Below are 60,948 nucleotides of genomic sequence, written 5' to 3'. Positions count from 1 at the left end.
TTAATTATTTACCTTTATGAGCATAAAATAGGATCCCCTAGATGTCATGCTACACGGTGTTACGCATGCTTGATGGCACAGGTGGGCCAAAGGGAATCCAGCTGTCCAACGAGGCCCACATCACTTACTTTAATGTGAGCTTATGAAATTTCCGACCCCTCAAACAAAAAAAGAAGAAGCTTATATGAAGTCTCCGAGAAGATAAATAAATACATAGGCGGCCCAACTTTTCAGAGTGCTAGACGGCGGCAGTATGAAGGGATGAACATGGTCAGTACCTTGGGTTCTCAACAATTGTTCTACCCGGTGTTATTAATCCGACAGTTTTAGAGACCATTGCTTGTCGCGAGGCTTTAACACTCGCGGCTGATCTTTGGATCACTTGGTAATTGCTAGTGACTGCAAACCGATTATGGATGACATCGTGAAAGTGGTAGGAGGCCCTCATATCACAGTCGTCAAAGAGATCAATAATAGAGAAGCACATTTTGCTAGTTGTGATTTTATGTTCGAAGGTCATGCTTCGAATCAGGAGGCTCACAATCTTGTAAAATTTTCTGCCTCGCTTCCGCAGGGTCGCCACTTTTGGCTTATCTCCCCTCATGATCCACTTTGTATCCCTTTGATTATAGTTCCCAATTAATAAACTGTGGGATCCCTAAAAAGAAGAAGAAAAAAGAAAGAAAAGTTGCATAAGCAATACTAGTGGGATTCCTTGTTGTCCAGAAGTTACTTAGTTTCCGAAACTTCTTATTACAAGCTTAACCAATACATCAAACATCACACACAATCACACATCATATTAAACATCACACGACCAAGCACATGCGCACACACGTATAGCTACCAGCTAGGCTGTGTAGCTTGCACGTTGACCGACGGGGTCACCGTGTTATTGAACAACAACAAACATGTACACACACATATAGAGTAACCAGCTAGGCTGGGTATATAAACATACGAGGGATCAGTTCTTGAGATAGGCACCAATGGCGCTGAGGTAGTCATCGGCTTGGGCGCAGAAGGCCACGATAGAGCCATGCATGAGAGGGACGCGGAAATAAGTGTCGGACCCAGTTGCTGGCCTCACTTTTCCGAATGGTCCATGATGCCTGGGGGCGTCGGTGGTGCGGAAGGAGAGCGAGGTGATGTATTGGCCATTGGTGTAGCCGGAGAGCTCGATGACACGCACATTTGTCAAGTGAATGGTCTGCACGCATGATCACAAGGCATAATTCAGGCATGAATGGAGATATTAATCCGGGATGTACATTCATGAAGTATTTTGACATGGATGGAGTACCTGGCTTTTCTGACCACGGAGCGGGGTGCCCCATGGACCAGCCGGGATCGCATTGTTTTTGCTGTCGACGAAGGTGAAGCGTATGGCGTTGATGACCCCTTCGTGACCCGGTGTGCTCCAAATCTCCATGCTCCTCAGGCTTGACGGCGGGAAACTTGACAATCCGGTGATGTCGCAGACATCACCTTTTGACCCGCCAAACATGCCAACCTTCACCGTCGACATCTTGTTTTGAGAGGGATGGGTACGTAGCTAGTTGGGAGTATGCTTGTGTAGTGGATCTTTGCAGGGAAGGCTATGGCTGTTTGTCTGTTTTCTGCTCCATGAACAAACATGGCGGACGATATTTATAGACACAGTCCACAAGGCTGTGGTAATCAAGTCAATGGCTTATCACACTCCGCAAAAAGAAAAACAATATGTCAATGCCTTATCATGGCGTGCGTAAGTTACGTACCCATGCATGCAACTGCTAGCTGCATATTTTTTTTCTTTTTTTTTCAAAAAAGGGATTCCCCGGCCTCTGCATCAGAACGATGCATACGGCCATCTTATTAACCAAAAAAAGAAGTACGTACATGGTCTCAAAAGTCTTCAAAAATAATAAAAAGCACATAAAGCTCACACAGAGCCAAATAAAGGCTAGAAACACCCACTAGCCAAAACAAGATGCCACAACCGGCCGGCTCAAACTAGATAGGGAAACTAAATATCTATCCTATTACATGACCGCCATCCAAACCGGTTGAAGATATCCCGAGTTACCATCTCCCAGCGGAAAGACCCAGTAACCAAATGCTTCCTGGCCTCCGTCTGGGTGAGTAGCGACCATGAACGGATCAGTGCCGTAGATCGGAATATGACCTGCAAAAAATGTATACATGATATTCTGTTAAAGACCAAATCATTTCTGCAAGTCCAGATAGTCCACAGCAAAGCACAAACTCCAACCCGAATATGTTTCGCTAAGCCAGGCTCAAACCCATTAAGCCAAGTCGCAAATAACGCATTAACAGAATTCGGTGGATTGATATTAAAAGCAATGTGGACTGTCTGCCAAAGTACCTTGGCCAACGGGCAATCAAAAAAGAGGTGTTTGATAGTCTCATCCTGATCACAGAAACTACACCTAGTAGGTCCTGTCCAATTATGCTTTATCAAGTTGTCCTTAGTTAAAATAACTTGTTTATGGACAAACCACATAAACACTTTTATTTTCAAAGGAACTTTGACATCCCAAACATGTTTAGACGTAGGAATGGAGTTCGAATTAATAACATCAATATACATTGATTTAACGGTGAATACTCCAGACTTAGTCAATTTCCAGCGTAATTCATCGGGTTGTTGTGAAAGCTGGACGTCCATCAGTCTCCTAACTAGACGGAGCCATTCTTCCCAACGATTGCCCGCTAGCGTTCGTCGAAACTGGATATTAAGGGGGATAGAATGAAAAACCGACGTGACGAATACCTCACGTCTTTGAACAATGCGATACAAAGACGAATATTGGATGGCCAAGGGTGTGTCGCCGAGCCAAGTATCCTCCCAGAAACGTGTACTCAAGCCATTCCCAATAACAAACTTCGTCCTATTAAATAAGGCATGTTTGACTTTCATCAGGCCTTTCCAGAAAGGCGAATCGGTCGGCCTGACTGTAACCTGGGACAGAGTTTTTGTCTGGAGGTACTTGCTGCGAAGGATTTGAGCCCACATAGCATCAGTCTCCGATGAGAGCTTCCACAGCCACTTGCTAAGAAGGCATATATTCTTAATTTCTAGATTCTCAATACCTAGACCCCCTTGGTCTTTCGGTCTACAGATGATATCCCATTTAGCAAGCCGATATTTTCTTTTAAGCTCATCACCCTGCCAAAAGAAACGCGATCGATAGAAGTCCAGTCTCTTCCTAACACCAACTGGGACCTCAAAGAACGATAGGAGAAACATTGGCATACTCGTAAGCACCGAATTAATCAAGATTAATCTGCCTCCGTATGACATAAGCTTACCCTTCCAGCAGCTTAGTTTCTTCTCAAATCGGTCCTCGATGCACTTCCATTCTCTGTTTGTCAGCCTACGATGGTGGATAGGAATCCCCAGGTAGGATAAGGGTAACTCTCCCAACTCGCACCCAAACAATTGCCTATAAGCATCCTGTTCATCTTTGGCCCTACCAAAACAGAACAGCTCGCTCTTATGAAAGTTAATCTTTAACCCGGTCAATTGTTCGAAAAGGCATAACACAAGCTTCATATTTCTAGCCTTGGCCAAGTCATGCTCCATGAAGATGATTGTATCATCAGCGTACTGAAGGATGGATACACCTCCATCAATAAGATGAGGTACCAATCCACCTACTTGACCATTTTCCTTAGCCCTTCCTATCAAGATTGCTAACATATCCACCACAATGTTAAACAAGATAGGGGACATCGGATCTCCTTGTCTGAGGCCTTTATGTGTCTGGAAGTAATGACCTATGTCATCATTAACTTTAATTCCCACACTACCTTTTTGCGTAAATGATTCAACCTGTCGGCGCCAGGCTGCATCAAAACCTTTCATACGCAATGACTGTTGGAGGAATGGCCATTTGACCTTATCGTACGCTTTCTCGAAATCCACCTTAAAAATTACTCCATCTAATTTTTTGGAGTGGATTTCATGGAGTGTTTCATGCAGGACGACCACCCCTTCAAGGATATTTCTGTCCGGCATGAAAGCAGTTTGGGACTGTTGCACCACAGAATGCGCAATCTGTGTGAGTCTGTTAGTCCCGACCTTGGTGAAAATTTTGAAACTAACATTGAGGAGACAGATCGGCCTGAATTGCTCAATTCTCACAGCATCCGTCTTCTTAGGAAGCAGTGTGATAGTCCCAAAATTCAAGTGAAATAATTGAAGCTGTCCAGAGAACAGATCATGGAACATAGGTAGTAAATCCCCCTTAATAATGTGCCAGCACTTTTTATAAAACTCTACCAGGAATCCATCCGGTCCGGGAGCCTTATTGTTTTTCATCTGTGCAATAGCATCAAAAACCTCCTTCTCCGAAAACGGGGCAACCAAAATATCATTATCAGCATCTGATAGCTGAGGCACGTCCTCAGTCCTGGACTCATCGAGGGACACACAATTATCCTCCGGAGGTCCAGATAATTGTTTATAATAGTCGGTAATGTATGTTTTTAGGTTATCCTGACCTAAAATAGTGCCCTCGTCTTGCTCAAGCTGAAAGATACGCTTCCTTCTGTGCTTGCCGTTAGCTATAAAATGGAAGAACTGAGTGTTCGCATCCCCTTGGACCACTTTGCGGACTTTAGCACGCAAAGCCCACTTCAATTCTTCTTCGCGAAGCAGTTCTTTCAGCCTCTTCTCCGCCTCATTTTTAACGTGAAGCTGAGCTGGCGACAAGATAGTGACCTCGGCCTGTATGTCCAGGGCCTGTATAAGAGTAAGGAGTCTATCCTTTTCAATCTTATACACACCATTGAGGTGCTTAACCCAACCCCGTAGGAAACTTCTTAAATGCCTAATCTTATTCTGCCAACGTTCTATCGCATTCTTGCCTCCTACACCTCTATCCCATTCCCTGGCGATCAAGTCCACGAACCCCTCACGTTCAAACCAAGACATCTCGAAGGAGAAGGTATTCTTGTTACCCACATGATTCGGCTCTCCTGAGTCCACGAACAATGGGGTGTGATCAGATATTCCCCTCGAAAGAGCTTGCACCGTAACCAGAGGGAACTTTTGTTCCCACTCCACGCTCGCAAGTACTCGATCCAGTTTTTCATAGGTTGGGTTTGGTAAAGCATTAGCCCAGGTGAACTTTCTGCCAGAAAGCTCTATCTCTCTCAGATCCAAGCTTTCAATAATGATATTGAACATAAACGACCATCTGCCGTCAAAGTTATCATTGTTCTTCTCCTCTCTCCTCCTGATGATATTGAAATCACCTCCAACTAAAATTGGAAGCTGTTCTGACCCACAGATTCGAACAAGGTCTGCCAGGAACTCCGCTTTAAGCTCAGGCTGTGCGGCACCATACACCGCCACCAAAGCCCAGTTAAAACCATCCACCCTAGACCTGACTCGAAACTTCATCGCGAAGTCTCCCATCACGACACTTCGGACTTCAAGCGAATCGCATCTCACACCTAGTAAGATACCACCCGATCTTCCTCGCGGAGGGAGGCAATGCCAATCGAAATCCATACCACCCACAAGAGAAGAGAGAAACTGGGGCGCAAAGTTATCTCTACCCGTCTCCGATAGAGCAACAAAATCTAACCTCTGCTCTAGAGCTGCCTCAGCTAGGAATCTTCTTTTAGCCAAGTCCTTCAGACCTCTGCTACTCCAAAAAATTCCTCTCATAATTCATCATGGATTTTTTTTGTAACTCGAATCCTAGCACTCCTACGAACTGCGGAATCGGGATAAATTTTCCGTTTCCACTTATGCTTAGGTTTAGTAGGCTCAGTCTCCCGGTCCCCATAACTGGGTTCACAAATATTACGAGCATCATTCTGTAGGGGTACATCATCTTCCTCAGAGTCATGAGTGGGGGGTGCTAGATCCGTACACAGATTATCGAGCACTCTAACCCCTAACGCTTCAATCTCATCATCATTCATTGGTCTAACCGCTGCAAGATTACGAATAGTTTCTAAGACACGTTCCGCCTCCAAATCTAACAGATCATTGACCGAATTAGTGATCTCACTATCCGTTGCACCTAGTGAGACTCCTAACTGGTTTGCATTATTTATAATCTCCTCATTAGAAAAATGCAATAAAGAGTTAGATATGTTGACGGACATACCAGAAGAAGATGCAGCCTCGTGAAGCTTGGCCGCCCTCATAGCGCACAGCTGCTGCAGATCATCCACCTCCGGGAGCTCGTGGATGCGAGCACTCATCCGTCTCCCTGTCGAGACGGGGTCCGGGATCCCGCCAAAAGCAACAACCTCCTCTCTAGTAAAACCTGGCGCTGTGTCCCTTAAAGGGTCAGCCGAGGTTACCAAAGGAGGCGGCCGCGGGCTCCCAAGCCCCACCGACAGGTGCCCCACGCCGGGGTTCACCGCCACCGGTGCGGACAGAGAGGGGATGACGGAGGCCGCCTGCCCGCGCCCTCCTCCCGCCCCCTCCGCTTGTGCAGACGGAAGGGCTGTCGGCGAAGAAGAGGTGGTCCTCCAGACCACTGGGGAGGAAGGAGGAGCAAGGGCCGCCTGCCCCAGCCCCTCCTCCAACGTAGAAGATGGCGCAGGCGTCGCCGCCTCCACCGGAGTAGCAGGAGCCGAGGCCACCTGCCTCGGGCTCCCTCCCTCGACGTTGGCCGACCCCACCGAGACCGACGTCACCGGCGTCGGGATATGGAGGGGAGACGTCAAGGCCTCTTGCCTTGACCCCCCCGCCCCCCACTACCATCTCACAAGTAGCAATCCGCACCGGCGCCTCGGCCACCAGAGGAAGAAGGGAAGGAAGAGCGACCTCCGGCTCCCCCACCCCGACTCCATCCAGAGCCGCCGATGAGTCACTCACCAAGCATCCAGAACCGCGAGCCCCCTCAAACTCCAACAAAGGAAGCAAGCACTCGAACAAATCCTCAGAATCCACCCGGTCACTCCAAAGTCTAGGTGGCGCTGATGCTGGCTCAAAGGACCCGAACCGCAACGAGGTCATAGGCACCGATGGCGATGCTGCCGATGCACCCCTGGTCCCCTCCCCGGGCAACTGAGCATCCGGGTGGGAACCGTTAGACCACTCTCGTGTGGGCTCATCAGGCTGTGGCCCATTGGCGCCCGCATCGCCATTACCCTCATGCATATCAACATCATTCCCATTAACCGCATGCGCAAACAGATCTGTGTCCTCAAACTCAATATCGAGCGGGAACACCTCGCCTCTATAAGTCCAGTTGACCATATCAGGCACGAACTCAATATCAAGCACACTGACTAAAATCCGGGCCACCCCATGAGCCCGAGTGAAAGCCATATCAACTCTCTCCGTTTTCCCAACCAGCATACCCAGACTGGCCACAACATGAACATCCTGCAATGGCTTAGACGGGGCCCCGACAAATCGCAACCAGACCTGCGTAAGCGGCTTTCCCTTAGGCTCCTCCTTCTTCCACTCGTGGAACTCCAGAATGCATGAAGTGCCAGGAACCCTACACAAACAAAACTCAACAACCTCTGCAAGTCATCGTTTGTGGGAAAATCGACCTTATAGACCTTATCCTCGAGAACCACCAGCTCCCAGCGAAAATCCCCCGGAGCCAGCTCCTGAAGCCTCTGCACGATCTGAGCCTCAGTCACCTCTCCCTGGGTCGCTTTCACAACCCCGGTGGTCAAACTCGGGGTTTCATCCGGAATCTCTCGCGCAGCCGGTGATTCAAAGAACATAAGCTCTGCACAGCATAATCCATACATAGTCAGTGAGGGGGTCTGATCACGCAAGAACGGGCACTCACTGGAGGAATGAGCCGGCTTGCCGCATGTCTCACACAGTTCGGCCATGCACTCAGCAATAAAATGGCCCTTCTCCCCACATCGGTAGCACAGCATCTTTTCTTTTTTGCGCGCATATTTGGACAGCCTGTCAGCATCAGACCTGCCTGGATCCTCGGCCATAGTCCCATTCTCAGGAACCTCCACACTAGCCAAAGTAGTCACCACCTCCATCGCCTAGGGAGGGAGTTCAATGGGCTCTGGTACTGACGCCTCGTGCTCGACAACTGGCTTAGGCGGTGGCGGTCGACGAAACCTCCCACGGCCTCCTCCCCGACCTCCACGATGGCCCCGAAAGCCACCTCTCTGACGGTGGTCCGGGCCTGAGGCTCCCTCAACAAAACCGCCTGTAGGGCCGAGGAACGGTCTCTCCGCCGACCCATCGCTCTGCCAGGCATAGCCACGACCTCCTCCCGTGGATGAGGAGCCACGGTGCCGTCCCTCACCATACGCATCGAATCCATCATCCCCCACTGACCTTGGGGCGGATCATTGGGCTCTCTGTTGTTAGAGTGCTGATTAGTCTTCATCGTACCGGACCTGTATAGCGTCGGCCTAGCAACATAATGGGGCGGAGGTGCAGCCCGAGGTTGATTACCCCCATTAGGCCGAGGTCCTCCCCCACGTCCAGCCGTATTCACCGCAGGAGCGCCCGGCACTGGAGGTCTAGTTCCTCCACGACCCGCAGCCGGCGGAGCACCGGGCGCCGCGCCTGGCGCCGGTGGTCTCAAACCACCCCGTCCAGCAACCGGGATAACCGGCACCGTGTCTGGCGCCGGCGGCCTCGGGCTACCCCTCCCAGAGGCCGGCAGCAGGTGATCCTGCCCCGGAGGCCGCGCACCCACGGGGCCAGCGCCTCCGCCTGGGTTGGTTTGCACGACGGCCCCGCCCGCCGGCGGCCTTTGGCCAGGCTGCGCCAGGACGCCACGTTCGGCGGCCGCCGGCGGCGGCGGAACTGCCCCACTCCGTCCCGCAGGACCGGAGGAGGGCTTCTTGGCTGGTGGCGGTGCATCCCCACGGCCGGCCATGGCTGGCAACGGCCGGACTCTCCGAGCCCGACGAACCCCACAGGGAGGGAAGCCCCTCGTCCCAGTCTTGCGAACCCTAGGACACGGCGGCGCACGAGCGAAGAGACGAACGTCCCCGTGCATGCATGGGAACGCACTACAAATAGCGCTGCCCGGTCCAGTAAGGGCCTCGACCCGCGCGACAGGCTGAGAAGGCTCGTCCAGGCTCTCCTGGGCCACATACCCAGGCGCAGCCAGTCCACGAAACCCCTCGACCACACCCCCATGCTGGGCCTCATACCCATGCACGGGCTCACAGCCGGCCCTCTCCTCAACGACCCCTTCGTGGCCCAAGAGGAGATTCAAACGAGCAGCCCTCGCCGCCCGGATCCCAGCCACTGCTCGGATCTCCGGCGCCGGCGGCGCTGGCTCCGGCCTCCCTCTCCTCTTCTTTTTCTTACTGACAACCCTAGTCCAAGCATCTAGCGGGAAAAAATCTGACAAAGTTATGGGTTGGATGCATACCTTAGGTAAAGGCCCTTTCCAAGGCCGGATCGCCGTCGCCGCCGTTCTCCGGCTCTTAGAAGGGTCAGAAGGCACCGGCGGCCGGCTCGCGGCGTTCGTCGCGGGCACCTCCCGAGTTGCCTCAGTCCCCATTATCCGAGGCGCGATGACATGCGAAGGTAATGCCGGCTTCGCCGGGCATTCCTCCTTCACTTCGGGCTCGTCCACGAGCGTCACCTCATCATCCTCATCAGCCAATACCCAAAAGCGCCCCCCGAACCGCGGCTTCGAGGGCTTTGGATCCTCCGTGAGATCGATCAAGTCAATGTGATCAAGAGTCTCCGGTTCCTCCTGCACACGCGAATGAACGGTAACATCGAAGATATCAATGAGCAACCGCGTACCTTCATTAATCTTCTCATCAGCTTTGAGATACTCCCCTCCGAGAATGTCACCAGCTAGATCGCGCACCACCGTCCACCTCGAAGGGTAGTACGAGTAGAGAACTCCCTCCGATCTACGGCCGGCATCCCGGACATCTTGGAAGAAAATTTTCCATTTGGCCGGATGGAGAAATCCCCCGATCTCCGCCGCAGCCTGCGGATCCGGCGATCCGCCGGTCTCAGGTGACCGCCCCGACAGCGGCGACTCCTCCTGAGCAGGCCGCGGCGGCGCCGTTCGCCCCACCGGCGGCGGATCGGGAGGGGGCGGTAGGAGCGGAAGGAACGCAGCCCCGTCGCCCATCCCGCTGATGTTTCTCAAAGTGGATCTTTGTGCTGAGCACATCCAGGAATCTGTATGTTGGGCATGGGAGTCTTGTTGCGTCTTAGAAAATCATGTTCATTAGGAGGAACTGCTAGCTGCATATGAATTTCCTGTAGTTTGTTCTAGATGGAGATCCATGCATCAAGTGGCGTGCACTGCTTTGGATGCACGAGATCGCGATGCCAGCGCTTAACGTAGGATTATGAATTTGTAATCCTGGCCGGCCGCCGCCGGCGGCTGGCATATACAGGTCGCCGCTCTGTCGATCGGAGTCAACTGGCCGCCCCCGTGCTTCATTTGGACGCGAAGTGATATCTACAGCTCTACACATCATCATGCTGGTTCGGTCATTCGACGTCACGGCAGCATCCTCCAATGGCATCTCTCTTTTTTTTTTGCGGAAGATCCTCCAATGGCATCTACGCGCTCGTTAAGACGCGCTGTGCCTACGATTACGAGATGCGTTCGGGAATTTCAAATATTGCTTCAAATTTTAAAAAAATGTTCTTATCTTTAAAAAAATGGAATTTCAGAAAATGTTCTCGTGTTCTATTTTTTCCACAAATTCAAAAATTGTTCTTGTTTTGTAAAATGTTCCTATTTTGAAATTTTGTTCACAAGTTCAGAAAATATTCATGATTTTTGTTAAAAACAATTGTGTTTTTAAAAAAGATTCTAAATGAAAAACTGTTCACATTTTCAAATTTTGTTCAAAAATTCAAAAAATATATTTGAATTGTTGGAAAATCCAAAAATTGTTTGCACAACTGAAAAATTGTTCAAAAAAACGATTCACTATAGTGTCTGGTTCATTACAATGAACGGGGCCACTACAGTAGGTAGACCGCGGCAGTACCCGGGTTGCTACAGTGACCGGACAACTAAAACAGATCGGGTCGCTACTGTGGCAGACAGCTATAGTCATGCATGGTCGTGCGAAAGGGAGCAAACTGACATAGGGAGCGTCATATAGGAGCACTCACACATCTTGACTAAATAAAAAAATGTCATGTGCCTCCTCAAGGTCGAGTGGGTAACGGCCAGATAAAGGAAGATTTAAACTATTTGTCAGCTTGAAAATATGGGGCCGAGATGGTGAAGCCCAACGAACCAATGTGCCTCTCTCATGACCCTTTCTATACATATTTTTGGAGTACAAGTTCAACATATTTGGAGCTCAATGTGCCTCTCTCGTTTCAAATACAAGTTCAACACTTTTGGATTACACGGTCAACACTCTTTATATACATATTTTTAATATTTTTCAAGTGCACGATTAAGATTTTTCAAATACAAGATTTTTTTAATACATGGTCAACATTTTTTCTATACACATTTTAACATTTTTTCAAATGCTTTATTAACATTTTCCAAATACAAGATTAACACTTTTTTAATACATGGTTAACATTTTTATACTCATTTAATATCGCAAATGTTTGTTACGATTTTGCAACTACAAGATTAATTTTTAATATATTATGAACATTTTTTATATACATATTTAACAGTTTTCAAATGCTTGATTAAAAAATTTCAAATGCTTGTTTAACATTTTTTTCCTATTTCTTGATTAACATTTTTAAATACATGAGCAATTTTTTTCACGCACATCGCATGTTATTTCATGTACATGAGAAACATTTTCTTTTTACACCTTTAACTTTTGGAAAATGCTTGGTTAGCATTTTTTTAAATGTTTTAGTGAATTATTTTATGTAATATATTTTATTTATAATATTTGGATGTACAAATAAGTGTAAGAAAAAGCAAAAGAAAAAAGAAAAAAATACAAGGTTGTGGCCCCCAGCGTATCTGGGGTGGCACATCTCGCGCTGCTCTTGACGCAAGGGTTCCCTAGGTTTCGCTAGAAGCGATACATAGGGGCACCCCGCTATCACAAGTGAAAGATAGAGCGCGAGCGGTCCTCCCTCTATCCTCGATGATTCCCTCCTAACCGGGCCAGATTTTAGGTTATTGGGATGTCTGACCATGGAAACCGAGCAGGAGCTGGAGGAAGGCACTGAACACTTTTAGTGATTCTCGTTTTCTTCCGTGAAGTGGGACTTGGGAATTGAAAGTGGGAGTCAAGGATTTAGCGGCCCTAGGCGATTACCGAACACACCCAAAGAGTTGCTGCCCAATCAGGCTCCAAAATTGTGTTTTGTGTCTCTGTTCTTTTGATATACAGTAAAGCTTGGCACAGTAAATATGGACAGGTGGATCACCCCAGCGTAAGCCCTTGCGTGCGGCCTTATTGTGTTTGATAAGAGAGTGAGAAAGGAGAGAAGGATGAATGGTTAAATGCACACATGATTCTCTCTCTCCAACCAAAGACTTACATTTACTTTCCTTGTGACATTTTGAATGTATTGCAACTTTTGAACCAATTTTCTTTTTTGATTTTTTTTACATATTTGAATTTTAGGTGATATGATCTTTAAAATAAGACAAGGCTTGGATACATTTTGACTAGTTTAAATTTATTGTTTCAACCAATTTCAGTTTAAGTTATTTTACAATAAATCTAGTTATTCACAAATCAAGATTTGACATTTGTGAACTTGCTTATTTCAGTTTCACACATGGAAATAATTTTGCTTGGTAAAAAAAGTAATTTCACTCAATTCAAAACATCGTTTTCATTCATTTCAAAAATTGGTTTCATTCTTTTCAACAAAAAGGTTTCACACATTTCGAAAAGCTTATTTTACTCATTCTAACAATAAATTTCATTGAACTAAAAAAATAGATTTCACTCATTTCAAAAAACACATTTCACTCGTTTCAGAAAACTGATTTCACTCCTTTTTTATCCGGTCTCTATAGATCCGATGCATCCGGCGGAGCTCGATGCGACATCATGATCTGCACCGATCTTTGCATATTTTATTTTAGGGCATTGATAAGTGTCACAAGTGTGGCACAAACACATGACAACTTTGAACTTTTTTATGGGAAGTTTAATGATGCAAGGATGGCAACTTTAGTTGTCAAGCATGGCAACTTTCTCTTCAGATCACAAGTTTCAATGTTTTTTATTTGTTTTTTTTTCGTATGACAACTTTAGTTGTAAAAACGTTAGAACGGGATTGCTTCGGGCCACACGTGTGTAATTTATCATTTGCGTTATTTTATCATAGGACAGAGGCTTCGTAAGATTAATTGGTAGCTAAAGGTAAAAAATGACCCAATAGAATTTCAAAAATTGAAAAAGATATCTAAGCTAACCTATGGAACCGATCTAATTGTTGATTGATGGGATGCCACACATCTGGTAGAGGTGATTAATCTCCTCGCACACAGCAAGATGCGGGAGTGGTGAAAAAAAATACTATGGACTAACCGTTTTATTACTATATCTCTACTCCTAATGGAGCAGTTGGTGAATAGTCTGCACGGTTTATTTTCGCTGGTTTTTTTTCGTCCGGTTTTTTTTCGTCTCACCTTTCACTGCCACCCTTTCACATTGGTTTTTTCATCGTCTAATAAAAACTTTCCTAACTAGCAACTTTTTAAATGGGTAGGAACCGATAGCACTTACCAAACAATGAAATCCAGTTTCATGACAATCAATGCTAAAATCTTAACTTTCCTAATGCATCGATCCTTACCTTTCCTAACAACCAAATCTTCTATTATTAAAAGGAAATTGGTGAATGATGATTCATCATTCAACTCCTCCATAATGGTACGTTGTGGCCTTCCCACACTTACCAAAGCAATCAATCGCACTTACCAAATCTACTCCTCAACCCACCGCCACTCGCCTTATCCCCTACCACGGTAGCATCAATATCCTCGCCCCTCGCTTCATCCTATCTTCTCTCAAGGCATCCGCCATGGCGCGCTCCATGTCGCCGATCTTCGGGCTTCAGTGAGGCAGCGATTTGAAGCCTTGGGGCTGCAGATCAAGGCCTTATGGCGGCAAATTACATGCTGCCTGTCGGCTCCGGCGGCGGCAGGTCAAACCTTCCTCAGCCTTTCTCTCCCGCACGTTCCATCTCCATCGTTCTTTTTGGTTGTCCAGTTTTTTTGGTCCAACGCCTAGAATATGCGCGCACACACCTTCAACCTCCTCGCTCGCTCACGTCTCCCTCCTCTCCTCTCTCTTGCGACGTTGTTGCCACCACAACGCCAGCTGGACTCCTCCCAGTACCAACATCCACCGCTGCCTCGCTATTCTACCCCGCCCGCCGCGACGAAACCCTACCTAACTCTTTCTCCACGTCATTGATGCCGCCATCGTGATCAGCTTCCTTCCATGCCTCCCGCGCCCTTTTGTCACACATCCAGAGATATATGGACTAGATGATTGGAACTAAGGAGGAGCATCTCGTCGCATCTGTCACACACCGAGTTCCAATCATCGAGGTTTATGTGGTCTTGTGTGGTGAGCAGAGCGGTTGGATTGATTTCCTTGCCGTTGTTCTACGCCCTCCACTGCATGGGTGAGCAACAGTGGCAATGTGTATGTAGGGAAAGGAAATGGATGCATCATGCATGTGTGTATGCATATTCACTTGCTTGCTCTTTCCTTGCTGTCATAGAATAGAGCAGCGGGAGAGGCTTTTTTACTGTCAATTCTTTCAAAACTTGCATATTTTGGCCACTTAAATATGGTTGCCTATTTATTTGATGTGATCTATCTTTTGTTTTTTCTCCTAAAGATATATATGTTTTGTTTGACTGACCAAAGCGAGTGTGCTTTTTGAAAAGGAGGGAACAAACAGAAGCACATCAATCGGATCTGAGCCACCTACTATATATATTGCCACTAATGGAGGAAGAGAAGAAGAATTGTTGCCTCTAATGGCACGACGCACACGAACAGGTGCCCACCTCTTCCTTTTTTGAATATTTCTTCTTTTTTGGGAGTGTCAAAGTGACATAAGGTATGTGATAATGCATGAAAAAATCATATAGAGGCATGTATGAACCAACTACACAAGCAGGTCAGAGCTCATGCGGCGTGGAATTTAGGATCAATCATGCATTTTCATAGTTGATGGTTGATGCACACACAACTTTGGTGACATAGTTGGTAGTTGATGGTTGACTATCATATGGGTGAACCTAACCCATTCGTAATTCCTTCTGTAAAGAAATATAAGAGAGTTTAGATCATAGTGGTCTAAACGCTCTTATATTTCTTTACAGAGGGAGTACATATTAATTTTTGATAATAGATCAATGTTTGTGCTCGTGCTTCATTTTCATTAAATCAATCTTTGTCCATGGTATTATTCATATTCCTCTGATTATTGGAGTTGGGAATTAGATTAGGGACAGTGGAAGAACTGCGGGCGGGATCATGTGCAGATGGCTTGGGGATATATGTTTGCCTTATATTTTTAGATTACTCTTATTTGCTTATGCATGTCCTTCTACGGATCAGTTTTGGATGTTTGACTTCTGGAAGTTCCCGGTTGCACATCCCAACCTCAACTGAAGTCTCACCATCGAGGATGTTTAGGTGCTTGTTGTTCTTCAGTTACTGTTGCTCTTTACATTCATGTCTTAGATATTCTTAGGACAGAAATCTTATGGAGTTTAATGATCATTCATTTCAACAAATATATGTGATATTTCCGTGTAAAAGGCTGCCTTCCAAAATTATGGTGATTTGATGTTTCTTTCAACATTATTTTGTTTATAATCTGAATCTGAAGCTAACTATACGTCCTTAAAATGTTGCCAGTTAAGAAGTAGAAATTTAGTTAGTCCCCGTTGGAACCCTAGCCTTGCCCTAGCTCACCTCTCTCTCTCTCTCTCTCTCTCTCTCTCTGTGCACCTCACTCTCCTGCTCTGGCAATAACCTAGAAGAAGGAGGAGGAAGAAGAAGAACACGATGGACACGACGATAGTTTCTGGCGCATGAACGCCACCGCACCAATGGTATTTTTCCCAAGCAACAAACTCGCCCACACATGTTACAATGATCACCGTGGCGATCTTATACCCGGGCCAACGCTGGGCCACGACCCGCACGTCTACCCACTACTCCGCCTGGTCCGGCCTGCTCCGCGTGCCCACGACGCGCTCCCGCTCGCGCTCGCCACACTGAGCCCGCAATAGCATGGCCTACGCACACACACGGCACCCCCGTGCACCACACGCACGCGCACAAACACAAACACCTACGTCGCAGACCCGACGCGCCCAACACGCACCCACACACGCGCCCGACGCGTCTAACCCGTGGCCGCGGCTTATTTGGCTAACACTCACCCCCTGATCCGCCCTAATTGTACGGGCAAATAATATGTATGCATGGTCTATAATGAAATTTACAACAGAGATTCACTCGCTCATGATTCTACCTAACACGGTCTACTATGCGGGGAGGCGTTTTGGCTCAAAAAACAGTAGAATTTTAAAACAAATCTGAAATTTTTCATAGATGTTTGTGTTAGTGTCGCAAGCATGCTTGATTATTTTCATGCAAAACGGAGCAGCAGCGTTTCATATGTGAAAAGAACAAATTTGGGTGTGGCATTGTGGGGTAACAATTGATGATTTTGGATGATGTATTATGATGCTGACAACGAGGTTACTGGAGCTCATTAAAATAGCAGTATGAAATAAGCCTGCATATATTTGTTGGTTTTCAATTTAAGCCTTTCAACTCAACTGAAATTATTAGTTGTACATTATTTACTGACATTTACCCCCTGTTTTCGCAGGCTATATAGAATGATTGCATGTTTTAATCAAGAAGTCCTCAATAGGTGGACTGACTCAAAATGGAGAAGCATACTGGTAGCTTTTCTGTTGATTGTATTAAGCATTTAAGTTCGTAGCACTTCATAACGTCAATATCTTTGGGATGCTTTGTAATATTTTATAAAACTGTGTTTTTGGCCTGATGTGGCGTGCTGTCCATAGACGTCCTTACCCATTTCCTTCTCACATATGGTATGGTTTTTCGGATAGCCTAAACATATGGAGACAATTTGGGGGTGTTGATTCTCTCTCTCTCTCTCTCTCTAATAGAATAATGAACAACCGATAAGACTAATATTATAGACCTTCTCCTCAGTCCTACCGTGCATTATTTGACTTTTGTGCTAATACAAGGAAAAATATGTTGTGAACTTGTGAGTTGTGACCTACTCCATCCGTTCCTAAATATAAGTCTTTTTGGAGATTCCAATGTGGACTACATACGAAGCAAAATGAGTGAATCTATATTCTTAAATATGTATATATATACATTCATATGTAGTTCGTATTGAAATCTCTAAAAATACTTAAATTTAGGAATGCTGAGTGTATTTTCTGGGCAAGTTTTAGCCTTTTTATTTGCAATTGATGCTGCATGTCATTCACCCTTTCACCCTTATATTTGATGTTAATGTCTGAGTGTATGTCTAATTAGGGTTTCACTTCAGTTGATTGGTGTTTGAATATGAGTTGCTCGCTTCCCTTTTAGGCATATCTCCTATTACAACACACCCATTTCCTTTTGAGTTTTATGTGAAAATCCTTTTGAGCCGATACACCAAATATGAAGTTACATAACTCAAATAAAATTCATTTTTTTTCAAAAATACAAATAAATGCCAACGAATTTTTAAACAATAAATGTTATCAAAGATTGATATGTCTATCTGTCACAAGAGAGGTAAGAGTAGCATGTTCTAGAAGATGTGTTTTTCTGTAGTACTTTCTAAATGGTAAATTGTATGGTTTCAAGCGCCCAAATCCATATTATGTAATAGTTTGCCAGCCAATTGCATATTGCAATGAAGTTTCTGGTTGGAACATCTTGAAACATTTGTTTGAAGGAAAAAATCCTTCATGTGTTGATTTTAATTAATGGATAATAACAATGCACATGCTTTCATGATGCAATCGATTTTAAGAACTAAAAAAAGGCATTCAAGTGTTATTATCATTTGTAATGCATTGCAGAATAAAGAGTTTAATGTTTGTGTACCACCTTCTTTATTTTGTGCATCAGGTGTATAGGGTCGAATTACAAGTTTTTTTTATCAAAGTACATTGCAAGCGAATTAGATTCCAATTACTTTTTTTATTTGTTATTGCCTATCTTTCTATGTATGTAAAATTTTACATGCAACCAATAGAAATTTTCAAATACCCGTGGCAACGCACGGGCAGTCTACTAGTATATTGAATTGTTGGCATTATCAGGACTCTCCAAGCAACACCGAGATCTGTGTGTGGTCAAAGACCGTGACAGATGGAAAGCAAGATTTATCCGACATATAGCTAACTGATACACCGCTAATAAGAATCAGCTTGATCGGTCACGCTCTGGCCGCGCTTACCGTGCTCATGAACTCCTCGTCGGCGACGAGCCTCGCGAGCACTTCCGGCGGGAGCCACACCCCGAGAGCCATGCTCCCCCCGCCGCCTCTGCCCTCGAACACCGTCGCCGTGCCGTCCATCTTGTTGGCTCGGCCGCTCCGCACGCCCACCGGCCGGCCCCACCCGAAGTCGTTCCCGTACACGTCGAACCGCGGCGAGCCCCCGGTCACCATCTTCGCCGTGGCCGTTGGGCGCGCACGCAAGAAGTAATGTTCTTGCGGCCAAGATGCATGTCTGTCCCTCTGAGTTGCCACGTCGAAGGACCCCACCGCTCTGTTCAGCAGCGACGCGGCAAACCCCAGCCCCCTTTCCAGGATCTCGCCGGCGGCCGACACCGCCTCGGCGCGTGCAACGGCGTTGCCTGCGTATGCTGCTGGCAGGCCATCCACGCGATCCCGGCATCCGACGAGGATGACGTACGTTGTGCTGTGGTCCGGTGCCAGCCTCCTGGCTCGGGTCACCGAGATCCATAGGTGCGCGAGCACGGCCTGCAACGAGGAGATGGTGGTGGTGCCATTGCTGGTGCCGGTGATCTCGGCGTTGGCTCTCGCTTTGAGCTGCTTTACCATCTCGGCCGAGAAATTGAGGAAGCATTCCTCATTCACGGATGATGGATGATCATCTGCGGTACGCCGGCTGACGGGGATGTCCTCCAGCTTGCCGAAGGGCAGAGGAACCGGGACGGGGCAGCCGTCGAGGAACCACCTCCGGTGCACCGGCAAAGGCGACGAGATGTCGGCGCCGTCACTCTGACGGCTCATCTCGGACCATGTGTTGACGAGGTGCCACAAGGCCGAACCGTCGGCGACAGTGTGGTTGAGCGACATGCCGACGAAGACACCGTCGGCCAGCTCGGTGACCTGCACGGCTAGGAGCGGGTGCGAGCCCGCGGCAGCGTCCACGCCATGCAGCCCATCCAGCGGGAAGAAGAACAGGACCAGCGTTGGGGTAAACAGCGGCGTGACGACGTCGGCCACGGTGACGCCGGGCGCCACGGCATGGACGAACTCGGCGCCCTCCATGCTGCAACGAAGCGAAGTGATGACGCTCTCGCCCTGCTCGCCGTCAGCACTGCTCCCCGGCGTGACGGCGAGGCGGCCGGCGTAGGGCTAGAAACGGGCCAGGGCGCGCGCGAAGGACGAGGCCATGCGTTCGACGACGGTGTGGTGTCCCCGTCCTTCTCCTTCTTCTGTGGCGGGAGGGTTGGGCAGGAGGATGCCCTTCTGGTTGTACTCCAAGGCGATCATCGAGAGGTCCCACGGCGTGAGGTCGATGGTCGTCTCCGGCTCCGGCGGTAGGGAAGTCGGCTCCGGCAGGCCCATGCGCCGCGACATGATCCGTACATGGTTCATCTTGGTTCTGTTCTTTCGGCTGCGGGGAGTCGTAGCTAAGAAGATGGTTTAATTTGCTGTGATTGGCCTCTGGACTCCTCTATTTATATGATGATATGATTATATCAGCATCAAATTGTATGTCAACTTGATGTCGGATCAGATCAGATATGTTAAAAAAATAATATTCTGATCGACATATTACAGAATCTAACAAGTATACAATGATATCATGTACAGTGATATTCCCCCTCAATCACAACCGGGGGCATCTTAAATCTGGCCCGGTTAACATGTGAAGGTGTTAAAGTATTCCTTTTGTTCATATCACATGTAATAGGAAACTTACACAAAATCCCACCGAATATTTGTTGTATGATTCGGTCTGGATTTCTTCTGATTTTCGTTGATTACCAAGGCATGTAACCCCTTTATATGTGAATACAAGGACGCCCATCAAGGTGCGTGAGTTACACAGCATAGTCGTTTTCTTGGTATCAGACTTGCTCGATCCTCAACCCTCCTCCAAGCTGCCCGCCTCCCCTCCCAGGTCCAGCCGCCATGTCCACCTCCCCAAGCACCAGCTCCTCCCTCACCTCCCCATCCCTCCCCGCCACCACCACCTCCACCACCGGCGCCCTCACCACCATTGCCATGCCCGCTACCGCATCTCCCGCCGTCAACGTCGCAAGTGTCCGCACACATGTTCCTGTTACCTTGGACCTTCAGGCTTCCAATTTCACCAAGTGGAGGATGCTCATTAGGGTTCTCCTCGGCAAGTACGACCTTCTCTCCCACATCAACACCGCCACCGCCGAGGAGGACCGCACCACTGACTGGATGCGCGAGGATTACGTTGTGCGTTCTTGGCTGTACGGGTCCATCTCTGATGAGATTCTGGACATTATCATGGCGGAGGATCAAACGGCGCAGGAGGCCTGGATGCTCATCACTAATCTCTTTCTGGATAATCAGATGACTCGAGCTGTCTATCTCGAGGCGGAGTTCCGCAGCCTCGTCCAAGGTGATCTCTCCATCACCGCCTACTGTCATCGCCTGAAGGCCCTCTCTGACGCTCTCAGCGACGTCGGCACCCCCGTCTCTGACCAGACCCTTGTCCTCAATTGCCTTCGTGGGCTCAACGCGCGCTTCTCCGACATCACGACGATCGTGACTATGCAGAGTCCTCTTCCCTCGTTCAGCCAGACGAGGTCGCTGCTGACACTCCGCGAGACCCAGCTCGCGAACTCCATCGCGCTTGGCAACCAGACCGCCCTGTACGGCGGCTCCTCCTCCCATGGCGCCGGTGGCTCTACTCCTTCTGTTCACCACCGTGGTAATGACCGCGGTGACGGCTCTCGCCATGGCAACACCACGGGTGGTGGCTCTTCTGGTGGGAATCGCAACAACAACAACTGGAGGAAGAAGAAGGCTGCTGGAGGCGGCAACAACGGCAGCGGGCGCTCCAACTTCAGCGACGGCCAACACCAGCGCGGGGCGCCCTCCTCCGTCGGCCCTTGGATCTGCTTTAACCCGTACACCGGGCACGCCCAGCAGGTTCACGCGCCGCCCGCGATGCGACCCAACGCCGGGGCTGGTCTGCTTGGCCCGCGGCCTCCAGCGCTGCCACCGGCCCAGGCCTTCACCTCCCTCGCCCCGCTCCATGGCCAGGCGTTCGGCACCAATCCTCCACCAACACCTGCTTATGGCGGCACGCCGGCGTGGGACTGCTCCGCCCTCCTTACTGCCCTGAACAACGCCGCCACCCCTTCGACCGTTGGTGAGTGGGTCATGGATTCCGGCGCCACCGCACATATGGCGTCCGATCCCGGTATGCTTCACAACCTATCTCCCTCATCTTCCTCCTCCCTTGTCACTGTTGGCAATGGCTCAACCTTACCCATCACTCATACTGGCCACGCATATATTCCCGCTTCCGCCCGTTCTCTTGTTCTTCGACATGTCTTACTAGTACCTCATATTGTCAAGAACTTACTTTCTGTTCGTCATTTTACTATTGATAATCTCTGTTCCATCGAATTTGACCCGTTCGGCTTTTCTGTGAAGGACCTTCGCACCAAGGCCGTGATTCTTCGTTGCAATAGCCTCGGAGATCTCTACGTCTTCCCGTCCTCGATCATCAACCACCATGCTCATGGACTCCTCGCCACCACCTCGACCGAGCTTTGGCATCGTCGCTTAGGACATCCGGGACGTGACGCCATGTCCCATCTTCATAAGAAATCTTTTATTTCTTGTAATAAAGCAGCCTCGCATGTTTGTCATGCTTGCCAACTTGGCAAACACGTGCGCTTGCCATTCACTAGGTCCACTTCAACAAGCGTCGAACCCTTTCAGTTGATACATTGTGATCTTTGGACATCACCACTTTTGAGTAATTCTGGTTTCAAATACTATCTTATTATTGTTGATAATTTTTCTCATTTCATGTGGACTTTTCCCCTTCGCCAAAAATCCGAGACTGCTCAAACCATTATTAACTTCATCGCTTCCATCCGTACGCAATTTTCGCGCTCTCTCGTTGCCATGCAAGCCGACAACGGGACAGAATTTCTCAACTCCACGGTCACCACATATTTCTCCACCCATGGCATTCATCTCCGTCTCTCATGCCCCTATACGTCCGCTCAAAACGGCAAGGCCGAACGAGCAATCCGCACCATCAATGATGTCACTCGAACCCTTCTTTTCCAGTCATCCATGCCACCATCCTATTGGGATGAAGCTCTTGCCACGGCAACATACCTTGTCAACATACGCCCCTCCCAGTCTATTGGTTTTTCGGTACCATACATACGTCTATACGAGTGCACATCTCATTAAGATCAAAGCCACGATCTTCCACATAAGGCAACCAATGTACCTGCAAAACAAAGAGATACATTGTTAGATACAAGTTTTATTGTTGACTAAATTATGTCTCATCGAACTTCTCTATACCTGCTCACCAGTCAAGGAGTCCAGCTCGTTCATATAGCACTTGTATCGCACATGAGAGCTTCCTGTGTACACTGTCACTTGTTCCCAATAGTAAGCAAGCGTAGGGCCCCGATATGGATCATCATCATGCACCCCGTCATGATTACCCCGTGGGTTTGCCATGTTGGGGTTCTTGAAATCGGGCCGTCCAACCGGGATCCGCTCCCACATCCACACGGATAGGCTCCAAACAAACCCAGCCAATGAGGATGTATCTCCCTTCCTCAGACACGCCAAGTCAAGTTGCAATCAAACAAACATGTTAGATATGGAGGCACATGACAAATGCAAGATAAATGGTTGCAAATATCTCTTACCTGACGATACAAATATGCTAGTGCGGCCGAACCCCAGCTATACTGGGTATCCCAGTTATTGAGTAGCTCCAGGTACATCCAGAGGGCTGAGTTCCCGGTTGCATCTGAGAAGACTACCTTGGTTAGTACATACCAAAGATAGGCCCGCGCGTACTGCTGCACAACCACGTCATTGGCACCCTGAGGGCACGGATTGGTGTTTCCTCTGACCAGTTTTAGCCAAGAATGCCTCACTCTCGCGGTATCGGCCTTGCCTTCCTGAGGGTCGTCGGGCTGAACACCAATTAAATTGCCAGTCCGTTCTCGCCAATTACCGACGCTAACACGACCGGTAACAGCTTGTCCGTTAATAGGAAGGCTGCTTATCATAGCCATGTCCTGTAGGTGTTGGGTATCGTAGTAATTTCAAAAAATTTCCTACGCACACGCAAGATCATGGTGGTGCATAGCAACAAGAGGGGAGAGTGTTGTCTACATACCCTCGTAGACCGTTCGCGGAAGCGTTATATCAACGCGGTTGATGTAGTCGTACGTCTTCGCGTCCGACCGATCCAAGTACCAAAAGCACGACACCTCCGAGTTCTGCACACGTACGGCTCGGTGACGTCCTCACCTTCTCGATCCAGCAAGAGGGGCGAAGTAGTAGATGAGTTCCGGCAGCACGACGGCGTGGTGACGGTGTTGGTGAAGAACAATCTTCGCAGGGCTTCGCCTAAGCACTACGAAAACTATGACGGAGGATAAACTAGAGGAGACGGGGTTGCCGGCACACGGCTTGGTGTTTCTTAATCTCTCTTTGGTGCTAGCCCTGCCCCTCTATTTATATGTTGAGCCCTGGGGTCGAAACTTGGAGTAAAGGCCTCCACAAAGTCGGTTTCACCCGAAAGGCAAGAGTCCTTCTCGGACTCCAGGGCCAGACGCCAGGGTTCCCGGCGTCTGGACCCAGACGCCAGGGACCCTGGCGTCTGGCCCCTGGACTCTGCAAAACTTCCTTTTGCGCTTTCCAAAAACCTTGTGGGCTTTCCCCTTTGGCCCAAATAAAGTGTTCTCGTACCCAAACATTTCGGGAAACGTCCGGAACCCCTTCCGGTGATTTCCGGAACCCTTCCGGTGACCAAACACTATTATCACATATATCAAACTTTGTCTCCGGACAATTCCGGAGTTCCTCGTCATGTCCGTGATCTCATTCCGGACTCCGAACAACATTCGGTCACCAACATACATAACTCACATAGTACTATATCGTCAACGAACGTTAAGCGTGCGGACCCTACGGGTTTGAGAACTATGTAGACATGACCGAGACACCTCTCTGGTCAATAACCAATAGCGGGACCTGGATGCCCATATTGGCTCCTACATATTCTACGAAAATCTTTATCGGTCAGACCGCATAACAACATACGTTGTTCCCTTTGTCATCGGTATGTTACTTGCCCGAGATTCGATCGTCGGTATCCAATACCTAGTTCAATCTCATTACCGGCAAGTCTCTTTACTCGTTCCGTAATACATCATCTCACAACTAACATATTAGTTGCAATGCTTGCAAGGCTTATGTGATGTGCATTACCGAGAGGGCCCAGAGATACCTCTCCGACAATCGGAGTGACAAATCCTAATCTCGCAATACGCCAACCCAACATCTACCTTTGGAGACACCTGTAGAGCTCCTTTATAATCACCCATTTATGTTGTGACGTTTGGTAGCACACAAAGTGTTCCTCCGGCAAACGGGAGTTGCATAATCTCATAGTCATAGGAACATGTATAAGTCATGAAGAAAGCAATAGCAACATACTAAACGATCGGGTGCTAAGCTAATGGAATGGGTCATGTCAATCAGATCATTCTCCTAATGATGTGATCCCGTTAATCAAATAACAACTCTTTGTTCATGGTTAGGAAACATAACCATCTTTGATTAACGAGCTAGTCAAGTAGAGGCATACTAGTGACACTAAGTTTGTCTATGTATTCACACATGTATTATGTTTCCGGTTAATACAATTCTAGCATGAATAATAAACATTTATCATGATATAAGGAAATAAATAATAACTTTATTATTGCCTCTAGGGCATATTTCCTTCAGTCTCCCACTTGCACTAGAGTCAATAATCCAGATTACACAGTAATGATCCTAACACCCATGGAGCCTTGGTGCTGATCATGTCTTGCTCGTGGAAGAGGCTTAGTCAACGGGTCTGCAACATTCAGATCCGTATGTATCTTGCAAATCTCTATGTCTCCCACCTGGACTAGATCCCGGATGGAATTGAAGCGTCTCTTGATGTGCTTGGTTCTCTTGTGAAATCTAGATTCCTTTGCCAAGGCAATTGCACCAGTATTGTCACAAAAGATTTTCATTAGACCCGATGCACTAGGTATGACACCTAGATCGGATATGAACTCCTTCATCTAGACTCCTTCATTTGCTGCTTCCGAAGCAGCTATGTACTCCGCTTCACATGTAGATCCCGCTACGACGCTTTGTTTTGAACTGCACCAACTGACAGCTCCACCGTTTAATATAAATACGTATCCGGTTTGCGATTTAGAATCATCCGGATCAGTGTCAAAGCTCGCATCAACGTAACCGTTTACAATGAGCTCTTTGTCACCTCCATATACGAGAAACATATCCTTAGTCCTTTTCAGGTATTTCAGGATGTTCTTGACCGCTGTCCAGTGATCCACTCCTGGATTACTTTGGTACCTCCCTGCTAAACTTATAGCAAGGCACACATCAGGTCTGGTACATAGCATTGCATACATGATAGAGCCTATGGCTGAAGCATAGGGAACATCTTTCATTTTCTCTCTATCTTCTGCAGTGGTCGGGCATTGAGTCTGACTCAACTTCACACCTTGTAACACAGGCAAGAACCCTTTCTTTGCTTGATCCATTTTGAACTTCTTCAAAATCTTGTCAAGGTATGTGCTTTGTGAAAGTCCAATTAAGCGTCTTGATCTATCTCTATAGATCTTTATGCCTAATATGTAAGCAGCTTCACCGAGGTCTTTCATTGAAAAACTCTTATTCAAGTATCCCTTTATGCTATCCAGAAATTCTATATCATTTCCAATCAGCAATATGTCATCCACATATAATATCAGAAATGCTACAGAGCTCCCACTCACTTTCTTGTAAATACAGGCTTCTCCAAAAGTCTGTATAAAACCAAATGCTTTGATCACACTATCAAAGCGTTTATTCCAACTCCAAGAGGCTTGCACCAGTCCATAAATGGATCGCTTGAGCTTGCACACTTTGTTAGCTCCCTTTGGATCGACAAAACCTTCTGGTTGCATCATATACAACTCTTCTTCCAGAAATCCATTCAGGAATGCAGTTTTAACATCCATCTGCCAAATTTCATAATCATAAAATGCGGCAATTGCTAACATGATTCGGACAGACTTAAGCATCGCTACGGGTGAGAAGGTCTCATCGTCGTCAACCCCTTGAACTTGTCGAAAACCTTTCGCGACAAGTCGAGCTTTGTAGACAGTAACATTACCGTCAGCGTCTGTCTTCTTCTTGAAGATCCATTTATTCTCAATTGCTTGCCGATCAATGGGCAAGTCAACCAAAGTCCATACTTTGTTCTCATACATGGATCCCATCTCAGATTTCATGGCTTCTAGCCATTTTGCGGAATCTGGGCTCACCATCGCTTCTTCATAGTTCGTAGGTTCATCATGATCTAGTAGCATGACTTCCAGAACAGGATTACCGTACCACTCTGGTGCGGATCTCACTCTGGTTGATCTACGAGGTTCAGTAGTATCTTGATCTGAAGTTTCATGATCATCATCATTAGCTTCCTCACTAACTGGTGTAGGTGTCACTGAAACAGTTTTCTGTGATGCACTACTTTCCAATAAGGGAGCAGGTACAGTTACCTCGTCAAGTTCTACTTTCCTCCCACTCACTTCTTTCGAGAGAAACTCCTTCTCTAGAAAGTTTCCGAATTTAGCAACAAAAGTCTTGCCTTCGGATCTGTGATAGAAGGTGTATCCAATAATTTCCTTTGGATATCCTATGAAGACACATTTCTCCGATTTGGTTTCGAGCTTATCAGGTTGAAGCTTTTTCACATAAGCATCGCAGCCCCAAACTTTAAGAAACGACAACTTTGGTTTCTTGCCAAACCATAGTTCATAAGGCGTCGTCTCAACGGATTTTGATGGTGCCCTATTTAACGTGAATGCGGCCGTCTCTAAAGCATAACCCCAAAACGATAGCGGTAAATCAGTAAGAGACATCATAGATCGCACCATATCTAGTAAAGTACGATTATGACGTTCGGACACACCATTACGCTGTGGTGTTCCGGGTGGCGTGAGTTGCGAAACTATTCCGCATTGTTTCAAATGTACACCAAACTCGTAACTCAAATATTCTCCTCCACGATCAGATCGTAGAAACTTTATTTTCTTGTTACGATGATTTTCAACTTCACTCTGAAATTCTTTGAACTTTTCAAATGTTTCAGACTTGTGTTTCATTAAGTAGATATACCCATATCTGCTTAAGTCATCTGTGAAGGTGAGAAAATAACGATATCCGCCACGAGCCTCAACATTCATCGGACCACATACATCTGTATGTATGATTTCCAACAAATCTGTTGCTCTCTCCATAGTACCGGAGAACGGTGTTTTAGTCATCTTGCCTATGAGGCACGGTTCGCAAGTACCAAGTGATTCATAATCAAGTGGTTCCAAAAGTTCATCAGTATGGAGTTTCTTCATGCGCTTTACACCGATATGACCTAAACGGCAGTGCCACAAATAAGTTGCACTATCATTATCAACTCTGCATCTTTTGGCTTCAACATTATGAATATGTGTGTTACTACTATCGAGATTCATCAAAAATAGACCACTCTTCAAAGGTGCATGACCATAAAAGATATTACTCATATAAATAGAACAACCATTATTCTCTGATTTAAATGAATAACCGTCTCGCATTAAACAAGATCCAGATATAATGTTCATGCTCAACGCTGGCACCAAATAACAATTATTTAGGTCTAATACTAATCCCGAAGGTAGATGTAGAGGTAGCGTGCCGACCGTGATCACATCGACTTTGGAACCATTTCCCACGCGCATCGTCACCTCGTCCTTTGCCAGAGTTCGCTTAATCCGTAGTTCCTGTTTCGAGTTGCAAATATTAGCAACAGAACCAGTATCAAATATCCAGGTGCTACTGCGAGCTCTAGCAAGGTACACATCAATAACATGTATATCACATATACCTTTGTTCACCTTGCCATCCTTCTTATCCGCCAAATACTTGGGGCAGTTCCGCTTCCAGTGACTAGTCTGCTTGCAGTAGAAGCACTCAGTTTCAGGCTTAGGTCCAGACTTGGGTTTCTTCTCTTGAGCAGCAACTTGCTTGCCGTTCTTCTTGAAGTTCCCCTTCTTCTTCCCTTTGCCCTTTTTCTTGAAACTAGTGGTCTTGTTGACCATCAACACTTGATGCTCCTTCTTGATTTCTACCTCCGCAGCTTTCAGCATTGCGAAGAGCTCGGGAATAGTCTTATTCATCCCTTGCATATTATAGTTCATCACGAAGCTCTTGTAGCTTGGTGGCAGTGATTGGAGAATTCTGTCAATGACGCAATCATCTGGAAGATTAACTCCCAATTGAATCAAGTGATTATTATACCCAGACATTTTGAGTATATGCTCACTGACAGAACTGTTCTCCTCCATCTTGCAGCTATAGAACTTATTGGAGACTTCATATCTCTCAATCCGGGCATTTGCTTGAAATATTAACTTCAACTCCTGGAACATCTCATATGCCCCATGACGTTCAAAACGTCGTTGAAGTCCCGATTCTAAGCCGTAAAGCATGGCACACTGAACTATCGAGTAGTCATCAGCTTTGCTCTGCCAGACGTTCATAAAATCTGGTGTTGCTCCAGCAGCAGGCCTGGCACCTAGCGGTGCTTCCAGGACGTAATTCTTCTGTGCAGCAATGAGGATAATTCTCAAGTTACGGACCCAGTCCGTGTAATCGCTACCATCATCTTTCAACTTTGCTTTCTCAAGGAACGCATTACAATTCAACGGAACAACAGCACGAGCCATCTATCTACAATCAAACATAAACAAGCAAGATACTATCAGGTACTAAGTTCATGATAAATTTAAGTTCAATTAATCAAATTATTTAAGAACTCCCACTTAGATAGACATCCCTCTAATCCTCTAAGTGATCACGTGATCCAAATCAACTAAACCATGTCCGATCATCACGTGAGATGGAGTAGTTTCATTGGTGAACATCACTATGTTGATCATATCTACTATATGATTCACGCTCGACCTTTCGGTATCCGTGTTCCAAGGCCATATCTGTATATGCTTGGCTCATCAAGTATAACCTGAGTATTCCGCGTGTGCAACTGTTTTGCACCCGTTGTATTTGAACGTAGAACCTATCACACCCGATCATCACGTGGTGTCTCAGCACGAAGAACTTTCGCAACGGTGCATACTCAGGGAGAACACTTCTTGATAATTTAGTGAGAGATCATCTTATAATGCTACCGTCAAACAAAGCAAGATAAGATGCATAAAAGATAAACATCACATGCAATCAATATAAGTGATATGATATGGCCATCATCATCTTGTGCTTCTGATCTCCATCTCTGAAGCATCGTGATGATCACCATCGTCACCGGCGCGACACCTTGATCTTCATCGTAGCATCGTTGTCGTCTCGCCAATCTTATGCTTCCACAACTATCGCTACCGCTTAGTGATAAAGTAAAGCATTACATCGCGATTGCATTGCATACAATAAAGCGACAACCATATGGCTCCTGCCAGTTGCCGATAACTCGGTTACAAAACATGATCATCTCATACAATAAAATTTAGCATCATGTCTTGACCATACCACATCACAACATGCCCTGCAAAAACAAGTTAGACGTCCTCTACTTTGTTGTTGCAAGTTTTACGTGGCTGCTACGGGCTTAAGCAAGAACCAATCTCACCTACGCATCAAAACCACAACGATAGTTTGTCAATTTGACTCCGTTTTAACCTTCGCAAGGACCGGGCGTAGCCACACTCGGTTCAACTAAAGTTGGAGAGACTGTCGCCCGCAAGCCACCTATGTGCAAAGCACGTCGGGAGAACCGGTCTCGCGTAAGCGTACGCGTAATGTTGGTCCGGGTCGTCTCGTCCAACAATACCGCCGAACCAAAGTATGACATGCTGGTAGGCAGTATGACTTATATCGCCCACAACTCACTTGTGTTCTACTCGTGCATATAACAGCAAACCATAAAACCTAGGCTCGGATGCCACTGTTGGGTTTCGTAGTAATTTCAAAAAATTTCCTACGCACACGCGAGATCATGGTGATGCATAGCAACAAGAGGGGAGAGTGTTGTCTACGTACCCTCGTAGACCGTTCGCGGAAGCGTTATATCAACGCGGTTGATGTAGTCGTACGTCTTCGCGTCCGACCGATCCAAGTACCGAAAGCACGGCACCTCCGAGTTCTGCACACGTACGGCTCGGTGACGTCCTCGCCTTCTCGATCCAGCAAGAGGGGCGAAGTAGTAGATGAGTTCCGGTAGCACGACGGCGTGGTGACGGTGTTGGTGAAGAACAATCTTCGCAGGGCTTCGCCTAAGCACTACGAAAACTATGACGGAGGATAAACTAGAGGAGACGGGGTTGCCGGCACACGGCTTGGTGTTTCTTAATCTCTCTTTGGTGCTAGCCCTGCCCCTCTATTTATATGTTGAGCCCCTGGGTCGAAACTTGGAGTAAAAGCCTCCACAAAGTTGGTTTCACCCGAAAGGCAAGAGTCCTTCTCGGACTCCAGGGCCAGACGCCTGGACTCCGCAAAACTTCCTTTTGCGCTTTCCAAAAACCTTGTGGGCTTTCCCCTTTAGCCCAAATAAAGTGTTCTCGTACCCAAACATTTCGGGAAACGTCCGGAACCCCTTCCGGTGATTTTCGGAACCCTTCCGGTGACCAAACACTATTATCACATATATCAAACTTTGTCTCCGGACAATTCCGGAGTTCCTCGTCATGTCCGTGATCTCATTCCGGACTCCGAACAACATTTGGTCACCAACATACATAACTCACATAGTACTATATCGTCAACGAACGTTAAGCGTGCGGACCCTACGGGTTCGAGAACTATGTAGACATGACCGAGACACCTCTCTGGTCAATAACCAATAGCGGGACCTGGATGCCCATATTGGCTCCTACATATTCTACGAAGATCTTTATCGGTCAGACCGCATAACAACATACGTTGTTCCCTTTGTCATCGGTATGTTACTTGCCCGAGATTCGATTGTCGGTATCCAATACCTAGTTCAATCTCGTTACCGGCAAGTCTCTTTACTCGTTCCGTAATACATCATCTCACAACTAACATATTAGTTGCAATGCTTGCAAGGCTTATGTGATGTGCATTACCGAGAGGGCCCAGAGATACCTCTCCGACAATCGGAGTGACAAATCCTAATCTCGAAATACGCCAACCCAACATCTACCTTTGGAGACACTTGTAGAGCTCCTTTATAATCACCCATTTACGTTGTGACGTTTGGTAGCACACAAAGTGTTCCTCCGGCAAACGGGAGTTGCATAATCTCATAGTCATAGGAACATGTATAAGTCATGAAGAAAGCAATAGCAACATACTAAACGATCGGGTGCTAAGGTAATGGAATGGGTCATGTCAATCAGATCATTCTCCTAATGATGTGATCCCGTTAATCAAATAACAACTCTTTGTTCATGGTTAGGAAACATAACCATCTTTGATTAACGAGCTAGTCAAGTAGAGGCATACTAGTGACACTAAGTTTGTCTATGTATTCACACATGTATTATGTTTCCGGTTAATACAATTCTAGCATGAATAATAAACATTTATCATGATATAAGGAAATAAATAATAACTTTATTATTACCTCTAGGGCATATTTCCTTCAGTAGGGTCATCGTCATCTCCCCACATGGAAGGTGGAACGAGTGAGTCTCCGGCCTCCAACGATCCACAAGTGCGGTCAGCGCCGCGTGGTTCACTGGCGGAGCGCGTCGCTTAAACTGCAACACGAATGGAAGAAGACCCAATCTCCGTATGTAAGGCTCATACCGCGGGTCGTAAGTAAAGTCATCAGCGGAATGACCCCTCATGCGCATAGCAACTACAAGCTGCAAATAAAGTGATGTTTTAATCAATACAAGAACACAAATGAGAAACAACGAAAATAGACCCAGTCTTGCTTCTTACATGTCCGTTCTCAATGGCACGAGCACGATGCTCCTTATCCCACTCATCGATTAATCCGTCATACCAAGGTCCATCACCATCCGCCATCCTACAAAACAAATCACAAACATCTATGAATACATGAACAATATCAAACAATACAATTTCCTTCTCCAAGTTATGCCATATGAACACACCATTCTTCTCATACATAACCACATCATTTTTTTCTTCTTCATATGCACACATAATTCTTCTCAAACATACCAACATCATCTCAATCAAATAAATTTGTCAAATAATATGGTGTCACATATGCAAATACGTATCACCTAGAGTACCAAATTTCACCATATCTTTTGCAAATAAAGTATGCCAACAATAGGATTATCTACACATAGAGACATCATATTTAAATTCAACTGTATTGTTATACCACATACACACATTATCTATCAAACCAAATTATCAAACAAGTCTATTTTACATACAAAAATCATGTATTCATAACCCCTCTTAGTTCAAAAAAAAAATTCCTATGGACAACATAAGCACAAAACGGAATTGATTTTGCCTACATGTTCAACTACACATCATCTACTGCCTACCAAATCATCTATCAACTACAAAAAATTTCCTAAAACAAAGAAACCATCTACTCATCTAACATCACCTAGTGTTGAATAATGCATCAAAAAGAAGAGGACTCAACCCAAATAAATTGGAGGAGACGGGGGAGAATACCTCAAGGATGCTTAGGGGGCCCAGATCCACGAACTAGAGTGGAGGATTGAGTAGATCAGGTGAGGATTTGGTGTGAGGGAGAAGAGGGGCGAAGGAGAGAAGCCCTCTGTTCGTGTGCCGCCCAGGAGGAAAAGAGATGGGTGGGTGGGCTCGGCCCGCGGGGGTTATCCACTTACCAGGGCTAGACGCCAGGGTCCCTGGCGTCTGGTGCCTTTTCCACGTCAGCAGGTCAACGAGCAGGCGGGTCGTGCGGGCCAGGGGCCAGACGCCAGGGTTAGTGGCGTCTGCTTCGCAACCCAGACGCCAGGGATGTTGGCGTCACCCAAAGAGGTCAGAATCGAAATTTCTTTTGAAACGAGGTCAAATCGGGATTTTGTTAGCCCTATAGGTCAGAACAGTAATTTTGTCCGTAGCTATCTGGGTTCATCACCATGACATCACGTAAGTGTTTTTATATATTTAAAAAATTACTACATACATGTATAACGAAGATTAATTTAATTAATTTTTTAAAGTGTTCATCACTCATCCTCTATTCTTAAATAGCTACAACCCACTATCTAATTTTCCTCTCCATGCAACAATGCCACATCACCAAGTCATGCATGGAGTCATAAGTTACTTTTTTCATTGATCTCTTCATGCAAAACATACCACCTCCACTAGTAGAAAACAGGGCTATGGTCCAGGCCGACTCAGCCCATTAGTCCCGGTTCAGTGTAGAACCGGGACCAATGTGGGCATTGGTCCCGGTTCGTGAGCCCAGGGGGCCGGCCGGGCCACGTGGGCCATTGGTCCCGGTTCGTCTGGACCTTTTGGTCCTGGTTGGTGGGACAAACCGGGACCAATGGGCCTCGCTCCTGGCCCACCACCATTGGTCCCGGTTGGTGGCTTGAACCGGGACCAAAGGCTCCCCTTTAGTCCCGGTTCATGCCACCAACCGGGACCAATGAGGTGCCTATATATACCCCCTCGCGCAAGAGCAGAGCACAGTGCTCTGTTTTTTCTGGCCAAGGGGGAGAGGGCTTTGTGGTGCTCTAGCTCACCTCCTATGCACATGAGGTGTTCGATGGAATGCCCGAGCCACACTACTTAAGCTTTCTCCTCTCGAAGCTCGACCTTCAAGCTCCATTTTCCTCGAGATTTGTACACTTCTATTAATTTGGACACTTAATTATATATAATGCACGCACAGATGAACCGGCAATGGATGTACGGTGACAGACACACCCGCGAGTACATTAAGGGCGTGCATGAGTTTCTCGATGCGGCTGAGGCAAACAAGCAGAATGGTTTTATGTGTTGTCCATGCACTGAATGTGGGAATACGAGGTCTTACTCTAACCGGAAAATCCTTCACTCCCACCTACTTTACAAGGGTTTCATGCCACACTATAATGTTTGGACGAGGCACGGAGAAATAGGGGTTATGATGGAAGACGGCGAAGAAGAAGAGTACGATGACAACTATGTGCCCCCTGAATACGGTGATGCTGCAACGGGGGGAGCTGGTGAAGATCAAGAGGAACCAGACGATGTGCCCAATGATGCTGCCACGGGTGAAGCTGCTGAAGATCAAGAGGAACCAGACGATGTGCCCGATGATGATGATCTCCGCCGGGTCATTGTCGATGCAAGGACGCAATGCATTAGTCAAAAGGAGAAGCTGAAGTTCGATCGCATGTTAGAGGATCACAAAAAAGGGTTATACCCCAATTGCGAAGATGGCAACACAAAGCTCGGTACCGTACTGGAATTGCTGCAGTGGAAGGCAGAGAATGCTGTGGCTGACAAAGGATTTGAGAAGCTACTGAAAATATTGAAGAAGAAGCTTCCAAAGGATAACGAATTGCCCGACAGTACATACGCAGCAAAGAAGGTCGTATGCCCTCTAGGATTGGAGGTGGAGAAGATACATGCATGCCCTAATGACTGCATCCTCTACCGCGGTGCATACAAGGATCTGAACGCATGCCCGGTATGCGGTGCGTTGCGGTATAAGATCAGACGAGATGACCCTGGTGATGTTGACGGCGAGCCCCTCAGGAAGAGGGTTCCTGCGAAGGTGATGTGGTATGCTCCTATAATACCACGGTTGAAACGTCTGTTCAGAAACGAAGAGCATGCCAAGTTGATGCGATGGCACAGTGAGAACCGAAAGAAAGATGGGAAGTTGAGAGCACCCGCTGACGGGTCGCAGTGGAGAAAAATCAAGAGAAAGTACTGGGATGAGTTTGCAAAGGACCCAAGGAATGTATGGTTTTCTTTAAGAGCGGATGGCATTAATCCTTTCGGGGAGCAGAGCAGCAATCACAGCACCTGGCCCGTGACTCTATCTATGTATAACCTTCCTCCTTGGATGTGCATGAAGCGGAAGTTCATTATGATGCCAGTTCTCATCCAAGGCCCTAAGCAACCCGGCAACGAAATTGATGTGTACCTAAGGCCATTAGTTGAAGAAATTTTACAGCTGTGGAATGGAAACGGTGTACGTACGTGGGATGAGCGCAGACAGGAGGAATTTAACCTTAAGGCGTTGCTGTTCGTGACCATCAACGATTGGCCCGCTCTCAGTAACCTTTCAGGACAGACAAACAAAGGATACCACGCATGCACGCACTGTTTAGATGACACTGAAAGTATATACCTGGACAAATGCAGGAAGAATGTGTACCTAGGCCATCGTCGATTTCTTCCGACCAACCATCAATGTCGAAAGAAAGGCAATCATTTCAAAGGCGAGGCAGATCACCGGAAGAAGCCCGCCATGCGCACCGGTGATCACGTGCTTGCTATGGTCAATGATTTACACTACGTAATCTTTGGAAAGGGTCCCGGTGGACTAGCTGTTCCGAATGACGCTGAGGGACACGCACCCATGTGGAAGAAGAAATCTATATTTTGGGACCTACCCTACTGGAAAGACCTAGAGGTCCGCTCCTCAATCGACGTGATGCACGTGACGAAGAACCTTTGCGTGAACCTGCTAGGCTTCTTGGGCGTGTATGGGAAGACAAAAGATACACCTGAGGCACGAGAGGACCTGCAACATTTGCACGAAAAAGACGGCATGCCTCCGAAGCAGTATAAAGGTCCTGCCAGCTACGCTCTTACAAAAGAAGAGAAAGAAATCTTATTTGAATGCCTGCTCAGTATGAAGGTCACGACTGGCTTCTCGTCGAATATAAAGGGAATAATAAATATGCCAGAGAAAAAGTTTCAGAACCTAAAGTCTCATGACTGCCACATGATTATGACGCAACTGCTTCCGGTTGCATTGAGGGGGCTTCTACCGGAAAACGTCCGATTAGCCATTGTGAAGCTATGTGCATTCCTCAATGCAATCTCTCAGAAGGTGATCGATCCAGAAATCGTACCAAGGCTAAGGAGTGATGTGGCGCAATGTCTTGTCAGTTTTGATCTGGTGTTCCCACCATCCTTCTTCAATATCATGACGCACGTCCTAGTTCATCTAGTCGACGAGATTGTCATCCTGGGGCCCGTATTTCTACAAAATATGTTCCCCTTTGAGAGGTTCATGGGAGTCCTAAAGAAATATGTCCGTAACCGCACTAGGCCAGAAGGAAGCATCTCCATGGTCCATCAAATAGAGGATGTTATCGGGTTTTGTGTTGACTTCATTCCTGGCCTTAACAAGATAGGTCTCCCTAAATCGCGGTATGAGGGGAGACTGACTGGAAAAGGCACTCTTGGAAGAGACTCAATAATATGCAGGGACGGATATTCTTGGTCTCAAGCACACTACACAGTTCTACAGAACTCTACCTTGCTGACCCCGTATGTCGATGAACACAAGAACAGTCTGCGCTCCAAACACCCGGAGCAGTGCGACGACTGGATTACATGTGAACACATCAGGACTTTCAGCAGTTGGTTGGAAACACGTCTCAGAGGTGACAACACTGTTTGTGATGAGTTGTACTTGTTGTCCAGGGGACCATCTTTGACTGTATTGACTTACAAAGGATACGAGATAAATGGGAATACATTTTACACGATCGCCCAAGATCAAAAGAGCACCAACCAAAACTGCGGTGTCCGCTTTGATGCAGCAACCGAGAGAGGAAAGGACACATATTATGGTTACATAGTGGACATATGGGAACTTGACTACGGACCTGATTTTAAGGTCCCTTTGTTTAAGTGCAAATGGGTCAATCTGTTAGGCGGCGGGGTACAGGTAGACCCACAGTACAGAATGACAACAGTGGATCTGAAAAATCTTGGGTACACTGACGAACCGTTCGTCCTAGCCAATGATGTGGCACAGGTTATCTATGTGAAGGACATGTCTACCAAACCGAGAAAAAGAAAAGATAAGGAAGCGAATACATCATACGATGAGCCAAAGCGCCACATAGTTCTTTCAGGAAAAAGGGACATCCTGGGAGTGGACGGCAAGACAGACATGTCTGAAGATTATGAAAAGTTTCATGAAATTCCTCCCTTCAATGTCAAGGCTGACCCAAGCATCCTGATAAACAATGAAGATTATCCATGGTTACGGCGCAATAAGCAAATGACACAAGCGAAGAAAAAGTGAAGGCTTTCTCCCGCAATAAGCAAATGCTATGTGGGTGAAATTATGATACCATCCCAACTTTCAACTTTTTCAGAGTTCATTTGAAATGCTTTCATGTCTTATGGTTCGAAACTTTGATACTTCGAAAGTGATTGTCCATTTTGTACACGAAGTGCATCAAGTTTTTGTCGTAACCCTCTCTACTTTTTGGAACATGCTATGTGGGTGAAATGATGAGACCATGCCAACTTTCAACCTTTTCAGAGTTCATTTTGAAATGCTTTCCAATTTCAGAGTCATTTAGCTCAAAGAATGAATTAATAGAAAACAGAATGAACTACAAAACTTTTATGAAAATAAAAACAATCAATTAAAATATTATGTTATGATCAACTAAAATAAAACTATAATATTCTTCAATAGCAAAAAGAATATAATTTGTGTGACCTAAAATCAAACTATAATTTGTGTGACCTAAAATAAAAAATAAATAGCAAAGAAGAAAAAAATTCTAATTTTATAGTAAAGTTATTCATAAACTAGTGATTCACACAAATTTTTAAAAATTCAAATTTAAACTATTTAAAATTTAAAACTAATGGCACTAACAGAAAGTTTATAATTTTTGTGACCTAAAAGCAAAAAGAAATCACTAAAAAACTGTAAGTATTTAGTTGTAAGTAGAAATAAAAAATAAATAGAAAAAAATTCTAATTTTATAGTAAAGTTATTCATAAACTAGTGATTCACACAAATTTTTAAAAATTCAAATTTAAACTATTTAAAATTTAAAACTAATGGCACTAACAGAAAGTTTATAATTTTTGTGACCTAAAAGCAAAAAGAAATCACTAAAAAACTGTAAGTATTTAGTTTTAAGTAGAAATAAAAAAATAAAAAACCAAAAAATGTAGAAATAAAAAAGAAAAAACCAAAAAAAATGCCACCTACTGGGCCTCCACGGCCTGAATACGACTAGAAACCCTACATGGGCCAGGATTCAGGCCCGCAGAAGGCCCAATAGGCCCACAGGCAAAGCAGTGTCAAATTAGGCCCATAGGCCTGCAGTTCAGAGGAGTTCGAGAGGGAGGAGTCAGCAGAGCTTATAAACTGGTGTTGGGCGCTGTCAACTAGCGATGTGGGACTAAACTTTTGGGCGCGGGGCGCACAAGGGCATTGGTCCTGGTTGGTGGCACCAACCGGGACTAAAGGGTGCATTGGTCACGGTTCGTGGCACCAACCGTGACCATTGCCCCCCTTTAGTCCCGGTTGGTGCCACCAACCGGGACCAATGGGCTTCGCTTCCCGCCCTTTGGGCTGCCGAAAAGAGGCCATTGGTCTCGGTTCGTGGCTCCAACCGGGACTAATGCCCACCTTTAGTCCCGGTTGCTGCCACGAACCGAGACTAAAGCCTCTGCTATATAAGGCCACACTTTGGAATTTTTCATTCTCATCTTGCAGTTGCAGTTGCCGACGCCGCCAGGCTGCCCCGACGCCGCCCGCCCCCATCGTCGTCGTCGCCCGCGCCCATCGTCGCCGTCGCCCGCGACGCACGCCGCCCCGGTCCACCCCCGTCGCCGTCGCCCTCGTCCCTGCCCCGACGCGCACCGCCCCGTCCCGCCCTCGCCGTCGCCCGCGCCGGCCGGCCCCTTGCCCGACGCCCGCCGCCCCGGCCCGCCGTCGCCCGCGTCTCCTACCCCAAGCGCGCGCCCACTGCCCCGTCGCCATCCTCGCCGCCGACTCCGCGGTCCTCCTCTGGTCCGGCCGGCGCCCTAGCTAGCATTTTTTTTCATATATATGCTTTTTTTCATATATATATATATATATATGCTTGTTTTATATATATATGTATACATACGTTCTCTGTGTATATATCTATGTTCATGTATATATGCAAAAGATAGTTTTTTAGAAAAATTAGGATTTTTTTCTGTTCATAGATTTTTTTTGGTGATATTAATTATTGTAAATATGAAAATGTTTGTATATTCATATGAACAAATGAATTAGAAGAGGGAGAAGAAGAGGGGGTCGAGAGGGGGTCTAGTGTCGCCGAGGGGTCGAGGGTCGTCGAACATGAGAGGAGGAAGAGGATAAAAAAAGAAGAGGAATAAGAAAAGAAAAAAGAGGAGAAGAAAGAATAGAGGAGATGATCTTCTCCTCTATTCTTTCTTCTCCTCTTCTTTTTCTTCTTCTTCCTCTTTTTTTTATCGGGAACGAGGGTCGTCGAGGGTCGCCGAGCGGTAGAGGAAGAAGAGGGTCGTCTAGGGGTCGAGGGTTCCAGGGTCGTCGAGGGTTCGAGGGGTCTTCTTTTCTCCACTATTCCTTTCTTCTTCTCCTCTTTTTTTTCTTCTTCTTTTCTTCTTCTTCTTATTCTTCTTCTTCTTCTTCTTCTTCTTCTTCTTCTTCTTCTTCTTATTCTTATTAGCCGGAAGTAGAGAGAGGTTTCCTAGTGTCAAAGTATTGAAGAAATCCATGCCTTCATCATTAGCCGGAAGTAACCAGGGCATGTTGGTACGAAGTTCTGCAAAGTTGTTTTGGAATGGAGTCCCGGATAGAATAATCCGCTTTTTGGTACGAATTCAGCAAAGGCCTTCCAAATAGCGATATTCGGAAGGCTCTTGCTGAACTTTGTACCAAAAAGCGAATTATCCTATCTGGGACTCCGTTCCAGAACAACTTTGAAGAGCTTCGTACCATCATGCACATGTTACTTTCGCCTAATGATGAAGACATGGTTTTGTTGAATCCTTTGACACTAGGCAACCTCCCGACCCCTCGGCGATCCTCTCGAACATGAGAGGAAGAAGAGGGTCGTCTAGGGGTCGAGGGTTCCAGGGTCGTCGAGGGTTCGAGGGGTCGAGGATCACCGAGGGGTCGAGAGAGGTTTCCTAGTGTCAAAGTATTGAAGAAATCCATGCCTTCATCATTAGCCGGAAGTAACCAGGGCATGTTGGTACGAAGTTCTGCAAAGTTGTTCTGGAATGGAGTCCCGGATAGAATAATCCGCCTTTTGGTATGAATTCAGCAAAGGCCTTCCAAATAGCGATATTCGGAAGGCTCTTTCTGAACTTTGTACCAAAAAGCGAATTATCCTATCTGGGACTCCGTTTCAGAACAACTTTGAAGAGCTTCGTACCATCATGCACATGTTACTTTCGCCTAATGATGAAGACATGGTTTTGTTGAATCCTTTGACACTAGGCAACCTCCCGACCCCTCGGCGATCCTCTCGAACATGAGAGGAAGAAGAGGGTCGTCTAGGGGTCGAGGGTTCTTCTCCTCTATTCTTTCTTCTCCTCTTATTTTTCTTCTTCTTCCACTTTTTTTATCGGGAACGAGGGTCGTCGAGGGACATAGATGTAGTGTCGCCGTTGTCGATATATACCCCCTCCCGATAGCTTACTATGATTAGGTAGCTAGTTCTACGTTTGGCATTAATATATCCATCTGTCATGTTTGAATAATAATTGCCATGTTGTAAATATTTGTAGAAACTATGGACACCGCCCTAGACGAAGCAACAAAAGAAGCGTTGTTGAGGGACATAATCGCAGAAGGAAGTGATGCCCTCTCATTGTTTCTCAAAGAAACCGATGGTCTGGAAGGAGAGGGTGAACAAGCTGGCTACGGTGACCTAATGCCGGTGCAAGAAGAAGAACATGAGGACGGCTCCGGTGACCCAATGCCGGTGCAAGAACGAGACCGTGATGACGGCTCCGGTGACCGAACCGAGTCCGGCCAGGTATATATATTAGTTAAGCCTATGCTGACTAGCTGATTGATGCATTCATTGTTTTGGTATGTACACATATTAATTAAGTCTTTGTTCTTTTTTCTAGCCCTCCGAATCGAGCACAACTTCGGTAAAGAGACGAGGCCCGAAGAAAAAGTTGAGCTCGGATGAAAAGTTTGAGATCATAGCAATCGCGCCCGACGGCCAACCTATTGAACCCCTCCGGACAAAGAGCGCATTTGTTGCTCAGTGTGAGGTTCTGGTTAGGGAGAAGATCCCGATAAGCATCCAGCAATGGTTTAAGCCGGCAACAGAAGACCCTGAGGTGTCTTATGTCAATGATATGCAGAAAAATGATCTTTGGACTGAGCTGAAGTCAAATTTCACCCTACCGCCTGAGGATAATCCAGAGAACCCAGTTAAAGAGAAATTAATCAAGTCTTTTGCTCTGAAGAGGATGGCAGAACTATTTAGGAGGTGGAAGAAAGAGCTGAATAAGTTTGTCGAAAATAATGAGACACCAGAATTCAAGGGCAGATATGAGAAGATTAGAGATCACTGGCCCGCATTTGTGGCCCACAAGACATCAGAAAAGAGTAAGAAGATGTCGGCGACAAACAAGCAAAATGCTGCGAAGAAGAAGCTTCACCATCGCACGGGGTCAGGTGGCTACCTCGTAGCCCGGCCTAAGTGGTCCAAGACTGAGAATGATCTGGTTCATAAAGGGATCGAACCAGAGACAATTAACTGGCCAGACCGTTGCCGGACTTGGTTCTTCGGGGCTGGCGGAACACTGGACCCTGTAACAGGGAAGTGCATTTGGACGAACGATCAAATGGACATACCAGTCAGTAAGCTTAAGCAGTATATCGAAGCAGCGCAGGAAGGGACGTTCTTTCCAGACAGAGAGAACGACGAGCTCACAATGGCCCTCAGGAATCCTGAGCACCCTGGACGGACACGAGGCACGCCAGGCTCCATTTCGTGGAAGGTTGGGTTTCCGGACGCAGGCGGTTACAAATCCCATGAGAGGAGGAAAAAAGTGCAGCAGACCCAAATACAGGCGCTGCAAGCAAGGGTAGACGCGATAGAGGAACGAGAAGCAAATCGCAGCAAACGTACTGCCGAAGCCTCCCCCGAAGCTACCCCGCCATCTCAGCGCAGAAGCAGCGTGGCTTCCACCGAGCTGCTTCAGCTGGAGCATGCCTTGACGGCTCCTGCCAGCTATCCCGTGGATGCTATAACGGAGTCTCAAAACTGCCACCTTATGACGCAATGGATGAATTTGAAGGTCAAGGCGGCTGTTGGCTCTGTTTATCCTACTAAACCCGGCGCAACTTTTCACTGCCGGCCGATTCCAGAAGGATATGCTAGGGTGATGGTGGATGAGATAACGGAGGGATTTGAGGACCTCCAGCTTGACCACCCTACCGGTGAAGGGGAGACTCGGCTGGGGTCTGCTCTGAAGACTCCATGCCTATGGCGGAAGGAGCTCATCAACCTTCCGAACTGGACGCCACCGCCTCCTCCTCCTCCTCCGGCGAGTCAGGGCACTCCACCTCCACCGCCTCCTCCTCCGGCGAGTGACGATCAGGGCCCTCGGCCGGCTCCTTCTTCGGTGCGTGGCGGCACTCCGCCTCCTTCTCCGCCTGCGCCGACGCGCCCGAGCAGCTAGCCTCCTCCTTCTCCGCCTCGTCAGCAAGGGCGAAAGAGACCTGCCGCCGCTCCAGCTGCTCCGGCGCGTCGTAGTCCTTCTCCTCCGCCGCTTAAGCAAGTAAAGAAGACAACCGCTCCGTCTGCTCGGTCGGCGTCTAGCAGTACAATCAGAGGCGGGAGGACATACAGATTCGGTCCTTCTCTGAAGACTCCAGAGAAGTTACCATATGAGAGGACCCTGGAGGAGAACGCCGAGATCGCGCGAGAAGAAGTGAGGAACTTCTTTGAAGGGGTGAAAGCAAAGAAACATCCACCTCCGGAGGAGAAGGTAGATCGGGTGAAAGTGAAGCGCACTCTGGCTGCCCTGACAAAACCACCGAAGTCTGATCCGCCGAAAGGAAACTATGACCGCATTATTGGAAAGGAATTTGCCGAAGCGGAGCGGTCGGGAAGTACTGTCAGTGATCAAAGGCTGAAAGAACGACGAGCTGGGAAACAAATTGCCCAGCTTGGCGAACAAGCGAAGCAATCGTGCCCCCCGCTCAAGGTGCCTAGCCACAACGTCGATAACGATCCGAGGATGGTGCCCGGTTATAGCAATCTTGCAGATTACCTGCCCGACGAAGTATATTATGAACCCATGGAGGTGCAGATACAAAGATACGAGTACGGGAAGCCTCTCGTCAAAGATGAAAGATCTCTATCAACGATGATGCGAAGATTGCATGATTGGTACTTGAAAATCTGCAGAGACTCTGGGGGGAGGAGTACTTTGTATGCGAGAGTTAAACCGGAGCATGACCTCGTTGGAATTGATCTGTTGCCTGTTCCATCTGAGGAGTTCTATCAGTTTTTCAATCAATTGGCCCTCGATAAAACAACGGTCGCCTGCTACTGTCTGTAAGTAGTACTACTTCTGTCATTAAGTTTCTCTATATAGCTTAGCTCTTTCATTGCATGTATTTATAATCATCCTCACTATATTATGCAGATTGAAGATCGCCGAATTGAAGAAAAGACAAGTCGGTGATATTGGGTTCATTAACACATATCTCATAGATGCAACTCAGGTTAAACTTCATGCCGCAGCTACCGAGGCCAGCTTGCTACGATCGTTCGTAATAAATCAAAACAAAGATATAATACTCTTTCCTTACAACTTCAGGTGAGTGTTACTGTCTTGTGCGTATTCGGTTTCCCTTATATATTAGTCAAGGTTATTGTAATGTAATTGATGAGTTATGCATGTGTGTGCAGTTACCACTATATTCTCCTAGAGATTAAGCTTGAGCAGGGAGTAGTAACCGTCTTGGACTCTAAACGAAAAGATCCCAAGGAGTATGCGGACATGACTGAAATCCTCAAGAAGTAAGTTAAGTCGATCATTATCCACCATATCAGCAACTTTGTTCATTTCCTGATATCAAGTAATTGTTTTCTTTGTCCGGCAGGGTTTGGAGAAAATTCACCAAAACAGTTCCGGGACTGCCGAAGGAGCTGGAATTTAGACACCCGAAAGTAAGTACTATAGTAGCATGTTCCGCGCATCTCCTAGTGATTCAAGCGCTAGTTTCATCAATACCATTTAGCATTCTTGCTTATCAGTTTGATTGACCTCTATTTCTTGTAAAGTGGTTGTGGCAGGAACAAGGGAATGATTTCTGTGGATACTACATCTGCGAGTCCATCCGCCACACGACCTGTGAGCGGGGCGGGTACTCTAACGAACAATATGAAGTATGTAAATAACAACATTCACAATTTTATTTTATTACCATCATTTGTGTTGAGTTTCATTCATTTATGTATATATATATGTATTGACCCCCTTCTTCAAATTAGATGTTTCGAAAGCGGGATGAACTCCTAGCACCAGCTCGCATGCGAGCAATTCAAGAGGAATTGGCGGCATTCTTTCTTGACCACGTGATCCTTGAAGACGGAGAATTCTATGTGGACCCTGAGTCCGTATGATTATATTTGTAAGAGATAATTATTGTATATATGTAGCCGGTAGTGTCAGATAGATATATGAGAACTTGTTGTTCGACCAATCTCTCGGAGAAGGAGAGGTGGTCGATATCACTTCTCTCTGTATATATGCATATATGTTCATGACGATTTTCTGTTTCCTTCGTTTGCTTACTAGCTAGCTAGCGTGTCTAGTCCTCTCTATATACGTATGTATAGTACGTAGCGTCGACCAAGCACGGACATAACAGATGACACTTCTCTCTATTAATTATAACTAGCTAACACAATATATGAAACACCTAAATTAACCCCCCAAAACCCCCAACCCCCCCCCCCTTTAAAAAAAAACAAAAACCCCAGCCACAGAAGTGCTGACGCGTGGATGCCTATTGGTCCCGGTTGGTGCTACCAACCGGAACCAAAGGGTCTCCACGTGGGCAGTGCGCAGAGCCCAGTCAGGAGACCCTTTGGTCCCGGTTGGTGGCACCGGGATCAAAGGGTCTCCTGACTGGGCTCTGCGCACTGCCCACGTGGAGGGCCTTTAGTCCCGGTTCTGGATTGAACCGGGACTAAAGGAGGGAGGTATTAGTACCGACACTTTAGTCCCGGTTCCGGAACCGGGACTAAAGACCCTTACGAACCGGGACTATAGACCCTTTTTCTACCAGTGCTCATGCATGATTATTTTTCCAGAAAATTAATTCATGTAAGACACGTTTATATTTATTTTTGCATTAATTTTAGTCTTCCACCATTTATCCATACATTATTAACAAGGTTTCCGCAGCAACGCACGGGGCATTGTCTAGTTTAGAAAATGTTTGTACCATTAAAATAAATGTATGTTACATCTAAAAACCTGTCTACGCGTTATAAGAAATGTACATGAAACATGTTATACTATAGTGTAAAAAGAGTGTCTTAGATTAAGTCACATAGGGAGTACAATGTAAAAAAATGTTCGCGTAATTAAGTGAAATGATTGGTATCACAATGCACGTCACATTTCAAAAATTGTTCACTCGTTTACAAATATGTTTATGAAATATTTAAACAATTTTAAAAAGTCGCAAAGATTCAAAACTTGTTTCGTATCATTCAAAAATATATTTGAGTGTGTATTTAGGAAACATTGAACACATATTCGTATAAATATTCAAAAACATGTATTTGAAATATGTTAAATGTGTATAAAAATTATTTTGATGTATACGATAACTGCAATGGATAGGAAAAAAATAGACATAAAAACATATATTTGAAAAAAATTAATCATGTATTTGAAAATTTTCAAATGTATATAAATAAAACGTTCTTGATGTATAAGAAAAATGTACAATATGTATTAAAAAAATTAGACATGTGTTAAAAAAGAATAGTAAAGAAGAAATTAAAAGAAAAAAATAGAAAACTGAATAAAACCGATGAATAAAAAAAAAGTAAAAAACGAGGGAAAAGGGAAGAAAACCAAAATAAAACAAATGCAAGGCAGTGAAAAAACCATAAAGAAAAAGACATGAAAAAGGAAATTCGCGCGGCAGCTACACTACTGTACCGGCCCAGTAACGCGCCTCCAGAGGCGAACCTACCTGCTTTTCGCTACGGGCGAGAAATAGCTCCCGCGTGTGAAGGCATCGAAGAACCGGAAATTCTCTGCTGTGAACCCGTTTCTGAATCTCTCTTCTCCCTTGAATCCTGATTTCCCTCCTATTTTTTGTTGAGAGCATGGTATCAAATCCGTATACACGACCGAGAGTAGATCTTGGCAATTCTTATTAAAGCCCTTCCGATCTTGGCTCCCAAGGGTCAACTCGACGACCTCAAGGATCAGATCGCGGATTTGTTGCAGGGGATGCGCGATCAATGATACCACCAAGTTCGGTCGCTGCGTCGGCGGCAATGTACCAACGATGGACGCCATGGTCGGTTCGTTCGAGGAGCTGAAGCCGGCATTAGTCAACGTCGTTCCGTGAAAGTCCAAGGTGAGTGACTAGTCAAGCTCGTCGCCACACATGTTTGATAAGATGTCTAAGGTATGTGAACAGTGAACTCCCTACATCATAGACTGATATGCCCAATTTCGCCCAAGAAATGAATGCGATGCTTTTCACTGGAACGTACTGAAAACCAGCAAAGATACAAAAATCCATTGGTGCTCCTGGGAGCGCGCGCTCCTGCACAAGAAAATAATATTTCAAAACGTGAAAAAAATTCAAACCAAAATTTGGCACATACATCTCGACATTATATGTGTGCACGTCAAGTGTCGGTGAAAACTAATATTTTTTGTGGCTAGTGTAAAAATACATAAGAATGTATTGTGAAAAACGCTTTTTAACACCGGATTTTGTCTTTTTCACAGGCAACACATAAGTTGTCGGTTTTTCACGAAATAACTTTGTGAGCATGTATAATATCGAGAAGTATGCCCCAAATTTTTGTTTGAATTTTTTGACATTTCAAAATACGTTTCAAACACATTTTAAAAACTAGGAGCGCACGCTCCCATGTGCCAAAACGCCACTCTCGCAAAGATAGTCCAACTGATATGGCCCGTTCTGTACTAGTAGTGGGTAGAGTGAGTAGTTACCAAGAATGTTACTGCATTTCTTTCATGACCACTTGTTCGAACTTACACGGAACTAGAAATAAATATCTAGAAAGATTTGGTATCTGTGAGAGCATTACACAGCACACAAGTGCAAAAGGTACACATCAATGACTAAAAGGCAACTTGAAGCTGAATAAGATCTTTTCAGAAAAATGTTTCTTAACTGGATCACGTCGAATTTAATCATCTTTGTCTGAATTGCAGGAAGCAACAGATATGCAGCATATAAGTACAACACCAATCTGAAGGATCAAAATGTACTTAATGGGAATTAAATTAAATTAAAGGTGTCTGAAATCATGCTTTTGTGGACAGAAGTGTGCGCAGGTGAACACAAATTAAATTACTCTGATGAAAAACTGGTTTTTTGCCACAAAGTTTCCATCATACTAGAACAAAGTGATCAGTTCATCATCGATCCACTAAGGAAATGCCGCCGGCCTTGTGATACTGTTCCAGCGGCTAATGCTCAGGAATCCACAACCAAGACGCTCCTTTATATTTCTGCAGGATGCACGCTGGTCTTGCTGGTACCAAATTTTCTGCAGAATTAACAGGATGAAAACTTAGATTAGCTAAAACTCCAGTTGAGGTGAACGATGGCAGCTGCGTTTCTACAGAAGGAATTCTGAACAACAAACACTAGTAAAGCAGCACCAAAAAGCTACGGAGTACCAGTAGAACGGTGCAAGTGGTTGCAGATAGAAAGAAAGAACAAAATAGTGTTGCATAGACAATTTAAGTAGGATGTGAACAAAATAGTGTTGCAGGGGACATACTCAAATTTTATTGGGATGTGAGCAAGCTTCTGTTTGTTCTCCTTTGATCCACACAACTTCTCCAATTCTGGACAGTCCCATATATACAGAGCTTTGAGGCCTGTGAGCTTGTCAACTATGCCTTCCGGCAAAGATTCAATGCCATAGCATCCGATGATGGCAAGTTGCTGGAGAGAGGTGAGGTCACACAAGAATGCTGGTAGCGATTCCATAGGCTCGTAGCACTGAGAGAAACATAGTGACTGGAGACAGGATAGAGCCCTAGTAATCTCTGGTGAGCTGGTTATGTTGTGGCAGTTATTGATAGTCAAGCTGCAAAGGCCAGGGAGGTGGTGAAGCAAACTCCAATCACCTGGTGGCACATTGAGCAAGCAAAGTAGCACTATTAAGAATTACTGAAGCATTATAGAAGATAGAAGTACAAGAGATAATACTCAAGGATCAAAATCTACTTAAAGAAGAGAAGGTACATAAAAGTCATTACCTAGAGGCACATTGCAGCTTTCGACGACCAGTTCAGCTACTGGAGCAGAAGGACCCTCCATGCCATCTATTCCTCTTATCTTCCCCGATGAAGACATGGCTTGGTCGCAGTCTGATATTAGCAACCTCTGAGCTCTGGGTGGAAGAGGTCCAAAGGTCAACAAGGGGCATTTCTGAATCGACAGTTCATCAATGGAAACAAATTTAAACTCTTTCAGGTTCTCCATATCATCTATGGTGAACTTAGAGAGTCGACTGAATGCCTCTCTGTAGCCTCCACTCAGTTCACCGGCATCGATTCTTGTAATTCTGACCATATTTCTGAGAACCAGGCGTTCGAGGTTTGGTAATAAACCCAGCGGTGGCAGGACCATGCATCTTGGGAAGTCCTCCATGGTAACCTCCACAAGATTAGAGAGATGAGATGATATGCTTGGTATCCACCAGGCAGGGAGGCAGGTTACCCCGCCATAGCCACATATCTCGAGGAACTGCAGAGAATTTGGTGGTACTAGTTCTCCTAACAAAGCATTTTCCTCCACCTTCAAAGATCCTCCAGCTTCACCAACTTCCCAACAAAGCTTCAACCTTTCAACCTTTTGCTTCTGAATTAATCTTACCCTCTGCGCTTCCTCCAAAGACTTCAGCCTCTCAAGGCAACTTATCTCCAGCTCTTTACAGTCCACAACCTCAAGCTGAGCAAGGTTGCTCGAGCTGCTGTACGCCCCTTCGTCAGCACCGACCACAAGTTGGCACCTTTCCAGACCCAGGCACTTGTTCAAATCTTTTATAATCTTGAGACTCTTCGTTTCACCTATCTTCTTGATTCTGATGCACCCTGAGAGATCCAGTGTGTGTAGCTTGTTGAGGTCACACAGACTTTTAGGCAGATAAAAAAGAAATGTGTTATGAGACAGGTCCAAATGCTCTAGCCTGGAAAGACTTCCAATGTACTGGAGACTGTCCTCTTGTGATTGGTGGTAGTAAAAGATGGAATTCAGGCACATGGACAAGTTTAGATATCGGAGGTTGGCGAGCTTGCACAAACCATCTTTTAGCCCTTCGAGACAAGACCGGTGTTGAGGAAGATGACAACAAGGGTGTGACAAATTCAAATGCTCAAGACTGGTGAGGCCACCAAGGCTTTTCCCGATCCCTTCAAAACAAGACCAGAATGATAAATCCAGGTGTACCAGTTTGCTGAGCTTCTGGAGTGGTTTTGGAAGCTCTATTAGTCCATGGCAGCGTGATAGATTGACATGGGACAAATTGAAGAGATCCCCAAATGATTCAGGAAGAGCTGCAAGCCCAGAGCAGCCTGACAAGTTGACATGCACTAAAGATATTAGCTTCCCAAAAGACTCCGGTAGCTTTTGTAGACCGGAGCAGCCTAATAAGTCAATATGGAACAAATTGTTCAGATCCCCAAATGACTGAGGCAGAGTTACTAGTCCAGCGAATTCAGATATCTTAAGATACCGAAGATGCCTCAGTTTACAGATGGAGTCAGGTAGCTTCAGCATGGAGCTCTCCTTTAGTTCCAGGACACGTAGGCACTTCTTACGTGAAAATGAGTCCTCGTTAAACTCAACTTTGCTACAACCTACACAACGCAGTGCTCTTAGTTGATCGTCATGTGTGACATCAAGTTTCCCGTGATGATTGGTGGCTACCCAGTAGATTGAACGTCCTGCATGCACTTGTCTCATTAACTCGTGCGCTATATGGTGCACTGTGAACAAGATTTCACTCTTATCATTCTTTCCACTGGCCTGCAACAAAATAGAAGGCATAACCACATACTTATAAGACACATCAGAAAGGAAAAATGGATATCTTCTAAAAGAGTAACTATTATTGTTTTTCTTTTTAAGCAACCCGTAGGAGCTCTGCCTTTTCATTAAGAAAAAAGGAATTGTCTAGTCAATAAGAATTTTTTATAAAAAAGACACATGACCGGTATGCACAAAACAGTCTCGAAGGTTGCACCAACGAGCTAAGGACTCTCCCACTCCCACCACGGTGACCAAACTCGACCGTCAACAACATGAACGGAGCCAATGCTCTGGCTTATAACACCTCAACAACGCACACTCACATCAGCCCAAATCTACGTACAACAAACACACTCCGGAGCCGCCACTCTGGCTTCCACACCAGCCCCAAGGTTGCACACCGGCCGAGCCGACGTTTATGCTGCCCAAGCGACCAAATTGACACTCTTCCACGCGAACACAGATGTGGAGCCGCCACTCGACCTTTCACACCGCCTCAAGACAGCGCCTCCAAGGATGGAGATGATATTCGAGGACGCCGCCGTCATTGACATTGATCGAAGTCGGTGCAAGGCTTTCACATGGAGCTCATCAAACCCAACCTCATCACGCCAAGCCATCCGTCTGGGCCACGCTAGCCATGAGTGTGCGACATGTCACTACAGCCAAAAACCACAAGCACGGCGACAAACAATAATGACACCTGAACCACCATGGCCACCACGATCCAACCCATATTGAGCATGTCGACATGTCACCATCAATGGAGCACCGTACCCACCACTATGCCGTCGCACACCCGGCCCAGACCAAGGCTAGCGCGCCCGGACACCACCAACACCCCCGATGACGTGGGTCACACTATGTGCATGCAGTAGTCACCAACACGCGCCTAGTTGCACACCCGCAGCAACCCAAGGCACGCCCTGAGGCACACCTTCTGGGCCACAACCATTCCATCGCACAACCACGGTCTCCACGGCCGCAGACCAAGCACGCGCTGCACCTCCGGCCGCTAGACGCACAACCGTCGTTGTCCGGCACCAGCCGCCGCCAGACACCACTGCAGACTAGATTTGGACAAGGGATAACTAGATCCGCAACCGTGGGATGCCACCCTTGGCCACCACTCACCATCTCGCTAGTTAAATTGATGGTCTAAAACACTGATGAAATATATGTGCCACAAAATATATATCGTTAGATTCATTATGAAATGAAGTTTCTAAACATATATATTTTTATATTACATTATACATATTTTGTTAGCCAAATTGAACACCTAAAAACCAGCGATGGCTTATAAACTCGAACGGAAAGTCCCTTGCTAGCTCGGCCTACGTGGTACCGTTTATCTGCAACGTTGGTATTTTGTGGAGATCTGTGCTACCACTAGCATCAGCACTTATTAGTCGGAGAGAGAGCAGGGCTATGTGAATAGTAACAAGATCTGTGCTACCGCCTCTGTGTCACTGTCTAGCCGGAAAGCGGGCGGTCCAGGGGCCCACACGCATGTCTTTTCAGCAGCCCATCCTTCCCTGTCTAGAGCACTCCAGTCATATTCCCCCACATAGATCCACGGCAAAAAACATAAATTTGACCTCAGGACGAAACTATTTCACAAATTAAACTATGTTTAAAAATATTTCACCCAACTGACCTCTAATGTGCAGCGCCCAACAGCAAGGCGCTACACTCTTACTATGCAGCGCCTAACATACAGGCGCCACACTGTGCAGCGCCTAGCTGTAAGGAGCTGCACTACACTGTGCAGCGCCTAACTGTAAGGAGTTGCACAGTAAAGTGCAGCGTCTTACTGTTGGGAGCTGCACAAAAGGGTCAGCGGTGTGAAATATTTTTAAAAACAGTTTAGTTTGTGAAATACTTTCGCTTTGAGGTCAAATTTATTAATTCTGCCTAGATCCACGGTCCCTCTCTCTCGCCTCTCACATGCAGCTCTCTCTGAGAGTTTTTCTCTCTGACAATCATACACAACCAACTCTCTCTCTCTCTCTAAAAAGGATTCTTAGTCACACGCAATATTCTCTTCCTCTATCATGCCTCTCTCTTTATTTTCACTCACAAAAAACAGATTTCTTCCCTTCCTCTCTCACGACTCTCTTTATTTTCTCTCACAAAAAAAGTTTTCTTCTCTTCCTCTCTCACGTCTCTCTTTATTTTCTCCACACTTCGGTCAAACAGCAGCATGGTTTGGCCCACTATCTCTGTCTCATGTCATGTGTGCAGCAACGCCAGGCTCTCTTCCACTGTACCCACGTGAGACTGTGAGAGAGAGAGGAGAAAGGTGAGAGACTTTGTTTTTTGCGAGCCCGTGTGAGACAGAGACAAGTCCCGTCAGTGTATTAAGAAGTGAGCAGGCCAAGACCACTGTAGCTGCACGCATGTCAGGTCATGTCATGAACAGTGGCCTACTAAGGTCCACCCAACTTTCGAAATTGGTAGGCTGTATGAACAATGATCAAGGATTAAGCGCTGGCATCAACTGTTGTATGCACATATCCACATGAAACATGGGAACGATTGGAAGGCTATGACAAGGGGTACCGTGTAGCCCTAGCTATGAAAAACCGTTCTCTAAACTCAACAGGAGGGAGTGTATCAACATATGAGACTTGGTATATTCCAAGGTTAATTAGGGCATCTCCAGCCGGCCCCCCATGGTCACTTTTTCATCGTCGGCAGTGAAAAAAGTCTCCAGTCACGTCCCCAGAATCACATTTTTCGCCGGATTCGTCAAAGTTTAGCGCCGGCAGTCTCACCCCAAACCCAGCCTCCCGGGAAGCATCTGGGAGCGACGGCAATGTGTTTATGCATGCAAAGGCCCACATGCAGCCTCTCTCCTCTTACTTTTCACCTGACACCGCACGAGCTCTCTTTCTCTCCTTGTCTTTTCTTCCACCAACCGCGCCGCTCGCCGTCTCTTGCCGCCGTGCTCGCCGCCGGGGCCGCCCTACGTGCCTGCTCGCGCGCACGTCCGGAGCCGCGGCAGCTCGTCCACCGGCATGTGGCCGTGGCGTGGCCGGGCCGGAGCTCGCTGCGTGTGGCGTGGCGCTGCCTGGGCGGACGGGCGCGGCGCTGCCTGGGCGGACGGGCGCGGCTGTGGGCTCGATCGTCCTCGCCCTCGTCGTCAGGAGAGCAACAAGGAGGAGGACGACCAGTGGACGCTCTTCATCGATCTGCCGGTGCTGGAGGCCGCCACCGCCGGCTTCTCCGACGGCAACCTGCTCGGTCGCGGCGGCTTCGGCCCCGTCTACAAGGCAAGCGACCAGCAACCTCCTCCTCCTTGTTGCTCACGCCGTCGTCCTCGCGCGGTGCCTCGGCGACGCCGTCGTCGGGAAGGAGCAGGAGACAGTGGAGGACGCCCGCCGGCCACCGCGTCCTGGGCGCCCGCCCTGTCCCCGTGCAGCCCGCTGATGGGGCGTGTCGAGGCGGCGAGCAGTGGGCGCGCCCTGGACGGGCGCGGCCGCGGTCAAGATGCTCGATGAAATGTTGCTGCCTCCGTGGGAGCCCAGCGCTGCTCGTGCTCATGTCCGTGTGGTCTTCCGCCAGGCCTCCGTCGACGCTCGCGCTCCTCCTCTGGCTGGAGGTCGTCGACGCCGCCGCGGTCAAGGTGCTCGACGAAATGACGCTCCGATTGTGGGAGTCCAACGTTGCTCGTGGGGAGGCAACGAGTGGAAGTGGTTTGGCCCCCAAGGCCTAAGTTCTCGCCGGCAGCCTCCCAGGAGGCGAAAAAAGGTGCCTCCTGGGGGGCAAACGGCTGGAGATGCTCTTAAGAAGTAGCAAGACTATACTTTTTGAAGAAGAGTAACAATGCCATATATGTCTTGGTCTCTTAGAGCATCTCCACCAGGCTCCCCAGGACGCCCCCCAGGACACCTTTTTAGGCTCGGACGGCACTTTTCGCCGAAAAACGGCCCAGCCACGCCCCCAACGCTCCCTAGGACGTCAAAATAGCGCCGGCAAACCGAGGCAAAACCCGGCGCGCTGGGGGTCTTTTGGGGGCGCCGGCGAAAGTTTCGGCGAATCATGTCTCATCACATGTCCTTTTTCTTGGCCCACTTAATCATTCTCCTCACAAATTTTTGCTTGGGGTGGGGTGTGACTGGGAAGATGCCTTCTTTATTTCGCCGGATTTCACCGGATGACCCTCAAGACACCAACTTTTTTGGTTCGGTGATGTTTTTGGGGGTGCCAGCGGCTGGAGATGCTCTTAGATGTATGTACTCCTTTGGTTCCACAATGGCATGGCTCTTGTGCATACTTTCTATTAGATCCATATAGCAGTAATATATCTAGTGAGAACAAGTATATGATACAACTCGATCAAATTTTTACTTCAATTTTGTGGCTCTAAAATATGATATATATATATATATATATATATATTTGTAAACTGGAGGCCTCTAAAATACGACAAAATTTGTAAAATGGAGGTAGTAAATAATTACTCACATTGTCCAACTTTACGGTTTGAAGGAATGATAAGTCCAAAAGCCTGGTAATATACTCCTCGGCTATCTGTGTGGCAGACAATATTTCAGATGGTCTGATGTGGTCGAGAGCCATCCATTGATGAATCAGGTCGTCTTTGAGTATATTGTGACCGTTTGGGAAGATTTCACAATAATAAACAATGCATAGTCTCAAATCTGGCGGCATACTCCTGTAGCTTAACTCCAAAGTTAAAAACGCTGAGGAATATCTCGCGATATTTATTTCCTTGGCCGTCTTCCATTCCCTGGCATGTCGGGAGAAACCTATCACGCGTGCGTATGCTCGAGCTGTTGATGGTAAACCCCGACACTTGCTTGCCATCTCCCGACCTATCTTCTCCAACTCTTCTTCTTTATCTTCTTTTTGGAAATGGATTGATTTCTTGATTATTTCCCAGCATGTGTCATCACTCAATGGATTTAGCCTGTAAGGCTCAATGGTACAAATCTTCCTGGCAATGGCTTGGTTGCACGTGGTTACTATCACATCCACCTTGTCGCCCAGGGTGCTTAGCATGGACTTCAACAGCTGCAACTGAATTGGATCCTCCTCCCATAGGTCATCCAAAACAAGCAGCACTTTCTTGCCACTAAGCAGCCGGTGAAGATGCTTCATTATATGTTCCATCCCCTCCACATCTGAAAAAGCATGACTGATCTCTTCTTGTCCTCCTTCAGTTCCTGATATCTGGCGAATTATGGACTCACCTACTGCATGAAAATCGAGTTCCACCGAGACATTGACCCATACCCGAAAGTGGTAAACTTGGAGGGAGTGGGTGTTGCTAAAAACCATTTGTGCCAAGGTTGTCTTGCCGCTGCCTGCAATCCCAAAGATGGGAAGAATAGTGATGTGCTCTTTTGTGATGTTGCGCTCAGCAGATGGCAACAGGACGGCCATTATACTCTCTCTATCTGGGCCTCTTCCCAAAACCAATGCTTCTTCAAAAACTGGTCCTGTTATTCGCTGATCTCTTATTTTCGATGATATGGCATCCACCACTTCCATCGGATCGGTTATATCACAAAGATTTCCAGTTAAAAACCGATGGCAATACTCGTGTATCTTCATCACTCGCTTTTTCGTCTCCGCCACCTTGGTGGCCATGTCATTCTTCATGGTGGCAAGGGGGGGCAACAGCATCCGTGCAGTCATCTGCAAATATTGATCATTATGGTACTTAGAGGAAACACCAATTCATGTCGCGATAAAAAACATTGGAATTTTTAACAGCACCACAGCCAAAACATAGATCCATGAATTTGCTCTACCCAATCTAATTTCCGGTCAAGACAGCAAGTAAGTAATGAACAATACTTGCTTCCCCGGACAAGAAAAATGAAAACAAATAGACATAGGGTACACTACGCACCGTTGCAGCAGCATGTGACCTTGTGTCCTGCAACTCCTCAACCATTCCCACGATCATGCCGGCGGTTTTCTTGACCTCCATCAGCCATTCCTGCTCCGGTCCTTCACTCAACGGCCGCATCTCGGCTTTGTCCACCGCCGGCTGGATGACCTCCAGCGCCTCCAACATATCTGGCAGGTCACCTGCGAAGTTCGAACGCGCCACGGCTTCATCTGCTATGGCGTATCGGAGCTTTACGCATGCCCTCTCGACGATGGATTCGGAGATGGTTACTCCGCTTGTTGCTCCTACAGCGACCTCCATGGGGATGGCCTGATGGTGGGAGAGAGGCTAGAGGACCAATGCGCACGGTGGTGCATTAGTAATGTCTTTGGGCTTTGGGGATGTCCGGATCCTACCGGCGCAGATGTAGAAGGGGATTTGGGGACGGGTAAAGCTCGGTGGTAAAAAGAGTGGAAGTGGAGAGGCCGGTGGAAGGCAGAGTGTGAATGGATAAGGGAAGACGACTGGTGCGTGGACTGCTGGCATATTGTTGTAATGTAAAGAGGGCTCCCTCCACTTTGTAGGATTTGCATTTGCTACAGTACATCACAAACTTTGTTTTCTTTAACAACATTTGTGTGATGGAACAGATCAAGTGTGAACAGCAGACTTGTAGACATTATTAACTCTAGTTCGTCGTGTGTACTATGCATTGCCACTGAAAACATAATAATGGGGCTATTTTGCGCGCCAACTTAACAATCTACACCAGGTTATCGGCAACTACCTTTTTCCAAAATGTTTTTTAACAGGCATGTAGCCATGTTGATGTAGAGTAGCAGTACAGCACCGAGCATAGTGGCACAGCATTTACACTGTGCTGTCACATCGTTCATTTATTTTCATTGGATCCGCTCAACACGTCTCAGACCCGGCCACACCAGTCCGCAATCAATATTCACTGCGATCCGCTGGCCCAAAATTTACTGCCTCCAACAGGGTACTCCCTCCGTTTCAGTTTAGAAGTTCTATGCATATATCTAGATTACTAATTTTATCACCCTAATATAAATTATATAACACAAAAATTATACCGTTTGAAAATAGAACATCTGAAATTTACATTGGTATATTTTTTGTAATATATGACTTGTAGTAGGTTGGTCAAATTGACGACCTAGGGATACGCGCACGCTCTGTAAACTAAGAGAGAGGGAGTACAGTACTATAGCACTCATTCCCGTCGGTCACCTGAGAAATAAATTGCAGTAATAAAATAAGAGAACTTTTCCCGGCACACATGCGTTGGATTGAATAAATTAGAGAAAGTTTTCCCCGCAAAAAAATAAATAGAGAAAGTTTAATTAACATCTCCAACGCTTGACCTTCAAATCGGACACCTCAACGTTGACTCCCACGCGCCACCCACGTGCGCGATGATATAAAGTCTCGAACCATCCAGGGGCAACCGACTTAGGCCCGGGGGCTGCCTATGGCCCCCACGCACCAGGAGGCGCGCGGTCCTACCGAGTGGCCCCTTGGTGGCCCGATTTACCACCTCCAGGTCCCCATGCCTTCATATAGTTTCAAAAAACCTTGGGAACTTAAAGCCCTAATTTTTCCATCGCAGCACACCATTTGTTTCTTCGTGATCCAATCTGAAGGCCTTTTCCGGTGCTCTGCCGGAGGGGCAAATCATCTTGGTGGCCATGTTCATCAACCTAAAGGCCATCATGCACTAGTAGAAAAAGGATCAAATGTTAGCTCATTAGTCCCGGTTTGAATTTGAGCCGGCATTAATGTGACCATTAGTGCCGGTTCCAACGGCTAGGCGGGCCGCTCTTATTAGTACCGGTTCGTGCCGAACTTTTAGCACCGGTTCGTGCCACGAGCCGGTATTAAAGAGAGTGGTGGCAGGATGTTGTCAGTCTGGGGCCCCTCCAGCACATTTAGTACCGGTTCGTGCCTCGAACTGATACTAAAGGTCGTCCTATATAAACCCTTCGTCCACCCGCGCTCTGTTCTTCCCCCTTTCCCCTCTCCTCTTTGTTCTTCCCTTCTTCCTTTCGAGCTCATCACAAATTTTGCCCAAATTTTGTCAAGATTTGAAGGCCCCCATCCATTCAAATTATCACAAAGGTTAGCAACTTTGTCCTTTCATCTCTCATTGCTAGATTAGCTCTTGCAATGGTTTATATAGTTATTAATTTGTGGGTTTTAGTAATTTGGGAGGAACTATATGTGGTAGTATTTGATTTATACGCAATTTGAGGTCCAAATAACACTTAGTTTGCATATGTAGGTGTGATTTACTTAGTGCCTTCTAAATCTCCGTCGTAACCACCGTCGATCGCCCGCACCGTCCCGTCGCCAGCACCACCTTGTGGTGAGCCTCTTGTTCTTATCTTTTTTATATAAAAAATTCATGTTAGTGTGATTTGGATATATAGTTACTTGTATAATTATCTTACCCATACATTGTTTGTTATACATAGTGCCATGGTTTTGATATCCGTCCCCATCGGCCCTCGTCCGTGTTATGATTCAGATGTGGTATATTCTATTTTAAAACTATTTGTTGCATTTCGTGTTTATGACAAATTATGCTCATCAAGTTGACATAGATATTTTTATCTAGGAGGTATGTGAACCGGAAATTCCAACCGACACTATTGTCGAGAGGTTAAATTTAGTTGAAAGAGAAAACGAGTATTTGAAAGAAAAATTGAAAAGAATTGAGGGGGAGAAGATGGAATTGGAGTTGCATGTTGCCGATGTCGTCGATGATCACAAGATCAAGATGGAGAAAATGCGCTTGAAGATTAGAAAGATTAGAAAATATGCCATTGATAGTGAGGCCTGGTATCATTATGCTGTTGGATCAATTGTTACCTTAGTTGCGATCTCGATCGCATTTATTGTTGCATTTAAATGCTTTAGCTAGAGAGTTATTTGTTTGTTGCATTTAAGTGTTGTATGAACTTTATGTATGAACTTGTATTAATTTGGTCTTTTTGGTGTTGTGTAATGAAGATGAGCCGACAATGGATGTACGATGACCGATGCTCTCCCGAGTTCATTAATGGCGTGCATACTTTTCTGCTTGCGGCTGAGACAAACAAGCGGGCGGGTGGTTTTATGCCTTGTCCATGTGCTAGCTGTAAGAATGATCACAATTACTCTAACTCAAGAACCATTCACATCCACCTGTTTGAGTCCGGTTTCATGCCCCACTATAATGTTTGGACCAAGCACGGAGAAAGAGGGGTTATGATGGAAGACAATGAAGAAGAAGAGGACGACGACAGCTATCCTGGCCATGGGTTCCCTGAATACGATGATACAACAATGGGGGAAGAAGCTGAGCCGGCAATGGGGGAAGAAGCTGAGCCAGCAATGTGGGAAGAAGCTGAAGAAGAGGCATCAGATGAGCCCGCTGATGATCTAGGTCGGGCCATTGCCGACGCAAAGAGAAACTGCGCAAGTGAAAAGGAGAAGAAGAAGTTGGAGCGCATGTTAGAGGATCACAAGAAATTGTTGTACCGAATTGCGAAGCTAACAAGAAAAAGTTGGGCACCACACTGGAATTGCTGCAATGGAAGGCAGAGAATGGTGTATCTGACAAGGGATTTGGAAAGTTGCTGGTAATGATAAAGAATATGCTTCCAAAGGACAACGAATTGCCCGAGAGAACGTACGAAGCAAAGAAGGCTGTCTGCCCTCTAGGGTTAGAGGTGCAGAAGGTACATGCATGCCCTAATGACTGCATCCTATACCGCGATGAGTACGAGGATTTGAACGCATGCCCGGTATGCAGTGCATTGCGCTAAAAGATCAGCCGTGATGACCCTGGTGATGTCGAGGGCGAGCGCCCCAGGAAAAAGATTCCTGCCAAGGTGATGCGGTCTGCTCATATAATACCACGGTTGAAACGTTTCTTCCAAAACTAAGAGCATGCCAAGGCGATGCGATGGCACAGAGAAGACCGTAAGAAAGACGGCAAGTTGAGAGTACCCGCTGACGGGTGTTACGTCCATTTTGCATCATGCTTTTATATCGATATTTCTTGTATTATGGGCTGTTATTACACATTATGTCACAATACTTATGCTTTTTCTCTCTTATTTTACAAGGTTTACATGAAGAGGGAGAATGCCGGCAGCTGGAATTCTGGGCTAGAAAAGGAGCAAATATTAGAGACCTATTCTGCACAACTCCAAAAGTTATGAAACTTCACGGAGGCACGTTTTGGAATATATATAAAAATACGGGAGAAAGAATCAACCAGAGGGGGCCCACACCCTGGCCACGAGGGTGGCGGCGCGCCCCCTGCCTCGTGGGCCCCCTGGCAGGCCTCCGGTGCCCATCTTCTGCTATATGAAGTCTTTTACCCTGGAAAAAATC

At 46.5% G+C, this 60,948-nt stretch overlaps 3 protein-coding genes and 1 pseudogene across 3 annotated transcripts; 1 reads left to right on the top strand and 3 right to left on the bottom strand.

The window, feature by feature from the left end:
- Window positions 1-922: 922 nt before the first annotated feature.
- LOC147983100 (protein GOS9-like) lies at window positions 923-1,599 on the bottom strand. Its single transcript, XM_087542837.1, has 2 exons — window positions 1,304-1,599; window positions 923-1,210 (listed from the first exon to the last, which is right to left on the bottom strand). Exons 1-2 carry the CDS (start codon window positions 1,526-1,528, stop codon window positions 968-970), a joined length of 468 nt encoding a protein of 155 aa, XP_087398963.1. The 5' UTR covers window positions 1,529-1,599; the 3' UTR covers window positions 923-967.
- A 16,774-nt stretch (window positions 1,600-18,373) lies between these two features.
- LOC147983099 (putative acetyltransferase At3g50280) lies at window positions 18,374-19,820 on the bottom strand (annotated as a pseudogene).
- Window positions 19,821-20,326: 506 nt separating this feature from the next.
- On the top strand, window positions 20,327-21,870 carry LOC147983098 (uncharacterized). The gene is made up of 2 exons (XM_087542835.1): window positions 20,327-21,596; window positions 21,833-21,870. The coding sequence occupies exons 1-2, from the start codon at window positions 20,327-20,329 to the stop codon at window positions 21,868-21,870; spliced, it is 1,308 nt and encodes a 435-aa protein (XP_087398961.1).
- A 26,054-nt stretch (window positions 21,871-47,924) lies between these two features.
- Window positions 47,925-57,044, bottom strand: LOC147983097 (uncharacterized). The gene is made up of 5 exons (XM_087542833.1): window positions 56,563-57,044; window positions 55,149-56,345; window positions 48,902-50,672; window positions 48,418-48,769; window positions 47,925-48,180 (listed from the first exon to the last, which is right to left on the bottom strand). The coding sequence occupies exons 1-5, from the start codon at window positions 56,863-56,865 to the stop codon at window positions 48,135-48,137; spliced, it is 3,669 nt and encodes a 1,222-aa protein (XP_087398959.1). The 5' UTR covers window positions 56,866-57,044; the 3' UTR covers window positions 47,925-48,134.
- Window positions 57,045-60,948: the final 3,904 nt, after the last annotated feature.

Source organism: Triticum urartu, chromosome 2A (genome assembly GCF_056163025.1).
Source record: "Triticum urartu cultivar PI428250 chromosome 2A, HENAU_Tu73, whole genome shotgun sequence".
In the NCBI taxonomy this organism is placed as follows: domain Eukaryota; kingdom Viridiplantae; phylum Streptophyta; class Magnoliopsida; order Poales; family Poaceae; genus Triticum; species Triticum urartu.
This window is presented reverse-complemented; position numbering and strand designations above follow the sequence as displayed.

Excerpts from the sequence above, each read along its gene's own strand:
- LOC147983100 (XM_087542837.1), bottom strand. The coding sequence starts at position 1,528 with ATGTCGACGGTGAAGGTTGGCATGTTTGGCGGGTCAAAAGGTGATGTC. Across the intron at positions 1,211-1,303 it reads TCCGTGGTCAGAAAAGCCAG|ACCATTCACTTGACAAATGT; the intron begins GTACTCCATCCA and ends TCATGCGTGCAG.
- LOC147983098 (XM_087542835.1), top strand. The coding sequence starts at position 20,327 with ATGTCCACCTCCCCAAGCACCAGCTCCTCCCTCACCTCCCCATCCCTC. Across the intron at positions 21,597-21,832 it reads ACATATGGCGTCCGATCCCG|GACCTTCGCACCAAGGCCGT; the intron begins GTATGCTTCACA and ends TTTTCTGTGAAG.
- LOC147983097 (XM_087542833.1), bottom strand. The coding sequence starts at position 56,865 with ATGGAGGTCGCTGTAGGAGCAACAAGCGGAGTAACCATCTCCGAATCC. Across the intron at positions 50,673-55,148 it reads AAACCGTAAAGTTGGACAAT|GCCAGTGGAAAGAATGATAA; the intron begins GTGAGTAATTAT and ends ATTTTGTTGCAG. Across the intron at positions 48,770-48,901 it reads AAGCTGCAATGTGCCTCTAG|GTGATTGGAGTTTGCTTCAC; the intron begins GTAATGACTTTT and ends ATGTGCCACCAG.